The following is a 72,089-nucleotide window of genomic DNA, read 5'->3' as shown; positions in this document are numbered from 1 at the left end:
AAAATTACAGCACAGGAACAGGCCCTTCGACCCTCCAAGCCTACGCCGATCCAAATCCTCCATCTAAACCTGTTGCCTATTTTCTAATGGTCTGTACCTCTTTACTTCCTGCCCATTCATGTATCTGTCTAGATACATCTTAAAAGACGCTATCATGCCCGCGTCTACCACCTCCACCAGCAATGCGTTCCAGGCACCCACCACCCTCTGCGTAAAGAACTTTCCACGCATATCCCCCCTAAAGATTTCACCTTTCACTTTGAACTCGTGTCCCCTTGCAATTGAATCCCCCACTCTGGGAAAAAGCTTCTTGCTATCCACCCTGTCTGTCCCTGAGATATAAAAGGAAAGGAAATCTTTCGGAGCCACAGTAAGGCTTAAACAATGTCTGAGGAGAACAGGAGGAAAAGCTTGTGTTTGAGTAAGTGGGTCTGTTTTTGTATTTGAAGTTTCCTGTTTGATTTCTTTGTCTGTCTCAGCCAGTGTCTATTACGGTCAGTTACGTCTGGTCCTGCATGCTGTCTGAATGTAGTTGGTTGTTTAACATGTGTGTATAGTTATATTTTAAATTGGTGTAAGTGGGGAGGACAAAAGTTTTGATAACGTGGATGTTGGAGTGTTAAAAGCAATTGCTTTCTGCTGGGAAGGAGTCAGAGAGAAAGAAAGAAAGAGAGACAGAGAGAGAGAGAGAGTGAGAGAGAGAATGAGTGAGAGAGAGAGACAGAGAGAGAGAGGGGGAGAGAGTGAGAGAGGGAGTGAGTGAGAGAGAGAGAGAGAGAGAGGTGTTCCTCCATGGGGGATAATGAGTAATGACACTCAGGGACAGAGGAAATGTGAGCTCTTGTACTTTGATTGTTCCTGTAGGTAAAAACCTTGAAAACCCTCTTTCCACCTCCTGCCGCTATGGGTGTGGATGACACGGACTGAAGTTCCTGTCTTTAACAGGGATCTATTCAGAATCTGGCACACTTGAGGCCTTCCACCATCGGTGGGTACCGCAGGGGCTGGGATGCATCTTTAATGCCGAGAATGGCATTTTAATTTGAGTTTTTGGTTTATTTATCTGTTTTTAATAAACTTAATTCAAAATTTAAATAAAGGGGTCCTGGCGAATAAAATCCCCCTGGACAAAAAAACAAAACGGGCCTGAGGGTCAGATCGAGAGTAAATCTACCTCCACACTGTTGAGGGTGTGGAGGGATAAACATAGATGTCTCGTGAGACTGAGTTCTCTGAACCTCCTCACCTCTCCATGAATAAGAGGAGGAGGCATCCCGCCACTGCAGATTGCCGAGAGGAACAGGGTCAGTCTCCTGGCGGGTCCTCGGACTCCCCGCACTACCAGCACCATTGGGGCTCGAGCCCTAAGTCACAGCTTTCTATCCCATAAAATGGAGTGGGGACAGAAGCCTCTGTACCATTCGCAACACCCGAGGTGGGGCGGGGGAGTGGTGAAGGGCCCCTCCCCTGATGGGGGAGCCTGTGGATCCACCAGGAGAAAACATTCCATCTCCCACTTGGTCCGGTGTCCTGGGTGGGGCTGATATCTGTGAGGGTCAACGCTCTCGGCGCCTGTTGCTGTCATCCAGGATGGATCTGACTCGGAGGTTGATTTGAATAATGTTAACAGTGCTCTGTCTGCTGGTACTGTGGCGCTGGCAGGGTGGGAGATGGCCTCCTCTCTCTACCTCGGGTCCTGCTCCAGCTGGATTTCCAGAGTCAAGAAACAACTGCCTCCCCCGAGGCTGATCACAAGCCCGGGCACTGAGGGGGAGAGGCTGTCCTCAACCACAGGCACTCATATTCCCAGTTTCCCCAGAGGAATATAGGAATGACTCCTCCACCACCGATCCTGGGGGTGTGATCATGAGGGAGGTGAGACTCGCTGGCGTGGCCGGGATGTCCACACCACATTGTGTGGTGGGTGTGTCGGCCACTGGCGTTGACGGCCCGGAGGAGGATGGAGTCTCGGTGAGGGGCACGGAGGACCACCTTGAATCCATTGCCAGTGAGGCGGTGCACTCCCTCCTGCCTCCTACCGAGTCTCCTCTCATCCCCATTGTAGAACTCCGGGACTTCCTTGCTGCTTGCAGGGAAGTTCAGCCGCCCCTTGACCAGTGTGTGTAGCTGGCGCTGATCATCAGGTCTGTCCGTCTTGCCCTCAAGGAGGGTTACAAATGTGCAGACATGAAAAAGGTCGTGCGATGCCTGTTCAATGTGTTCCTCTCCGGGTTGCTGGGGGAGTGCAAGGCGATGAGCAGTTCCACTCTCTCCTCACAGTAGGGTATTGGTGACAGGATGGTGGTATTTTTGACATGAAGATATCCATAGCCAGCCTCAAGATCAACAGCAGCAGGGGGTCTCTCAGCCGTTTTCACAATCTCACAGTCCTCAGGGAAGGGAGATTTGTGATGGGTTTTATGCAGGAAACCCACACCGTTCCGGGAGATGAAGCCACCTGGCTCCTGGAGTAACAGGGTGACTTGATGGATCAACTACCTCAAATTAGTGGACGCCTGGTGGAATCTCCATCCCAACTCCAGTGCTTTCGTCTGGAGGACTCAGAAGAAGGGTACCGGAATTGACCGCCTCTACATTTTACAGGCATACGCCTCCTGCATCTCGGTGGCCTCCAAGTGGCTGGTTCCGTGCTCCGACCACCACCTGATGTGGGAAGAATTCACTCCACTCCGCACACGGGACGGGTCCCTGTAATGGCACTTTTAACAAATGGCTGCTGGAGGACGAGTGATTCTGTGACTCATTCCGTCGATTCTGGGCTGACTGGAGAAGGAAGCAGGGAGGCTTCCTCTACTTGAGGCTATGGTGGGATGTGGTCAAGACTCACATCCGCGTCTTCTGTCAGGAGAACACGAAGGTGTCGACCAAGAGGCGGGAAGCCGAGATCGAGCTTCTAGAGAGGGAGGTGCTTGACTTGGAGTCCCATCTCGGTCAGGCCATCACAGACCCCATCCTGTGGCAGGTGTACAAAGAGAAGAGGGCGCGCTGAGGGACCTGCAGCTCACGAGGCGTGTACGTGAGGTCGCGGATCCAGATCCTGGAAGATTTGAACCGCGCCTCACCCTTCTTCTACTCAATGGAAAATTGGCAGAGGGTGCATAAGCAGCTCTTCGAGCAGCTGGCAGACGATGGATCCGGAGGGAATGGGAATATTGGTCCGAACCTATAACAGTGCATTGCTCTCTCCGGACCCGTCCAGCGAGGACACGTGTAGAGTTTTGTAGGAGGACCTGCCAAAGATCAGACTGGAGGGCGCCAAAGGATTGGAGACTCCGCTCACATTAACACAATTGTACGGTGCCCTCCACCAGCACTGAATGGGCAAATCGCCGGGGCTGGACGGGGCCACCGTGGAGTTCCTCAGGGCATTGGGATACGTCCTGAGGACAATAACGTGCAGTTCCTGGGGGAAAGCCTGGCGACTCGGGGGTGCCCCTCTCGTGGCACAGGGCTGTTGTCATCCTGTTGCTGAAAAGGGGTGATCTCTGCTTGCTTAAGAACGGGCATCCGGTCTCCCTCCTCAACATGGATTATAAGATCTACCTACGTCCAGGAATTCCCAGAGAAACACATCTCCAGAGGCACTAATTACAGTCCCCATATCTCATGCAGAGTTAGGTCACGAAATCCTCTGTCAACACTGAATGTCTGTAGCAGCTCACAACATAACCTCCAGAAAGCCATCCACAGCACCTCCACTGACTTTACAATAGCAGAAGTAAGTCAAAACACCCACACCTGTAAGTTGGATGCCTGGTCCTTTTACATAGCACTTGTGCTGCTGAATGTATGTTCAGCTGAGCGTGACTAACACAGGCGGTCAGTAGACGTGCACAGACGAAGCTACAAAGACGTCTGGCAAAGATGTCGGAATGGTTGATTGATGTCAATTCAAACCCCTCCTCACACTAACAGCACATGGTCAATTAGCCTGGGCGAGATACTGGCACAACATGGGACATGTAATGACCACACTAGAGCCCTGTCCAGAATGAGGCACAGTGTTAAGCACACCAAAGCCCTGCCCGTCATGGGTCACAGTGCTGACCATATTAGAGCCCTGCCCAAAATGGAGGAATGTCATGGCCACACGAGAGCCCTATCCAACATGGGTAACTATGCTGACCACACTACAGACGTGCACAACATCGGGCACAGTGCTGACCACACTGGAACCCTGCCCAGCATAGGGCACCATGCTGACCACGCTAGAACCCTACCCAGCAAATGGGAACGGTGCTGACCACACACGAACCCTACCCAGCATCGGGCACCATGCTGACCACACTAGAACACAGCCCAGCATGGGGCACTGTGCTGACCTCACTAACGCCCAGCCCAGCATGGGGCACTGTGCTGACCACACTAGAGCCCTGTACAGCATGGGGCACTGTGCTGATCACACGACAGTCCTGTCCAGCATGGGGCCCTGTGCTGACCACACTAGAGCCCTGTACAGCATGGGGCACTGTGCTGATCACACTACAGTCCTGTCCAGCATGGGGCACTGTGCTGACCACACTAGAGCCCTGTACAGCATGGGGCACTGTGCTGATCACACTACAGTCCTGTCCAGTATCGGGCACATTGCTAACCACACTAGAGCCCTGGCTAGCATGGGGCACTGTGCTGACCACACTAAAGTCCTGTCCAGAATGGGGCACTGTGCTGACCACACTAGATCCCTGTCCAGCATAGGGCACTGTGCTGATGTCACTCCAGTCCTGTCCAGCATGGGGCACTGTGCTGATCACACGACAGTCCTGTCCAGCATCGGGCACTGTGCTGACCTCACGAACGACCAGCCCATCATGGGGCACTGTGCAGATCACGCTAGTGCCCAGTCCAGCATGGGGCATTGTGCTGAGCACACTAGAACCCATGTCCAACAGGGGCATTGTTCTGAACACACTAGATCCCTGTCCAATACGGGGCACTGTGCTGACCACACGATAACCCTGACCAGCATGGGGCTCTGCGCTGACCACACTAGAATCGTTCCAGCATGGGGCACTGTGCTGACCACACTAGCGTCTTTCCAGCATGGGGCACTGTGCTGACCACACTAGCGTCTTTCCAGCATGGGGCACGGTGCTGACCACATTTGATCCCTTCCCAGCATGGGGCGCTGTGCTGACCTCTCTGGGGCACTGTAAAGCATGGGGCACTGTGCTGACCAACTGGAGTCCTGCCCAGCACGAGGAGGCAAGTGCTGACAACACTGGAGCCCTACCTAGCATGGGGCAATGTGCTGAGCACACTAGTGACCTGCGCAACATGGAGCACTGTGCTGACCACACTAGAGACCTGCCCAGCATGGGGCACTGTGCTGATCACACCACAGTCCTTTACAGCATGAGGCACTGTGCTGATCACACTACAGGCCTGTACAGCATGGGGCAATGTGCTGACCACACTAGAGTCCTGTCCAGCTTGAGGCACTGTGCTGATCACACCACAGTCCTGCCGAGCATGGGGCACTGTGCTGATCACTCTAGAGTCCTGTCCAGGATGAGGCACAGTGCTGATCACACTAGAATCCTTCCAGCATGAGGCACTGTGCTGACCACACTAGCACCCTGCCCAGCATGGGGCACTGTGCTGACCACACTAGAATCCTTCCAGCATGAGGCACTGTGCTGACCACACTAGCGTCTTTCCAGCATGGAGCACTGTGCTGACCACTGTAGAGCACTGTAAAGCATGGGGCACTATGCTGACCAGACTAGAACCCTGCCCAGCATGGGGCATTGTGCTGATCACACTGGAACCCTGCCCAGCATGGGGCTCTGCGCTGTACACACTAGAACCCTGACCAGCATAGGGCACTGTGCGGACCACACTAGAACCCTGCCCAGCATGGGGCACTGTGCTGACCACACTATAACCCAGTCCAGCATGGGGCTCTGTGCTGACCACACTAGAATCTTTCCAGCATGGGGCACTGTGCTGACCACACGAGCGTCTTTCCAACATGGGGCACGGTGCTGACCAGATTTGATCCCTTCCCAGCATGGGGCGCTGTGCTGACCACTCTAGAGCACTGTAAAGCATGGGGCACTGTGCTGACCACATTTGATCCCTTCCCAGCATGGGGCGCTGTGCTGACCTCTCCAGAGCACTGTAAAGCATGGGGCACTGTGCTGACCACACTGGAGCCCTACCTAGCATGGGTCAATGTGCTGATCACACTCGTGACCTGCCCAAAATGGAGCACTGTTCTGACCACACTAGCGACATGCCCAGCAGGGGCACTGTGCTGATCACACTACAGTCATGTACAACATGGAAAATGTGCTGACCACACCAGAGTCCTGTCCAGCATGAGGCACTGTGCTGATCACACTACAGTCCTGCCCTGCATGGGGCACTCTGCCGACCACTCTAGACGACTGTCCAGCATGAGGCACAGTGCTGATCACACTACAGTCCTGTCCAACATAGGGCACTGTGCTGAACACACTAAAGCCCTGTCCAGCATGGGGCACTGTGCTGATCACGCCACAGTCCTGTCCAGCATGAGGCACTGTGCTGACCACACTAGAGCCCTGTGCAGCATGGGGCACTGTTATGATCACACTACAGTCCTGTCCAGCATGAAGCAATGTGCTGATCACACTACAGTCCTGTACAGCATGGGGTACTGTTCTGACCACTCGAGCGCCCTGTCCAAAATGGGACAAAGTGCTGAACAAACTAGATCCCTTTCCAACATGGTGCATTGTGCTGAACACACTAGATCCCTGTCCAACATGGGGCATTGTGCTTAACACACTAGATCCCTGTCCAACCTGGGGCATTGTGCTTAACACACTAGATCCCTGTCCAACATGGGGCACTGTGCAGAACACACTAGATCCCTGTCCAGCATGGGGCACTGTGCTGAACACACTAGATCCCTGTCCAACATGGGGCATTGTGCTTAACACACTAGATCCCTGTCCAACTTGGGGCATTGCGCTGAACACACTAGATCCCTGTCCAACCTGGGGCATTGTGCTGAACACACTAGATCCCTGTCCAATATGGGGCACTGTGCTGAACACACTAGATCCCTGTCCAGCATGGGGCACTGTGCTGACCACACTAGCTGCCTGTACAACCTGGGGCATTGTGCTTAACACACTAGATCCCTGTCCAACCTGGGGCATTGTGCTGAACACACTAGATCCCTTTCCAACATGGTGCATTGTGCTGAACACACTAGATCCCTGTCCAACCTGGGGCATTGTGCTTAACACACTAGATCCCTGTCCAACCTGGGGCATTGTGCTTAACACACTAGATCCCTGTCCAACCTGGGGCATTGTGATGAACACACTAGATCCCTTTCCAACATGGGGCATTGTGCTTAACACACTAGATCCCTGTCCAATATGGGGCACTGTGCTGAACACACTAGATCCATGTCCAGCATGGGGCACTGTGCTGACCACACTAGCTGCCTGTACAGCATGGGGCACTGTGCTGACCACACAAATCCCTGTCTGACATGTGGCACTGTGCTGACCACACTAGATCTCTATTCAACATGGGGCACTGTGCTGAACATACAAGATCCCTGTCCAGTATGGGGCACTGTGCTGACCACACTAGACCCCTGTCCAGCATGGGGCACTGTGCTGATCACACTACAGTCTTGTCCAGCATGAGGCACTGTGCTGATCACACTACAGTCCTGTCCAACATAGGGCACTGTGCTGATCACACTGCAGTCCTGTCCAGCATGAGGCACTGTGCTGATCACACTACAGTGCTGTCCAGCATGAGGCACTGTGCTGATCACACTACAGTCCTGTTCAACATAGGGCACTGATCTGACCACACTAGAGCCCTATCCAGCATGGGGCACTGTTCTGAAAACAGTACAGTCCTGTCCAGCATGAGGCTCTGTGCTGACCACACTACAGTCCTGTACAGCATGGGGCACTGTGCTGAGCACACTACAGTCATGTGCAGCATGAGGCACTGTGCTGACCACACAGGAGCCCTGTCCAGCATGGGGCACTGTGCTGATCACACTACAGTCCTGTCCAGCATGGGGCACTGTGCTGATCACACTACAGTCCTGTGCAGCATGAGGCACTGTGCTGATCAAACTACAGTACAGTCCAGCATGGGGCACTGTGCTGAGCACACTACAGTCCTGTGCAGCATGAGGCACCGTGCTGACCACACAGGAGCCCTGTCCAGCATGGGGCACTGTGCTGATCACACTACAGTCCAGTCCAGCATGAGACACTGTGCTGATCACACTACAGTCCTGTCCAGCATGGGGCAATGTGCTGATCACACTACAGTCCTGTCCAGCATGGGGCACTGTGCTGATCACACTACAGTCCAGTCCAGCATGAGGCACTGTGCTCATCACACTACATTCCTGTCCAGCATGGGGCTCTGTGCTGATCACACTACAGTCCTGTCCAGCATGAGGCACTGTGCTCATCACACTACAGTCCTGTCCAGCATGGGGCACTGTGCTGATCACACTACAACCCTGTCCAGCATGGGGCAATGTGCTGATCACACTACAGTCCTGTCCAGCATGAGGCACTGTGCTCATCACACTACAGTCCTGTCCAGCATGGGGCCTGTGCTGATCAAACTACAGTCCTGTCCAGCATGGGGCACTGTGCTCATCACACTACAGTCCTGTCCAGCATGGGGCACTGTGCTGATCACACTACAGTCCTGTCCAGCATGGGGCACTGTGCTGATCACACTACAGTCCTTTCCAGCATGGGGCAATGTGCTGATCACACTACAGTCCAGTCCAGCATGGGGCACTGTGCTGATCACACTACAGTCCTATCCAGTATGGGGCAATGTGCTGATCACACTACAGTCCTGTCCAGCATGAGGCAATGTGCTGATCACACTACAGTCCTGTCCAGCATGAGGCACTGTGCTGATCACACTACAGTCCTGTCCAGCATGAGGCACTGTGCTGATCACACTACAGTCCTGTCCAGCATAGGGCAATGTGCTGATCACACTACAGTCCAGTCCAGCATGAGGCACTGTGCTGATCACACTACAGTCCTGTCCAGCATAGGGCAATGTGCTGATCACACTACAGTCCTGTCCAGCATGGGGCACTGTGCTGATCACACTACAGTCCTGTGCAGCATGAGGCACTGTGCTGATCAAACTACAGTACAGTCCAGCATGGGGCACTGTGCTGAGCACACTACAGTCCTGTGCAGCATGAGGCACCGTGCTGACCACACAGGAGCCCTGTCCAGCATGGGGCACTGTGCTGATCACACTACAGTCCAGTCCAGCATGAGACACTGTGCTGATCACACTACAGTCCTGTCCAGCATGGGGCACTGTGCTCATCACACTACAGTCCTGTCCAGCATGGGGCTCTGTGCTGATCACACTACAGTCCTGTTCAACATAGGGCACTGATCTGACCACACTAGAGCCCTATCCAGCATGGGGCACTGTTCTGAAAACAGTACAGTCCTGTCCAGCATGAGGCTCTGTGCTGACCACACTACAGTCCTGTACAGCATGGGGCACTGTGCTGAGCACACTACAGTCATGTGCAGCATGAGGCACTGTGCTGACCACACAGGAGCCCTGTCCAGCATGGGGCACTGTGCTGATCACACTACAGTCCTGTCCAGCATGGGGCACTGTGCTGATCACACTACAGTCCTGTCCAGCATGAGGCACTGTGCTCATCACACTACAGTCCTGTCCAGCATGGGGCACTGTGCTGATCACACTACAGCCCTGTCCAGCATGGGGCAATGTGCTGATCACACTACAGTCCTGTCCAGCATGAGGCACTGTGCTCATCACACTACAGTCCTGTCCAGCATGGGGCCTGTGCTGATCAAACTACAGTCCTGTCCAGCATGGGGCACTGTGCTCATCACACTACAGTCCTGTCCAGCATGGGGCACTGTGCTGATCACACTACAGTCCTGTCCAGCATGGGGCACAGTGCTGATCACACTACAGTCCTTTCCAGCATGGGGCAATGTGCTGATCACACTACAGTCCAGTCCAGCATGGGGCACTGTGCTGATCACACTACAGTCCTGTCCAGTATGGGGCAATGTGCTGATCACACTACAGTCCTGTCCAGCATGAGGCAATGTGCTGATCACACTACAGTCCTGTCCAGCATGAGGCACTGTGCTGATCACACTACAGTCCTGTCCAGCATGGGGCATTGTGCTGATCACACTACAGTCCTGTCCAGCATGAGGCACTGTGCTGATCACACTACAGTCCTGTCCAGCATGAGGCACTGTGCTGATCACACTACAGTCCTGTCCAGCATAGGGCAATGTGCTGATCACACTACAGTCCAGTCCAGCATGAGGCACTGTGCTGATCACACTACAGTCCTGTCCAGCATAGGGCAATGTGCTGATCACACTACAGTCCTGTCCAGCATGGGGCAATGTGCTGATCACACTACAGTCCTATCCAGCATGAGGCACTGTGCTGATCACACTACAGTCCTGTCCAGCATGGGGCATTGTGCTGATCACACTACAGTCCTGTCCAGCATGAGGCACTGTGCTGATCACACTACAGTCCTGTCCAGCATCGGGCAATGTGCTGATCACACTACAGTCCTGTCCAGCATGGGGCAATGTGCTGATCACACTACAGTCCTGTCCAGCATGAGGCACGGTGCTGATCACACTACAGTCCTGTCCAGCATAGGGCAATGTGCTGATCACACTGCAGTCCTGTCCAGCATGGGACACTATGCTGATCACACTACAGTCCTGTCCAACATGGGGCACTGTGCTGATCACACTACAGTCCTGTCCAGCATGAGGCACTGTGCTGACCACACTAGAGCCCTGTCCAGCATGGGGCTCTGTGCTGATCACACTACAGTCCTGTCCAGCATGAGGCACTATGCTGATCACACTAGAGCCCTGTCCAGCATGGGGCAATGTGCTGATCACACTACAGTCCTGTCCAGCATGAGGCACTGTGCTGTTCACACTAGAGCCCTGTCCAGCATGGGGCACTGTGCTGATCACACTACAGTCCTGTCCAGCATGAGGCACTGTGCTGATCACACTAGAGCCCTGTCCAGCATGGGGCTCTGTGCTGAGCACACTACAGTCCTGTGCAGCATGAGGCACTGTGCTGATCACACTGGAGCCCTGTCCAGCATGGGGCACTGTGCTGATCACACTACAGTCCTGTGCAGCATGGGGCAATGTGCTGACCTCACTATATCCCTGTCCAATATGGGGCACTGTGCTGACCACACTATATCCCTGTCCAATATGGGGCACTGTGCTGACCACACCAGATCCCTGTCCAGTACAAGGCACTGTGCTGACCACACTAGATCCCTGTCCAGTATGGGGCACTGTGCTGACCACACTAGAGCTCTGTCCAATATGGGGCACTGTGCTGACCACACTAGATCCCTGTCCAGTATGAGGCACTGTGCTGACCACACTAGATCCCTGTCCAGTATGGGGCACTGTGCTGACCAAACTAGATCCCTGTCCAGTATGAGGCACTGTGCTGACCACACTAGATCCCTGTCCAGTATGGGGCACTGTGCTGACCACACTAGACCCCTGTCCAGTATGAGGCACTGTGCTGACCACACTAGACCCCTGTCCAGTATGAGGCACTGTGCTGACCACACTAGACCCCTGTCCAGTATGAGGCACTGTGCTGACCACACTAGACCCCTGTCCAGTATGAGGCACTGTGCTGACCACACTAGATCCCTGTCCAGTATGAGGCACTGTGCTGACCACAATAGAATCCTTCCAGCATGGGGAACTGTGCTGACCACACTAGCGTCTTTCCAGCATGGGGCACTGTGCTGACCACACTAGATCCCTGTCCAGTATGAGGCACTGTGCTGACCACAATAGAATCCTTCAGCATGGGGAACTGTGCTGACCACACTAGCGTCTTTCCAGCATGGGGCACTGTGCTGACCACACTAGATCCCTGTCCAGCATGGGCCACTGTGCTGACCACACTAGAACCCTGCCCAGCATGGGGCACTGTGCTGACCACACTCGAGTATTTCCAGCATGGGGCTCTGTGCTGACCACACTAGAGTATTTCCAGCATGGGGCACTGTGCTGACCACACTAGCGTCTTTCCAGCATGGGGCACTGTGCTGACCACACTAGAACCCTGCCCAGCATGGGGCTCTGTGCTGACCACACGAGAGTCTTTCCAGCATGGGGCACTGTGCAGACCACACTAGCGTCTTTCCAGCATGGGGCGCTGTGCTGACCTCTCTGGAGCACTGTAAAGCATGGGGCACTGTGCTTACCATACTGGAGTCCTGCCCAGCACGAGGAGGCAAGTGCTGACCACACTGGAGCCCTACCTAGGAAGGGGGACTGTGCTGACCACACTAGAACCCTGTCCAGCGTGGTGCACTGTGCTGATTACACTGGAGACCTGCCGAACATGGAGCACTGTGCTGATTACACTGGAGACCTGCCGAACATGGAGCACTGTGCTGATTACACTGGAGACCTGCCGAACATGGAGCACTGTGCTGATTACACTGGAGACCTGCCGAACATGGAGCACTGTGCTGATTACACTGGAGACCTGCCGAACATGGAGCACTGTGCTGATCACACTAGAACACTGCCCAGCATGGTGCACTGTCCTGATTACACTGGAGACCTGCCGAACATGGAGCACTGTGCTGACCACAATAGAACCCTGTCCAGCATGGTGCACTGTGCTGATTGCACTGGAGACCTGCCGAACATGGAGCACTGTGCTGATTACACTGGAGACCTGCCGAACATGGAGCACTATGCTGATTACACTGGAGACCTGCCGAACATGGAGCACTGTGCTGACCACACTAGAATCCTGTCCAGCATGGTGCACTGTGCTGATTACACTGGAGACCTGCCGAACATGGAGCACTGTGCTGATTACACTGGAGACCTGCCGAACATGGAGCACTGTGCTGATTACACTGGAGACCTGCCGAACATGGAGCACTGTGCTGATTACACTGGAGACCTGCCGAACATGGAGCACTGTGCTGATTACACTGGAGACCTGCCGAACATGGAGCACTGTGCTGATCACACTAGAACACTGCCCAGCATGGTGCACTGTCCTGATTACACTGGAGACCTGCCGAACATGGAGCACTGTGCTGATTAAACTGGAGACCTGCCGAACATGGAGCACTGTGCTGATTACACTGGAGACCTGCCGAACATGGAGCACTGTGGTGACCACACTAGAGCCCTGCCCTGAATGGGGTACAGTGCTGACCACACTGTCCAGCATGGTGCACTGTGCTGATCACACTGGAACCCTGCCCAGCATGAGGCACTGTCCTGACCACACTAGAGCCCTGCCCTGAATGGGGTACAGTGCTGACCACACTGTCCAGCATGGTGCACTGTGCTGATTACACTAGATCCCTTCCCAGCATGGGGCACTGTGCTGACCACATTAGATCCCTTCCCAGCATGCGGCACTGTGCTGACCACATTAGATCCTTTCCCAGCATGGGGCACTGTGCTGACCACATTAGATCCCTTCCCAGCATGGGGCACAGTGCTGACCACAATATAGCGCTGCCCTGAATGCGTTACAGTGCTGATCACACTAGGGTCTTGTCCAGCATGGGGCACGGTGCTGACCACATTAGATCTCTTCCCAGCATGGGACACTATGCTAACCACACTAGAGCCCTGCCCAGCATGGGGCACTGTGCTGATCACACGAGTGCACTGTCCAGCATGGGGCACTGTGCTGGCTACATTCGATCCCTTCCCAGCATTGGGCACTGTGTTGACCACACTTGACTCCTGCCCAGCATGGGTTACAGTGATGACCACACTAGAGTCTTGTCCAGCATGGGGCACTGTGCTGACTGTACTAGAGCCCTGCCCGGTATGGGGCGCTGTGCAGTTTCAGCAGCAGATGGACTGAGACAGGGATGAAGTTAGCGATGTTACCGAGGTGGAAATAGACGGTTGTAATGATATCCTGAAAATGAGGTTCAATCTCATTTTGTGGTCAAATGTGACACCAAGGTTGCAAACAGACTGTTTGAATCTCAGACTGTTACCAGGGAGAGGGATGGAATCAATAGCAAGGGAGCAGAGTTGGAGTGGGGAGTCCAAACAATGGCTTCAGTCTTCCCAATATTTAATTGGAGGAAATTTCTGCTCATCCAGTACTGGATGTCGGATAAGTACTCTGATAATTAAACAACAGTGGAGAAGTGGAGATAGGTGATGGTGAGGTAAACTTTATGGAGGTCTTTGATGAAACAATGGAGAGGTTTGATGAGAGTGGTGTGATTGAAGTTATATTTATATGGACTTTCAACTGTGTTTGATCAAGTGTCATTCAATAGACAGCTTAACGAAACTGAACCCTATGGATTAAAGGGGCAATGACAGTGTTTTTTTTTAATTCATTCACGGGATGTGGGCGTCGCTGGCCAGGCCAGCATTTATTACCCATCCCTAATTGTCCTTGAGAAGGTGGTGGTGAGCTGCCTTCTTCAACCGCTGCAGACCATGTGGGGTAGGTAAACCAACAGTGCTGTTAGGATTTTGACCCAGTGACAGTGAAGGAATGGCGATATAGTTCCAAGACAGCATGATGTGTGACTTGGAGGGAAACTTGCAGGTGGTGGTGTTTCCATGTATTTGCTGCCCTTGTCCTTCTAGTTCGTAGAGGTCGCGGGTTTGGAAGGTGCTGTCTAAGGAGCCTTGGTGCATTGCTGCAGTGCATCTTGTAGATGGTACACATTGCTGCCACTGTGCGTCAGTGGTGGAGGGACTGAATGTTTGTAGATGGGGTGCCAATCAAGCGGGCTGCTTTGTCCTGAATGGTGTTAAGCTTCTTGAGTGTTGTTGGAGCTTCACCCATCCAGGCAAGTGAAGAGTATTCCATCACACTCCTGACTTGTGCCTTGTAGATTGTGGACAGGCTTTGGGGAGTCAGGAGGTGAGTTACTCGCCTCAGGATTCCTAGCCTCTGACCTGCTCTTGTAGCCACAGTATTTATATTAGAACATTAGAACATTAGAACATTACAGCGCAGTACAGGCCCTTCGGCCCTCGAGGTTGCGCCGACCTGTGAAACCATCTGACCTACACTATTCCATTTTCACCCATATGTCTATCCAATGACCACTTAAATGCCCTTAAAATTGGCGAGTCTACGACTGTTGCAGGCAGGGCGTTCCACGCCCCTACTACTCTCTGCTACTGGCTACTCCAGTTCAGTTTCTGGTCAATGGTAGCCCCTAGGATGTTGATAGTGGGGCATTTTGCGATGGTAATGCCATTGAATATCAAGGGGAGATGGTTAGATTCTCTCTTGTTGGAGTTGGTCATTGCCTGGCACTTGTGTGGCACGAATGTGACTTGCCACTTATCAGCCCAAGCCTGGATATTGTTCAGGTCTTGCTGCATTTCTGCACGGACTGCTTCAGTATCTGAGGAGTCGCAAATGGTGCTGAACATTGTGCAATCATCAGCAAACATCCCGACTTCTGACCTTATGATTGAAGCTCATTGATGAAGCAGCTGAAAATGTTTGGCATAGGACATTACCCTGAGGAACTCCTGCAGTGATGTCCTGGAGCTCTTAGCTCTGTCTATCGCATGCTGCTTACTCAGTTTGGCATGCAAGTAGTCCTGGGTTGTAGCTTCACTAGCTTGACACCTCATTTTGAGATATGCTTGGTGCTGCTCCTGGCATGCCCTCCTGCACTCTTCATTGAACCAGGGTTGGTCTCCTGGCTTGATGGTAATGGTAGAGTGGGGGATATGCCGGGCCATGAGGTTACAGATTGTGGTTGAGTACAATTCTGCTGCTGCTGATGGCCCACAGCGCCTCATGGATGCCCAGTTTTGCATTGCTAGATCCGTTCGAAATCTATCCCATTCAGCACGGTGATAGTGCCACACAACACAATTGACGGTATCCTCAATGTGAAGGCGGGACTTCATCTCCACAAGGACTGTGCGGTGGTCACTCCTACCAATACTGTCATGGACAGATGCATCTGTGGCAGGCAGATTGGTGAGGACGAGGTCGAGTATGTTGTTCCCTCGTGTTGGTTCCCCCACCACCTGCCGCAGACCCAGTCTAGCAGCCATGTCCTTTAGGACTCGGCCAGCTCGGTCAGTAGTGGTGCTACCGAGCCACTCATGGTGATGGACATTGAATTCCCCCACTCAGAGTATATTTTGTGCCCTTGCCACCCTCAATGCTCCCTCCAAGTGCTGTTCAACATGGGGGAGTACTGAGTCATCAGCTGAGGGAGAGCAGTAGGTGGTAATCAGTAGGAGGTTACCTTGCCCATATTTGACCTGATCCCATGAGATTTCATGAGGTCCGGAGTCGATGTTGAGGACTCCCAGGGCAACTCCCTCCCTACTGTATACCACTGCGCCACCACCTCTGCTGCGTCTGTCCTGCCGGTGGGACAGGACGTACCCGGGACATTGTCTGTAAGGTATGATTCCGTGAGTATGACTATGTCAGGCTGTTGCTTGACTAGTCTGTGGGCAGCTCTCCCAACTTTGGCACAATTTCACAGATGTTAGTAAGGAGGACTTTGCAGGGTCGACAGGGCTGGGTTTGCCGTTGTCGTTTCCGGTGCCTAGGTCCATGCCGGGTGGTCCGCCCAGTTTCATTCCTTTTTATACACTTTGTAGTGGTTAGTTACAACTGAGTGGCTTGCTAGACCATTTCAGAGGGCATGTTAGAGGTAACCCTATTGCTCTGGGTCTGGAGTCACATATAGGCCAGACCAGGTAAGGACATCAGATTTCCTTCCCTAAAGGACATTAGTGAACCAGATGGGTTTTTACAACAATCGACAATGGTTTCATGGCCATCTTTAGACTAGTTTTAATTCCAGATTTTTTTTTATTACTTTCAAATTCCACCTTCTGCTGTGGTGGGATTCGAACTCATGTCCCCAGAGGAATACCCTGGGTCTCTGGTTACTAGTCCAGTGTCAATGTAACATTGGCTAATGAAGAGTCAACAGAGAGAAGTGGTGAAAAGTTGTTGTTCAGACTCGATGGCAGTATACAGTGGTGTTCCTCAGCTGGGCTACGAAGATGGAGTTCAACCTGGAAAAGTGTGAAGTGATTCACTTTGGAAGGTCGAATTTGAATGCGGAATACAGGCTTAAAGAAAGGATTCTTGGTAGTGTGGAGGAACAGAGGGATCTTGGGGTCCATGTCCATAGATCGCTCAAAGTTGCCACCCAAGTTGATAGGGTTGTTAAGAAGGCGTATGGTGTGTTGGCTTTCATTAACAGGGGGATTGAGTTTAAGAGCCGCGAGGTTATGCTGCAGCTCTGTAAGGTTCAACCAGAAATAGAATATTGTGTTCAGTTCTGGTCGCCTCATTATAGGAAGGAAGTGGAAGCTTTAGAGAGTGTGCAGAGGAGATTTACCAGGATGCTGCCTGGACTGGAGGGCATGTCCTACGAAGAAAGATTGAGGGAGCTAAGGCTTTTCTCATTGGAGCGAGGAAGGATGAGAGGTGACTTGAAAGAGATGATGAGAGGCATAGATCGAGTGGATAGTCAGAGACTTTTTCCCAGGGTGGAAAGGGCTATCACCAGGGGGCATAATCTTAAGATGATTGGAGGAAGGTTTCAGGGAGATGTCAGAGGTAGAATCTTTACACAGAGAGTGGTGGGTGCGTGGAATGTGCTGCCAGCGGTGGTAGTAGAAGCAGATACGTTAGGGGCATTTAAGCGACTCTTGGATAGGTACATGGATGATAGTAGAATGAAGGGTAGGTAGTTAGTTCGATCTTGGAGTAGGTTAAAGTTTCGGCACAACATTGTGGGCTGAAGGGCCTGTACTGTGCTGTACTGTTCTATGTTCTATGTTCTATGTTCGGTATTGGGACCACTGCTCTCTTTGCACTTGGAAAACCCAAGGTGGGGAGGGCAGAGCCTCCTCCTCCTCCCTCTTTACTGAGCTTCCCCTCTCTGCAGCCTCTGCTCCATTTGTTGGTCATGTTTCAGACCCAGAGACACTGTAACTGCAGTCCCCATACCTTGACCAGAGGTTTGTCAACAAATCCTCTGTCGTCCCTGAATATCTGCAGCAGCTCACAACACAACCTCCAGAAAACCGTTCACAGCACCTCCACTAAATTTACAATAGCAGAAATAAGTCAAAAGCCCCTCACCTGTAAGTTGAGTGCAAACGTACACACATACGAATGAGGAGCAGAAGTAGGCCATTCGGCCCCTCGAGCCTGCTCTGAAATTCAATAATAACATGGCTGATCTGGTTGTGTTTTGAATTCTAACTCCCATCTTACCCTGATAACCTTTCATTCTCTTGACTAACAAGAATCTTTCTCCCTCCACTTTTAAAATATTTCATGACCCCATCTCCACCACCTTCTGTGGCAGAGAGTTCCAAAGTCACACAAACCTCTGAGAGAAAAATGTTCTCCTCATCCCTGTCCTGAAGGGGCGACCCATAATTTCAAAACAGTGCCCCAAAGTTCTCGACTCACCCACAAGAGGAAACATCCTTTCCACTTCCACCTTGTCAAGACCTTTCAGATTCTTGTAAACCTCAATCAAGTCTCCCCTCACTCTTCTAAACTCCAGTGAAAACAAGCCTGTCTGTCCAACCTTTCCTCATAAGACAACCCGCTCATTCCTATTATCACTCTCGTAAACTACCTCTGAACCGCCTCTAAAGTATTCACATCCTCCCTTAAATAAGGAGACCCAAACTCTAGACATTATTCGAGATGTGCTCTCACCAATGCCCTGTATAACTGAAGCATCACATGCTGACTTTTATTTTCAATTCCTCTTGTAATGAAGGATAGCATTCCATTCGCCTTCTTTATTACTTGCTGTACCTACCTACTAACTGTTTGTGACTCATGCATTAGAACACCGAGATCCCTAAGCACCTCGGAATTTTGCAGCGTCCTACCAAAGTGAACAACTTCACATTTTCCCACATTATACTCCATCTGTGAGATTGTTTTCCCACTCATGCAACCTATCTTTATCGGTCTGCAACCTCCTGATGTCCTCTTCACAACATACTTTCCTATCTATCTTTGTGCCACCTGCAAATTTAGCTAACATGCCATCGCTTCCCTCATCTAAGTCATTAATATAAATTGTAAAAAGTTGAGGCCCCCTGCACAGACCCCTAATGGACTCCACTTGTCACATCCTGCTAATCTGAAAATGACCCATTTATGCAGACCCTCTGTTTTCTGCAACTGGCTAATCTTCGATCCAAGCTAATATGTTACCCCTTACACATGAGCTCCTACTTTGCACAATCACCTTTTATGTGACATCTAGTCTAATGCATTCTGGAAATCCAAGCGCAGTCGGTCAAAGGGCTCCCCTTTATCCATATTGCATGTTACTCCTTCAAAGAACTTCAATAAATTAGTTCAGGATGATTTCCCTTTCACAAAACCATGCTGTCTATTCGCGATTACCTTGAGTTTTTCTTAAGTGCCCAGCGAAAGCCTCCTTAATGATCGATTCTAACACCTTCCCCATAACAGATGTCTAGCTAACTAACATATAGTTGCCTGTTTTCTGCCTCCCCCTCTTCTTGAATAGAGGGGTTATATTTGCTACTTTCCAGTCAGATGGAATCTTTCCAGAGTCTAGCGAATTTTGAAAAAATAACACCCACACATCTACTACCTCATTAGCCACATCTTTTAAGACCCTAGGATGAAGTCCATCAGGACCCGGGGACTTGTCAGCCCGCAACTCCATAAGTTTGCTCAGTAAAGCTTCCCTGGTGATTGTATTTTCACCAAGGTCCTCTCTTCCTTCCACCTCCTGATTTACAGCTATTACTGGCATGTTTCGTGCATCCTCTATAGTGAAGACCTTATCAAAATATTTGTTCATTGCATCCACCGTTTCCTTATTATCTACTACTAACTTTGCATTCTCACTGTCCAGACGAGGAACACTCTCTTTACTTATTCTTGTCCTTTTTAAATACCTGTAGAAACTCTTGCTATCCATTTTTACATTTCTCGCTAGCTTCCTCTCATACTCTAATGTCTTTCTCCTGATTAACCCTTTAGTCATTGTCTGCTGTTCTTTATATTCTGACCAATCATTAGAACTGCCACTCATTTCTGCACAATGATATGCCTTTAACTTCAGTGTCATGTTTTCCTTAACTTCGTTAGTTAACCACAGACGGTGGGTCCTTCCCCTTATAGTAGGAATATACTTATTCTGGAGTATTTTGAAATATCCCCATAAATTTCTGCCACTGCTTCTCTAATTATATACCTCCAAGCCTAGTAACCCAGTTCACTTCAGCTAGCTCAGTTTTCATGCCCAAATACTTTCCCTTATTCAAGTTTAAAGTACTAGTCTTAGACCCACTCTTCTCACTTTCAAACTGGATGTAAAATTCAGTCACAGTGTGGTCGCTGCTACCTAGAGGTGCCTTTACTCTGAGGTCATTAATTAATCCTGTCACATTACACTGTATCAAAACTAATTTAACCTGCTCTCTGATTGTGTCTAGAACGTGGTGCTCTAAGAAACTATCCCTAAAACATTCTATGCACTCTTCATCCAGGCTATTATTCCAAATATGATTTTTCCAGTTTATGTGTAGATTAAAATCATCCATGATTATTGCCGGACCTCTATCATAAGCAAACGATATTTCTTCTTGTATAATATGTTTTATATTGCGATTACTGTTAGGAGACCTGCAGACCACTCCCACTGGGCACTTCTTTCCCCTGCTAATCCTCATCTCCACCCAAACCGATTCGACACCCTGATCTCCTGTACCAAGTTGATCTCGAACTAATGCACCAATGCCATCCTTGATTAACAGTGCTAACCCTCCACCTTTACCTAGCTTCCTATTCTTCTTGAATGTCATATACCCCTCAATATTCTGGAGCAGGATGCCTGGTCCTCTTAAAAAACACCAGAAGGGTTTATTCATGCTTCTGAATGTATCTTCAGCTGTGAGTGAGTAGCACAGGCGGTCAGTGGTCATGCACAGACCAGGTTTCAAAGGCGTACATCAAAGCTGCTGGAATGGGACATTGACGTCACTTCAAACCCCTCCTCAGACTAACAGCAAATGCACAGTATACACAGGCTACATCCCTGCACAGCATGGGGCACTGTGCTGGCCATACTAGAAGTGGTCGCCTGTTCCATTCACATCATTTTACAGATCCAGGTTTCTGTAATATTGGCACCAGTGGTGCCATAGAGTAAAAATCACAGCCGGAGGAGACAGGGAGGGGAAAGCAAATCACTTTCAAAAGGGAATTGGAAAAAAAAGCATCAAAGGCATAAGATTACAATGATATGAGACTGGAGAGGGGAATGGGATTAATTGGAGGGGTGAGGCCATGGAGAGATTCAAACACAAGAATGAGAATAGGGAGAGAGAGGAGTTGAACACGTGGCTGCAGGGATGGTGTAGGAGGGAGGGTTTTGGTTTCCTGGATAATTGGGGCTCTTTCTGTGGTAGGTGGGACCTCTACAAACAGGATGGTCTTCACCTGAACCAGAGGGGTACCAATATCCTGGGGGGGAGATTTGTTAGTGCTCTTCGGGGGGGTTTAAACTAAATCAGCAGGGGAATGGGAACCTAAATCGCAGTGCCAGTGTACAGGCTGTTGAGAGTAGTGAGGTAGGGGATAAGGTTACAGGGACGCAAGAGGGCACTGGCAAGCAAGAACTTGGTTTAAAGTGTGTCTACTTCAACGCCAGGAGCATCCGGAATAAGGTGGGTGAGCTTGCAGCATGGGTTGGTACCTGGGATCCTGATGTTGTGGCCATTTCGGAGACATGGGTAGAGCAGGGGCAGGAATGGATGTTGCAGGTTCCGGGATTTAGATGTTTCAGAAAGAACAGAGAAGAGGGTAAAAGAGGGGGGGTGTGGCATTGTTAATCAAGGAAAGTATTACAGCGGCAGAAAGGACGTTTGAGGACTCGTCTACTGAGGTAGTAGGGGCCGAGGTTAGAAACAGGAGAGGAGAGGTCACCCTGTTGGGAGTTTTCTATAGACCTCCGAATAGTTCCAGAGATGTAGAGGAAAGGATAGCGAAGATAATTCTCGACAGGAGCGAGAGTAACAGGGTAGTGGTTATGGGGGACTTTAACTTTCCAAATATTGACTGGAAATACTACAGTTCGAGTACTTGAGATGGGTCTGTTTTTGTCCAGTGTGTGCAGGAGGGTTTTCTGACACAGTATGTGGACAGGCCAACCAGGGGCGATGCCACATTGGATTTGGTACTGGGTAATGAACCCGGCCGGGGGTTCGATTTAGATGTAGGTGAGCACTTTGGCGATAGTGATCACAATTCGGTTAGGTTTACCTTAGCGATGGGCAGGGACAGGTATATACCGCAGGGCAAGAATTATAGCTGGGGGAAAGGAAATTATGACGCGATTAGGCAAGATTTAGGATGTGTAGGATGGGGAAGGAAACTGCAGGGGATGGGCACAAACGAAATGTGGAGCTTATTCAAGGAGCAGCTAATGCGTGTCCTTGATAAGTATGTACCTGTCAGGCAGGGAGGAAGTTGTCGAGCAAGGGAGCCGTGGTTTACTCAAGAAGTTGAAGCGCTTGTCAAGAGGAAGAGGGCGGCTTATGTTAGGATGAGACGTGAAGGCTCAGTTAGGGCGCTTGAGAGTTACAAGCTAGCCAGGAAGGATCTAAAGGGAGGGTTAAGAAGAGCAAGGAGAGGACACGAGAAGTCACTGGCGGATAGGATCAAAGAAAACCCTAAGGCTTTCTATAGGTATATCAGGAATAAACGAATGATAAGAGTTAGAACAGGGCCAATCAAGGATAGTAGTGGGAAGTTGTGTGCGGAATCAGAGGAGATAGGGGAAGCGTTAAATGAATATTTTTCGTCAGTATTTACAGTAGAGAAAGAAAATGTTGCCGAGGAGATTACTGAGATACAGCCTACTAGGCTAGATGGGATTGAGATTCACAAGGAGGAGGTGTTAGCAATTTTGGAAAGAGTGAAAATAGATAAGTCCCCTGGGCCAGATGGGATTTATCCTAGGATTCTCTGGGAAGCCAGGGAGGAGATTGCAGAGCCGTTGTTGTTGATCTTTAAGTCGTCATTGTCGACAGGAGTAGTGCCGGAGGACTGGAGGATAGCAAATGTTGTCCCCTTGTTCAAGAAGGGGAGTAGAGACAGCCCTGGTAATTATAGACCTGTGAGCCTTACTTCGGTTGTGGGTAAAATGTTGGAAAAGGTTATAAGAGACAGGATTTATAATCATCTTGAAAAGAATAAGTTCATTTGCGATAGTCAGCACGGTTTTGTGAAAGGTAGGTCATGCCTCTTTTCGAGAAGGTGACCAAACAGGTGGATGAGGGTAAAGCCGTGGATGTGGTGTATATGGATTTCAGTAAGGCGTTTGATAAGGTTCCCCACGGTAGGCTATTGCAGAAAATACGCAAGTATGGGGTTGAAGGTGATTTAGAGCTTTGGATCAGAAATTGGCTAGCTGAAAGAAGACAGAGGGTGGTGGTTGATGGCAAATGTTCATCCTGGAGTTTAGTTACTAGTGGTGTACCGCAAGGTTCTGTTTTGGGGCCACTGCTGTTTGTCATTTTTATAAACGACCTGGATGAGGGTGTAGAAGGGTGGGTTAGTAAATTTGCGGATGACACGAAGGTCGGTGGAGTTGTGGATAGTGTCGAAGGGTGTTGTAGGGTACAGAGGGACATAGATAGGCTGCAGAGCTGGGCTGAGAGATGGCAAATGGAGTTTAATGCGGAGAAGTGTGAGGTGATTCACTTTGGAAGGAGTAACAGCAATGCAGAGTACTGGGCTAATGGGAAGATTCTTGGTATTGTAGATGAGCAGAGAGATCTTGGTATCCAGGTACATAAATCCCTGAAAGTTGCTACCCAGGTTAATAGGGCTGTTAAGAAGGCATATGGTGTGTTAGCCTTTATTAGTAGGGGGATCGAGTTTCAGAGCCACGGGGTCATGATGCAACTGTACAAAACTCTGGTGAGGCCGCACCTGGAGTATTGCGTGCAGTTCTGGTCACCGCATTATAGGAAGGATGTCGAAGCTTTGGAAAGGGTGCAGAGGAGATTTACTAGGATGTTGCCTGGTATGGAAGGAAGGTCTTACGAGGAAAGGCTGAGGGACTTGGGGTTGTTTTCGTTAGAGAGAAGGAGGAGGAGAAGTGACTTAATAGAGACATACAAGATAATCAGAGGGTTAGATAGGGTGGATAGTGAGAGTCTTTTTCCTCGGATGAGGATGGCAAACACGAGGGGACATAGCTTTAAGTTGAGGGGTGAAAGATATAGGACAGATGTCAGAGGTAGTTTCTTTACGCAGAGAGTAGTAGGGGCGTGGAACGCCCTGCCTGCAACAGTAGTAGACTCGCCAACTTTAAGGGCATTTAAGTGATCATTGGATAAACATATGGATGTAAATGGAATAGTGTAGGTCAGATGATCGGCGCAACATCGAGGGCCGAAGGGCCTGTACTGCGCTGTAATATTCTAATTCTAATTCTAATTCTAATAAGAATATAAAAATTAAGGTGCTGCCAGACCAGGAAGAAACGTAGATCAGTGAGCACAGGGTTGATGGGTGATTGGGATTTGCTGTGAGTTTGGATACAGGCAGCAGAGTTCTGGAAGGGCTGGTGTTTATGGAGGTTTATAACTGGGAGAGTGTCAAGGATAGAATTGGAATAGTCAAGTGTGGATTTAAGAAAGGCATAGATGAGTATTTATTCAGCAGATGGGCTGAGGCAGAGGTGGAGACGGGTCATATTACAGAGGTGGTTGTAGGCAGGGTGGGTGATGGAGAGAATGTGGAGATGAACTCAGCTCAGAGTCAACTGGATGCCAGAGGTCGCAAACAGTCTATTTCAGCCTCAGACATTGGTCAGTGAGGGGAATGCAGATGGTGGATAGGGAATGGAGTTTGTGACAGTGACTGAATGCAATGTCTTTGGACTTCCCAAGATTTACATGACAAGAACATTAAATCAGTGAAATATGATTTATAGTTCTAAACGTTGGATAAAGAGACTTACCAGGGACACCAACAATAGCGAGGATGGGATAATAAATCGTTTGAATCATCATCAGTGCATAATAGATCCGATCATCTAATGTTAGCCAAAAATAATCTGCAGTAACTAGGCCAAACCAAGAGGAGAAACTTCTGCTTCCCATTGTAGTAACATTCCAATCTACTGTTCTCAGATTCTGATCTACCCTCTCTCTCTCTCTCGAACTGCTGATCCTGAAAGTGCCGGGAAGCTGCTGGGAATAACACATTGACAGGAGTCCTGTATTAATAGAAGCTGGAAACCCTCCAGTGACAAATGTGGGGTCCATGATGACTTACATTAGTAACAGTAACTGAACAAACAAGTTCAGTTAACCCCTTTCAATCCACCAATTTTTGCCCTGCCCTGGCAGCAGCAGTAGTAGACTCGCCAACCTTAAGGGCATTTAAGTGGTCATTGGATAGACATATGGATGAAAATGGAATCGTGTAGGTCAGATGGTTTCACAGGTCGGCGCAACATCGAGGGCTGAAGGGCCTGCACTGCGCTGTAATGTTCTAATTCTAATTCTAATAAAGTAGAACATGTCTGAATTGGATGTGTGGGGGGTGCTGAGGGAAGGAACTGGCCAGAATCTTCCAACCCACCTTGGGTATGAGACTGGTGCCAGAGACAGGAGGTTTCTAAATGTTACACACTGTTTTAAAAAAGGAGAGATGCGGTAAACCGTGTAATTACTGACCAGTCAGTCTAACGTCGCTGGTGGGAAATTTCTGGAGTTCACAGCCCAGGACAAAAGCATTCGTTGCTTGAAAAAAAAACACCGGACAATGAATGGACGGAAGCAGGGATATGGTAATGACAAATCATGTCTAGCAAAGCTCAACAACAGCAACTTACATTTCTTGGTCAAAGCAGAATGTCTTAAGTAGTGGTTTAAGGGAGGAAAGTGAGGCATAGAAGCAGTGACAGTGGTATAATGACGATGTCACTGAACTAGAATCCCAGAGGTACAGGCTGATGCCCTCGGTTCAAATCCCACTATGGCAGCTGGTGGGAATTAAAATTCAATCAATTAATAAGTTCAACTGATTAATAAAAATCTGGAAATGAAAACTATTCTCAGTAATGGTGTCACGAATCTATCATTGACTGGTGTAAAAACCGATCGGATTTACTAATGTCCGCTAGGGAAGAAAATCTGCTGCCCTTACCTGATCTGGCCTACATCTGACTCCAGACCCACAGCAATGTGGTTGACTCTGAACTGCCTTGTGAAATGTCCAAACAAGTCACTCAATTATCAGGGCGATTAGCGATGGGAACAAATGCTGGCCTTGCCAGCGAAGCCCACATCTCACACAATAATAAAAAAAGTGGTGGCGGGAGGGAATTCCAGAGCCTTGGGCCTCGGCAGCTGAAAACCTGGCTGGCAGTGGTGCAATGATGAAAATCAAGCATACACAAGAGCCCAGGATTAGAGGAGTGCAAATATCTTGGAGGGTTGTGGGGCTGGTAGAGAGTACAGAGATAAGGAGGGGTGAGAAAATGGAGAGAGTTGGAAACACGGTTGAGAATTTCAAAATCAAGACATGGCCTGACTGGAAGCTGATGTACGTCAGTGATTGGGAACGGGACTTGGTGCGGGTTAACACAAGAGCAGTAGAGTTTGGATGACCTCAAGTTTACAGAGAGTAGAATGTGTGAGACAAGCCACGAGTGTGTTAAAATCTGGAATAGAAAGCTAGTCTCAGTCATGGCGCCATGAAACTATTAGCGATTTTTTAAATTAAACACCATCTGATTCACTAATGTCCTTTAGAGAATGAAATCTGCCGTCCTTTCCTGGTCTAGCCTACATGTGACTCCAGACTCACAGCAATGTCATTGACTCGCAACTGCCCTCTGAAAGGGCCTAGCATCTCACTCTGTTTAGGGATTTGAAAAGAAGGCTGAGCGTTTTACAATTGAGGAGTTGCTGGCCAGGATCCAATGTCGGTCAGTGAGTACAGAGGGTGATGGGTGAATAGGACTTGGTGTGAGTTAGGCAGCAGTGTTTTGGATCACCTCAAATTTATGGAGGGTAGGATGTGGGAGAACAGCCAGGAGTGTGTTGGAATAGTCAAGTCTACAGGTAACACAGGCAAGGGGGGGGGGGGTGGTGTTTTATCAGCAGAAGAGCTGAGAGACGGGCAAAGCTGGCTGAAAATACGGAGGTGGAAATAAGCTGTTTTAGTGATAGTGTGAATATTTAGCATTGTAGGGTCAACTATGACATCACTTTGTGAACAGTTTGGTTTAGTCTCAAAGAGTTGGCAAGTAGAGGGATGGAGTCTATTGCTAGGAAATGTTTGATGTGGGGTTTGAAAACAGTGGCTTCATTCTTCCTAATATTTAATTGGCATGGCAGATATGTAAGGTGATACTTTGTGGGAAGATTTTGTTGATATGATTTATTCATGGATTGTGGGTGTCGCTGGCTGGGCCAGCATTTATTGCCCATCCCTAAATTGCCCTTGAGAAGGTGATGGTAAGCTGCATGTGGATGAATGCGGAGAGATAATACAAGGTAAATGACACAACTTTAAAGGTGGTGAGAATAACAGAGAGACAAGGGGTGTTTGTGTACAATCTTTGACGTTAGTTGGACAGGTTAACAAACAGTTAACGAAGCAAATAGATTCCTAGGCTTTATTAATACAGACACAGAGTAGAATAGTCAGGATGTTATGTTACACCTATAGAAAAGACGAGTCCGGCTCCACCTGGAGTATTGTGTCCAATATGGGAACCACACTTTAGGAAGGACAGGAAACGTTTGGAGAGGAGACAGAAGAGTTTTACTGGAACATTTCCAGGGATGAGGGATTACAGTTATGTAGCTGGGATTGTTTACCTCAGAGCAGGGAAATTTAAAAGAAGATCTGATAGAGATGTTTAACATTATGAAGGATTTAGAAAAATTAAATAAAGTGAAACCGTTTCCAATGTGTGAGGGACCATTAACCAGAGGACACAGATTTACGGTGATTGGAAAAAAGAAGCAGAGGTGACTCGAGGATTTTTTTTAGTCAATGGGTGTTTGGGATTTGCAATGTATTGTTTGATAGGCTGAAGGAAACAGATTCAACAGTAGATTCCAAAAGGGAAATGCATAAATATCTTAAGGAGAATAAAAGGAAGGATCTGGGAAAGAGCCAGGGTGTGGGACGAACTGGAAGCTTTTCAAAAGGGCCAGCACAGAATAAATGGACCAAATGGCCTCATTCAATGCAATGCTATTCTGTGTTTCTATGATTGCTCCTGCCTGCATTTTCTCAATACCCCTATCCTTTCAACATGCATTTGATAAAGTACCACATAACAGCAGTGTTACCAAATTAGAAACACTTGGGATTAAAGGACCAATGTCAGCCGTGGCTCAGTTTGTAGCTCTCTCACCTTTCAGTCACAAGCTTCTAGGATCAAGGGTCACTGCAGGACTTGATGACAAGAATCAAGGCTGACACTGCAATGCAGTACTGAGGGAGTGTCGCACTGTCAGATGTGCCATCTTTCGAATGAAACGTTAAACCAAGGCCACATCTGCCCTCTCAGATGGATGTTAAATATCCCATCGCTCTATGTAGAAGCAGAGAAGGGGAATTATTCCCGCTGTCCTGGTCAATATTTATCCTTCAATCAACATCACAAAAACAGATCTGATCATTATCACATTGCTTCCCCTCTTGGCAGCCTCTGCTCCATTTGTTGGTCATGTTACTGACCCAGAGACACTGTAACTGCAGTCCCCCTATATCGTCCACATTTGGGTCACCAAATCCTCTGTCCTCCCTGAATATCTGCAGCAGCTCACAACACAACCTCCAGAAAACCATCCACAGCACCTCCACTAAATGTACAATAGCAGAAGTCAGTCAAAAGTCCCTCACCTGTCAGTTGGATGCCATGTCCTTTTAAAAAACACTAGAGGGGGTTCCTCGTGCTGCTGAATGTATGTTCAGCTGAGAGTGACTAACACAGGCGGTCAATGAACATGCACAGAACAAGTTTCAAAGACGGACAACAAAGCTGCTGGAATGGCTGATTGACACCATATTATGACCCCTCCTCACGCTGCAGACACACACACGTTGCACCCACGCTAGCACCCCGGCCAGCCTGGGTGTCCTGTACAATGTGCTGGATGTGACCGGCTGTGCAGCTCACACCATTTTCTGGATCCAAATTTCCACAGCACCAGTGGAGCTGGACAGATGAAATGTGTGATCAGGGAGGGAAACAGAGGGAAATAAACTCACTTTAAAAAGGGAATTAGCAAAACACTTTAAGATAAACAAGCTTCAGGAATATCGGAAATGGGCAGGGGATTAGGATAATCAGAGGGGTGATGCCATGGAGGGAGTTGATCATATGAGTGAGAATATTAAATTTGAGGTGTGACTGGACCAAGAGCCAATGTAGGTCAGTGAGCACAAGGATGTTGGGTGAACAGAATTTAATGTAAATTAGAAGATGGCAGCAGAGTTTTAAATTACCACAAGGTTACAGTGAGTAGAATGTGGGAGACCAGCCAAGAGTGTGTTAGAATAGTCAAGCCTCGATGTAACAAAGGCATGGATGAGGGTTTCAGCAGCAGATGAGCTGATGTGACCGCTCTCTTTCCCTCACTCTCTATCTTTTTCTGTTTCTCTCTCTGTCGCCCTCACTTGTTCTGCCCCCCTCCCCCCCCCACCCCCCGCCCTTAGGATCTTATATGTCGCCTTTTACACTTCTAAACTCCAGCTGATGTACGCCTAGCCTCTGCAGCCTTTCCTCATAAGACAGCACACCCATTCCAGGTATTAGTCTAGAAATCCTTCTCTGAACTGCGTCCAACGCATTTACATCCTTCCTTAAATAAGGTGGCCAGTACTGTACACAATACTTCAGATGCAGTTTCATCAATGCCTGTACAACTGAAACATAGCCTCTCTACCTTTGCATTCAACTGCTCTCCCAATAAGCAGTTCTATTAGCTTTCCTAAACACTTGATGAACCTTCATGCTAACATTTGTGATTTATGAACTAGGACACCCAGATCCCTTTGCATCCCAGAGCTTTGCAGTCTCTCACCATTCAGATATTGTGTTTATTTTTTTTAAATTCTTCCTGCCAATATGGGCAATTTCACATTTCCCCCTATTATACCCCATTTGTCATATCTTCTCCCTCTCACTTAACCTATCGACATCCCTTTTTAGCCGCCTTATGTCCTCTGCACAGCGTACTTTCCGACCTATCTTTGTGTCATCAGCAAATTTAGCACCCATACCTTTGGACCCTTCATCCAAGTCATTTATATAAATTGTAAAAGGTTGAGGTCGCAGCACTGATCCCTGTGGCAACCACTCGTTACATCTTGCCAACCAGACAATGACCAATTCATGCCTACTCTCTGTTTCCTGTTAGCTAGCCTATCTTCTATCCATGCCAATATGTCACCCCCGATACCATGGACTTTTATATTCCACAATAACCTTTGATGTGGCACATTATCAAATGCCTTCTGGTAATCTAAGTACAGTACATCCACCGGCTCCCCTTTATCCACAGCACATGTTATTTCTTCAAAGAACGCTAATAAATTGGTTAAACATGATTTTCCTTTCACAAAACCATGTTGATTCTGCCTGATCACGTTGAATTTATCTACGTGCCCTGCTATAACATATTTGATCCTAGCTTCCAACAATTAATCCGTAGCCAGAAAGACTTTTTCACCTGTTACAGGTCATATGTCTACTGTTTCCAATTAGATTATGTCCTGTATTTGAACTGTCATTACTTAATTAACTGCTTGTAAACCTTTTCCCTCCTTTTGGTTAATCTGTGACCGTTGATCAGATCTTACAGTGGTGTCGGAGAGGGATCACAGAGATCGGGATCATAGGCTTAGTTTACTTGGTTTGTGAGTAATGTCAAACTCAGTTGAGCGATCATTGCTGGGAATGTGTAGGAGCTTTGGAGACAGAGAGAGATTACAATCAGTCAAAAGCCTGTGGTTATTGCGAAGTCTGGGTAAGAATTTGTGACAGAGAGCTGGAGAGAGAGAATGTACACTCAAAGACATGTGATCAGCATTGGGACTGGCTCAGAAATCTCAAAATTGATTTCTGAGGCAAATTTGGAGATTCTACTCTGCATTCCAATAGCTAAGTCATTTATATATCGCAAAAACGCAATGGTCCCAACACTGACCTTTGGGGAACACCCACTGTCTACCATCCTCCACACTTAAAAACAACCATTTATTACCACTCGCTGTTTTCTGTCCTTAATTCAATTTGACAATGATCCTCTTATTCCATGAGCCTCAATTTTGCTAACCAGCCTTTTACGTGGTACCTTATTAAACACTTTCCTAAAATACATATGCACAAAATCCACGGCATTCCCTTCATCAACCATCTCTGTTACTTCATCAAAACCTTCAACTAAATGAGTGAAGTATGATCTGCCTTTACTGGAGTGTGTAAGAGATGGGTTTCTGGAGAAGTACATTGAAGGATTAACTAAGAATCGGGCTATTTTATGGAACGAGAAAGGGTTAGTTAATAACATTGCTGGAAATGGGCTTTTGCGAAATAATGGCTATATTATGATAAAATTTCACATTCCATTTGAATATGTTAATTTTGAAACTAGGGTGTTAAACCTGAAAAAGGGAAACTATGAAGGTACGAGGGGCAAATTGGCAATTTAGTGTTGGTAAAGAGGTAGTACTTGAACAGTTAACTGGATTGAAGGTTGATAAATCCCTGGACCAGATGAGCTACATCCCAGAGTGTTGAAGGAGGTGGCAATAGAGATGGTGGATGTATTGGTTGCTATCTTTCAAACTTCTATAGATTCTGGAAGAGATCCTGAAGACTGGAAAGTAGCAAATGTAACCCCACAATTTAAGAAGTGTGGGAGAGGGAGAATGAGAACTACAGACCTGTTAGTTTGATGTCAGTAATAGGGAAAATGTTAGAATTTATTGTAAAGGATGTAATAACTGGACACTTAGAAAATAATGGTAAAATTGGCGGAGTCAACGTGGATTTATGAAAGGGGTATCATGTGCAACAAACCTGTTGAAGTCTTTTGAGGATGTTACTTGCAGCATTACTAAAGGAGAACCGGTGGATGTGGCGTGTTTGGATTTACAGAAGGCTTTTGATAAGGTCCCACACAGGAGGTTAGTAAACAAAATTACAACGCATGGGATTGGGAGTAATATACTGGTATGGATTAAGAACTGGTTAACATGCAGAAAAGAGAGAGTAGGAATAAACGGGTCATTCTCAGGATGGCAGGCTCTTACGAGTGGGAGTAACACAAGGATCAGCACAAGGGCCACAGCTGTTCACAATCTATATAAATGATTTGAATGTGGGGATCAAATGTAATATTTACAAATTTGCTGATGATACAAAACTAGGTGGGAAGGTAAGTTGTGAAGAGGATGCAAGAAGGCTTCAAGCGGATTTGGATAGGATAAGTGAACGAACATGAACATGGCAGCTGGAATATATTATGAATAAGTGTCAAGTGATCCACTCTGGTAAAACAGAGACAGAAAGACAGTATATTTTTTGACTGGGGAGAGGTTGGGAAGTGTTGATTTCCAAAGGGACGTGGGTGTCCTTGTTCATGAGTCACGAAAAGCTAGTGTGCAGGTGCACCAATCAGTTTGGAAGGCAAATGGTATGTTGGCTTCCATCTCAAGCGGTTTTGAGTGCAGGAGTAAAGATGTCTGGCTGCAATTGTATACAGCCTTGGTGAGACTGCACCTGGAGTATTGCTTACAGTCTTGGTCTCCTTGTCTAAAGAAGGATATATTTGCCATGCAGGGAGTACAACTGATGTTCAGCAGACTATCCCTGGGATGGCAGGATTGTCTTATGAGGAGAGATTGAGAAAACTGGGCCTGTATTCTCTCGAGATTCAAAAAATGTGAAGTGATCTCATACAAAATTTTTACAGGGGGTGACGGGGTGGATGCAGATCGGATGTTTCCCCTGGGTGGTGAGTCTTGAACCAGGGGACATAATCTCAGAATAAGGGGTAAGCAATTTAAGACTGAGATGAAGAAGAATTTCTTCACTCAGAGGAAGGTAAATCTTTGGAATTCACCACCACAGAGGCTGTGGAAGATCAACACTGAGCATGTTCAAGACAGAAATCAATGGATTTAGGGAGACAAATCACATCAAGGGATACAGGGATAGCACGGGAAAGTAGCGTTGAGGTAGATGATCAGACATGATCTAGAACAAAGAACAATGAAAATTACAGCACATGAACAGGCCCTTCGGCCCTCCAAGCCTGCGTCGATCCAGATCCTCTACCTAAACATGTCGCCTATTTTCTTAGTGTCTGTATCTCTTTGCCTCCTGCCCATTCATGTATCTGTCTAGATACATCTTAAAAGACGCTATCGTGCCCGCGTCTACCACCTCCGCTGGCAACGCATTCCAGGCACCCACCACCCTCTGCGTAAAGAACTTTCCACGCATATACCCCCTAAACTTTTCCCCTCTCACTTTGAACTCGTGACCCCTAGTAATTGAATTCCCCACTCTGGGAAAAAGCTTCTTGCTATCCACCCAGTCTATACCTCTCATGATTTTGTATACCTCAATCAGTTCCCCCCTCAACCTCCGTCTTTCTAATGAAAATAATCCTAATCTGCTCAACCTCTCTTCACAGCTAGCGCCCTCCATACCAGGCAACATCCTGGTGAACCTCCTCTGCACCCTCTCCAAAGCATCCACATCCTTTTGGTAATGTGGCGACCAGAACTGCACGCAGTATTCCACATGTGGCCGAACTAAAGTCCTATACAACTGTAACATGACCTGCCAACCCTTGTACTCAATCCCCCGTCCGATGAAGGAAAGCATGCCGTATGCCTTCTTGACCTCTCTATTGACCTGCGTTGCCACCTACAGGGAACAATGGACCTGAACACCCAAATCTCTCTGTACATCAATTTTCCCCCAGACCTTTTCCATTTACTGTCTTGTTCACTCTTGAATTGGATCTTCCAAAATGCATCACCTCGCATTTGCCCTGATTGAACTCCATCTGCCGTTTTTCTGCCCAACTCTCCAATCTATTTATATTCTGCTGTATTCTCTGACAGTCCCCTTCACTATCTGCTACTCCACCAATCGTAGCATCGTCTGCAAACTTGCTAATCAGACCACCTATACTTTCCTCCAAATCATTTGTGTATATCACAAACAACAGTGGTCCCAGCACGGATCCCTGTGGAACACCACTGGTCACACGTCTCCATTTTGAGAAACTCCCTTCCACTGCTACTCACTGTCTCCAGTTGCCCAGCCAGTTCTTTATCCATCTAGCTAGTACACCCTGGGCACCATGCGCCTTCACTTTCTCCATCAGCCCACCATGGGGAACCTTATCAAACGCCTTACTGAAGTCCATGCATATGACATCTACAGCCCTTCCCTCATCAATCAACTTTGTCACTTCCTCAAAGAATTCTAGTAAGTTGGTAAGACATGACCTTCCCTGCACAAAACCATGTTGCCTATCACTGATAAGCCCATTTTCTTCCAAATGGGAATAGATCCTATCCCTCAGCATCTTCTCCAGCAGCTTCCCTACCACTGACGTCAGGCTCACCGGTCGATAATTACCTGGATTTTCCCTGCTACCCTTCTTAAACAAGGGGACAACATTAGCAATTCTCCAGTCCTCCGGGACATCACCCGTGTTTAAGCATTCTAATTGAATGATGGAGCAGGGTCGATGGGCTGAATGGCCTACTCCTGCTCCGATGTTCCTTCAGACACGTGATTGTTTTCCTTCATTAACTCAAACCTCTCCAAGTTTCTGTTGATTTCTTCTCTAATTATTGTTTGTAAAACATTACTGATGTTCAACTAACTGGTCTGTAATTGCTCGGACTGTGCTCACATCATCATGAAGAAGATGCAGGTTTAAGGTAATTGGCAAAGAACCAGAGGCAAAATGAAGAGAATTTTCTTACACAGTGAGTTGCCAAATTTAGAGCCCCCGGTTATCTAGAAACATACAGGGTAAGATAAATCAGATAAAAGAAAGCTTATGACAGGCACAAACAAATAATACTTCAGAAAGCTGAGAGGAGTAAAGAAAGTGCAGGGGTGAAGTCAAAAAACCAAATTAGAAAAGCAAAGAGAGGGCATGAAAAAATATTGGCAGGTAAAATCAAGGAAAACCCAAAGATGTTTTATCAGTACATTAAGAATAAAGGGATAACTATGGAAAGGGGAGGGCCTATCAGAGATGTAAAAGGTAGTTTGTGCATGGATGCAGAAGATGTTGGCAGGGTCCTTAATGGGTTTTATGTCTCTGTCTTCATAAAAGAGAGGGATGATGCAGACATTGTCGTTAAAGAGGAGGATTGTGAAATATTAGATACAATCAGCAGAATGAGAGAGGAAGTACTCGAGGGTTTGAAATCCTTGAACGTGGATAAATCGCCAGCGCCGGATGGATCGTAGCTCAGGCTGTTAAAGGAAGCGAGGGGGGAAATAGCAGATACTCTGAGGATCATCTTCACATTCTCACTAGATACAGGCGAGGCAGTAGACGATTGGAGGTCTGTGAACATAGTGCCAGTGTTTAAAAATGGTGCGAAGGATAGGCCAAATAATTAGAGGCTGGTCAGTCTGACCTAAAGGCCTGTTACCCGACCCAAACCCGACGAGACCCGACGTCATATGTCGGGTTCGGGTCGCTCTTCCGGATCCGGCTTTCGGGCTCGGTTTGGGTCGGACACACACAGTACTACCTTTTGATCGGCTGGGATGAAAAGGGAAGTTGAGTAAGTAAGCATTATAGTTTGAAAAGTCATCCTCAGCTGAGAGTCCGAGATGTCAAGGAGGGAAACGTGCATCTGGACTCCACAGACTCTGAGTCTGCGCTGTGAGAAAGTGAGTGTTTCTATGATGTCACCGCGCTCATGCTGCAGCTTCCTTCCATTCCATCCAAAAGTGCTAAGTACAGTGAGTGCAATATGGTAGGGTCAGGCTCGGGTCCGATGTTGTTCTGTCAGGATCGGTCGGGTTTTATTTCCAGACCCGAGCAGGCCTTTAGTTGGACATCGGTGGGCAAATTATTAGAATCAATTCTCAGAGCAACGATAAACTGTCACTTACAAAGGCAAAGATTAATCAGGGATAGTCAGCATGGATTTGCTAAGGGAGGGTCTTGTCTTACTAACACAATTAAGTTTTTTGAGGAAGGAGCAAGAAGGATTGATAAAGGTAGTGCAGTGGATGTGGTCTACATGTATTTTAGTAAGGCGTTTGAAAAGGTCCCACATGGCAGACTGATCAGAACAGTGAAAGCTCATGAGATACAGGGGAATGTGGCAAGTTGCTTCCAAAATTGGATCAATGTCAGGAAACAAAGGGTAATGGTCGACAGATGTTTCTTGTGAATGGAAAGCGGTGTCTCGTGGCGTTCCCAGGTCTCAGTGTTGGGTCCCTTGCAATTTGTGATGTATATTAATGCTTTGGACTTAAATGTGGGAGGCATGAGTGGAAATTTGCTGATGGCACAAAAATTGGTCATGTAGTTGATAGTGAAGAGGATAGCTGTGGACTCCAGAATGATATCAATGGTTAAATGGTTTGGTTGAGTGGGCGGAAAAGTGGCAAATGGAAGTCAATCTGGGGAACTGTGAGGTAATGCAGTTGGGAAGGGCAAATAAAGCGAAGGAATACACAACAGACAGGAGGATATTGAAAGGGGTAGAAGATGTTAGAGACCTTGGAGTGTTTGTCCACAGTTCCTGGAAGGTGGCAAGAAAGGTAGACAGAGTGGTGAAGAAGGCATATGGAATGCTTTCCTTTACTGGCCGATATATTGAATACAAAAGGAGGGATATAATGCTGGAATTGTATAAAACACTGGTTAGGCAATAGCTGGAGTATTGTGTACAGTTCTGGTCACCACATTACAGGAAGGACATAATTGCTTTGGAGAGAGTACAGAGAAGATTTTCAAGCATGTTACCAGTGATGGAAAATTGCATCCATGATGAAAGATTGGATAGGCTAAGATTGTTTTCTTTAGAACAGAGGAGACTTAGGGGTGACTTGATTGAGGTGTACAAAATTATGAGGGGGCCCAGATAGAGTAGCCAGGGAGCACCTGTTTCCCCTAGCGGGGAGGTCAATTACCAGATTTAATTGATTGGTAGATGGATCAGAGGGGACATGAGGAAAAACCGTTTCACCCAGAGGGTGGTGGGTGTCTGGAATTCACTGCCAGGAGGGTGGTGGAGGCAAAAAACATCAATTATTTTAATAGGTACCTGGACCTACACCTGAATTGCTGCAACTGGCAAGGTCATGGACCAGCGGCTGGAAGATGGGATTAGATTGGGCGGCTAGTTTTTTCAGCCAGCAGAGACACATTGGGCTGAATAGCCTCCTTTTGTGCGTTAACCCTTCCATGGATATTTGGTCCAATCTGTCTGTGGGTGGGATCTGGAATTCACTGCCTGAAAACATGGTGGAAGCAGATTCAATAATACCTTTCAAAAGGGAATTTAACAAAAACTTGACAAGGAAAAAAAACAATCGGAGTCTGGGGAAAGAGGAGGGAGTCGAACTAATTAGATATCTCTTTCAAAGGGACAGCACTGACCGAATAGCCTCTTTATGTGCTGCATCAATCTCTGATTATATGAACAAGAGACACAGAGAGAGATGGAGAAAGGGTGAAAGAAGGGAAGAAAAATAGAGACAGAGTGAAAGTGAAGCTTGTACCAGTTTTCAGGGGTAGGGATTGTGATTCGTGATCTTCCCGTGCCCATTCCTGTTGAGGCAGGTGACACACAAACTTCCTGCTGCCTCCTCATTTCCATGAATTCTACGTGCTGCCCAGGGTAACCCGCGCTGCTGTCTGTCTGCAGGCTTAACAGGGACCTAACTGTGTGTGAGGCTGGCACGTGCTTCAGCCAGGATTCAGCTCTTAAAGGTAGTTTGTCCCTCTTAAAGGGAAGCTTTACTGAATCACAGGAGGCTGCTGCTGCTGACTGTGAATGCTGCAATTGGAGACAAGATAAATGGAATACTAGGACAGAGAGAGGTCTCTGCTGTTCACGGATGTGGTGTTGGAGGCCTTAGTCATAGAGGTTGACCAGAGGAGAGTGGGCATGTTTCTGTGGGGTGGGGCGGAGACCCTTAAGGAACGTCTTCCGAAGGGAATGGGAGTAGGTGGTCAGGGAGGTCAAATGCAAGAATCTGGCCCCGAGGACCTGGCAGCAGAGCCAGAAGATGTTTCATGAGCTCACACGGGTGGTCAATGTCAGTGAATTCATCGCCACATGGCATCTCCTACCCCCAACATTACCAACCTCTCACACAGCTCAATGTACCACACCCCCATCACTTAGTTTCAAAGACGGATAGCAAAGCTGCTGGAATGGCTGATTGGTGTCAGATCAGATCCCTCTGCACACTACCAGCACATACTTGGTGAACAGGGACTAGAGCCCTGTTTAGCATGCAGCACTGAAAGTGACCGGCAGCTCAGCTCATACAATTTTATGGATCCACACTTCCATGGCATTGGGCCCAGTGACACTGCAGAGCTGAGAATACCTGCCACAGACAGAAACAGAGGGAAAGAAGCCTTCTTTTAAATGGGAATTGAAGAAAAGACTTGACGGCAGGAATATGGGAATGGACAGGGCAATGGGACTAATTGAGGGTGAGATTCAAACACAAGAATGAGAATATTAAATTTAAGGTGCTGCTGGTCCCGGAGCTAATGTAGATCAGTGAGCACAGGGGTGATGGGTGATCAGGATTTGGGGTGATGGGTGATCAGGATTTGGTGCGAATTAGTTTACAGGCAGTAGAGTTCTGGATGGGCAGTGGCTTATGGAGGTTTATAACTGGGAGGGTGACCAGGATAGAATTGGAATAGTCAAGTGTTGATTTAACAGATTTAAAGATTGGTGAAGACAAATGTAGGTCCCTTACCGTCAGAAACAGTGGAATTAATTATGGGGAACAAAGAAATGGCTGACCAACTAAATGCATACTTTGGTTCTGTCTACACAAAGGAGAATACAAATATCATATCAGAAATGTTGGGGAACACGGGGTTTAGTGAGAGAGAGGAACTAAAGGAAATCTGTATTAGTAGAGAAATGGTGTTGGGGAAATTGATGGTATTGAAGGCCGATAAATTCCCAGGGCCTGATAATCTACATCCCAGAGTACTGAAGGAAGTGGTCTGATAAATAATGGATGCATTGGTGGTCATCTTCCAAGATTCTATAGATTCTGGAACATTTCCTACAGATTGGAATGTAGCTAATGCAACTTCAGGGAGGTTGAGAGAAAGCAGGGAATTATAGACCAGTCAGCCTGACGTCGGTAGTGGGGAAAGTTCTAGAGTCCATTATCAAAGATTTTATAGCAGAGCACTTGTAGAAAAGTGGTAGAATCGGACAGAGTCAGCATGGATTTACGAAAGGGATATCACGCTTGACAAATCTACAAGAATTCTTCGAGGATGTAACTAGTAGAGTTGATGAGGGACAGCCAGTGGATGTGGTTTATTTGGACTTTCAGAAGGCTTTCGACAAAGTCCCACATAACAGATTAGCGTGTAAAATTAAAGCGCATGCGATTGGTGCTCGTGTATTGTGATAGATAGAAAATTGATTGGCAGACAGGAAACCCAAGAGTCGGAATAAATGGGTATTTTATTCCCAATGGCAGGCAGTCACTAGTGGGGTACCATAGGGATTGGTGATAGGACCCCAGCTATTCACAATATATCTTACTGATTTCGATGAGAGAACTAAATGTAATATCTCCAAATTTGCAGATGACACAAAACAGGGTGGGAGGGTGAGTTGTGAGGAGGATGCAGAGAGGCTTCAGGGTGATTTTGACAAATTGAGTGAGTGGGCTAATGCATGGAAGATGCAGTACAATGTGGATAAATGTGATGTTAATCACTTTGGCAGCAAAAGCAGGAAGGCAGGTTATTATCTGAATGGCTATAAACTGAGAGAGGGGAATATGCAAGGAGAGCTGGGTGTTCTCGTACACCAGTCACTGAAGGTAAGAATGCAGGTGCAAAGGACAGTAAAGAAGGTAAATGGTATGTTGGCCTTCACAGCGAGCTGATTCGAGTACAGGAGCAGGGATGTCTTGTTGCAATTATACAGGGCCTTGGTGAGGCCACACCTGGAATATTGTGTGCAGTTTTGGTCTCCTTATTTAAGGAAGGATGTTCTTGCTGTAGGTTTACCAGACTGATTCCCTGGATGGCGGGACTGACGTATGAGGAGAGATTGAGTCGGTTAGGATTATGTTCGCTGTAATTCAGAAGAATGATGGGGGATCTCATAGGAACCTATAAAATTCTAACAGGACTTGACAGAACAGATACAGGAAGGATGTCCCCGATGGTGGTGGAGTCCAGAACCAGTGGTCATCGTCTAATGATGCAGGGTAAACCTTTCAGGACTGAGATGCGAAATCTCTACACCCAGAGAGTGATGAGTCTGTGGAATTCGCTGCCACAGGAAGCAGTTGAGGCCAAAACATTGTATGTTTTCAAGAAGGAGCTAGATATAGCTCTTAGGATGAAAGAGGTCAAAGGATATGGGGGGAAGTGCAAACAGGTTGCTGAGTTGGATGACCAGCCATGATCATAATGAATGGCGGGGGAGGCTCGAAGGGCCGAATGGCCTACTCCTGCTCCTATTTTATATGTTTCTATGTTAACAAGGGCACAGATGAGGGTTTATGTAGCAGATGAGCTGAGGCAGACGGATGATATTACTGAGCTGGTCATAGGCAGGGCAGGTGATGGAGAGAATAAGGGGTCAGAACTCAGCTCAGGGTTAAATAGAACGCATAGGATGCAAACTGTCTGGTTCAACCTCAGACATTAGCCAGTTAGGGGTACGTGGTTCATGGATATGGACAGAATTTCCGAAGGAGACCGATTGCACGAGCTCCACTCTTCGCAAAATTAAAATTGTAAGAACATTATTTCAGTGAAACGCGGTTTACAGATCACATAGCGGGAAATAGGGACTTAGCAGGGGAAGCAAAAGCTGAAAACACGGTAGAGTAAATTACATGAACTCGGATACAAGTAGCAATGGTTTATAGAGCTCATAGCTGGAGATAGAGTTTTGCCAGGGATAACAAAAGTAAAAAGGAGGGCAGAGTAAATGACAATGTTGCTAAACTTGGTTTCTAACCTTCATAGCTAGATAGAGAGACTTACCAGGGACACTGATAATAGCAAGGATGGGATAGTAAATGTGTTGCATAATCTTCAATGCGAGATAGATCCGATACTCTAATGGGAACCGATCATAATTGGCAGAAAGACGGTCAAACTCCCAAATGAAACTCCTGCCCATTGTTGTAACATTCCAGTCTATTGTTCTCAGATTCTGAACCATTGTTGTAACATTCCAATCTATTGTTCTCAGTGTCTGACACATTGTTGTAACATTCCAATCTATTGTCCTCATATTCTGACCCATTGTTGTAACATTCCAATCTATTGTCCTCATATTCTGACCCATTGTTGTAACATTCCGGTCAATTGTTCTCAGATTCAGATCCATTGTTGGAACATTTCAATCTATTGCTCTCAGATTCTGATCTATCCTCTCCCTCTCTCTGGAGCTGCTGATCCCTGTTAGTGCCAGGTCTGATGCTCCCGCTAACACTATGTGATAACGCATTGAAAGCAGTCCCTTATTAATAGCAGCGGGAAACCCTCCAGTGACACAATTAGAGTCCATGGAGACTGACATTAATTACAGTCACTGAACAAACAGGTTCAGTTAACCCCTTTCAATCCAACTCTTTTTGTGCCACAATAAAATAGAACATTTATCCAGTAGGGATGGGATGTATAAGGATTGCTTAGGGAAGGAATGGTGGAAATAGTAGAGGCACTTGACAGAATCTTTCATTTCTCCTTGGATATGGGAGTGTGACAGAGGACTGGAGGGTTGTAAATGTTACACCCTGGTTACAAATGGAGAGATGGAGCAAACCCTGTACTGTCCAGTCCATCTGACGTCAGTGGTGGGGAAATTTCACAACCCAGGACAGAAATATTCGTTGGTTGGAAAAGCACAGCATAATTAATTTCAAGCAGCACAGATATACTAATGAAAAATCATGTCTGGCAAACTTCAACAAGAATGTATCCCAAGGTACTTCACAGCAGCATTATGCAACAAAGTATAACACTGAACCACACATGTAGATATTAGGTTAGGAGACCAAAATCTTGGTCAAAGAGGTAAGATTTAAAGGACTGTCTTAAAGGATAAAAGTGAGGTGGAGAGGTGGAGCTGTGTAGGGAGGATATTCCAGAGCTCGGGACCGAGGCAACTGAAGGTGCGGCCAGCGATGGGGGAGTAATTAATATCAGGAATGCACAAGAGGCCAGAATTAGTGGAGTAGAGATATCTCAGAGGGTTGTCGGGCAGGAGGAGATTACAGAGATAGTGAGGGGTGAGACCATGGACGGATTTGAAAATATGATTGAGAATTTTAAAATAAAGGCATTGTTTGACAGTGAGCTGATGTAGGTCAGTGATCGGGGAATGGGACTTGTTGTGAGTTAAGACACAGGCAGCAGAGTTTTAGATTACCTCAAGTTTACAGATAGTAGAATGTGGGAGAATGCTTGGAATAGTCTAGTCTACAGGTAATGAAAACATGAAGGAGAGCTTCAGCAGCAGATGAGTTGAGACAGGAGTGAAGTTGGGCGATCTTATTGAGGTGGCAATAGGTGGTCATAGTGATGGCACGAATATGAGGTTGGAAGCTCATTTTGTGGTCGAATGCCACAGAGTCACAGAATTGTTACAGCACAGAAGGTGGCCATTCTGTCCATCGAGTCTGCACTGGCTCTCCGAAAGAGCAATTTATCTAGTGCTGCTCCCTTGCCTTCTCCCTGTAACTCTGTACAATCTTCCTTTTCAGATAACTATCCAATTTCCTCCTGAATGCCTCGATTGAATCTACCTCCACCACACTCTCAGGCAGTGCATTCCAGACCTTAACACTCGCTGTATGAAAATGTTTTCCTCATGTCACTTCTGCTGCTTTAACCAATTACTTTAATTCTTTGTCCTCTCGCTTTCGATCCTTTCAGGAATGGGAACAGTTTTTCCCTTCCACTCTGTCCAGACACCTCATAATTTTGCAGACCTTTTTCAAATTTCATCTCAGCCTTCTCCTCTGCAAGGAAAATGTTCCAACTTCTCCTGTCTATCTTCAATACTGATATTCGTCATCTCTGGAACCATTCTTGTGAATGTTTTTTCACACTCTCCAATGTTTCCATGTTATCTAATGTGCCCAGACCTAGACGTAACGCTGCAGCTGAGGCCGAACTAGTGTCTTATACAAGTTCAAAACAACCTCCTTGCTCTTGTATTCCATGCTACAGGATACTGTAGGCTTTATTAACTGCTCTCTGATCCTGTCATGCCACCTTCAATGACCGATGCACATATACATCCAGGTCCCTCTGCTCCAGAACCCCTTTTAGAATTGTAACCTTTATTCTATATTTTCTCTCCATGTCCTTCCTACGAAATGAATCACTTCACATTTCCCCACATTGAAATTCATCTGTCTGCCCATTCCACCAACTTGTCTGTGTCCTTTTGAAGTTTTGCACTATCCTCCTAATAGTTCATAATGCTTCCAAGTTTTATATCATCTACAAACTTTGAAAATGTGCTCTGTACACCGAGGTCCAGGTCATTAATATATGTCAGGAAGAGAAAGGGTCCAAACACTGATCCCTGTGGACCTCCACTACAAATCTTAAATAAAAAACGAAACGTGCTGGAAATACTCAGCAGGTCTGGCAGCATCTGAGTAGACAGAGAAGCAGAGTTAATGTTCCAGGTCAGTGACCCTTCATCAGAACTGGAAAAGGTTAGAAATGTAATAAGTTTTAAGCAAATAAAGCAGGGATGGGGCAAAATGGATCAGAAGGGGTGTTGATAGAACAGAGGGTCAGAGAGATTCACTGACCAGGAGGTCGTGGGGCAAAGGCAAAGAGAGTGTCCTCATGGTGTGGTGAAAGACAAAGCATTAGTGCAGAGCAGGTATTAAATGACAGAATAATGAACAGCCCGAGCTAAAAGCACCAATATAAAAATCCAAGTTTAAGTCTGGCACATGGTAACAAACTGATAAAACAAATAATAAAAATGGACCAGTCATGCTCTGAAATTATTGAACTCAATGTTCAGTCTTGAGGTCTGTGGAGTGCCTATTCGGACAATGAGGTGCTGTTCCTCGAGCTGGCATTGATGTTCACTGGAACACCACAGCAGGTCAAACACAGATTGGGTGACTGCTTTGTGGAACACCTCCACTCAGTCCAAAAGCATGACCCTGAGCTTCCACTCGCTTGTCATTTCAACACACTCTATCCCCCACCCCCGCTCTCATGACTATATTTCTGTTCTTATGTTTACACCCTCCACTCCCGCTTCACTTACTTAAAACCTATTACATTTCTAACCTATTCCAGTTCTGATGAAAGGTCACAAGCCTGGAACATTAACTCTGTTTCTCTCTCCACAGACACTGCTGAGTATTTCCAGCACTTTCTGTTTATATTTCAGATTTCCAGCATCTGCAGTATTTTGTTTTGATTCCACTACAAACTTTTCTCCAACCCGAAAAGCATCCATTAGTCACTAATCTCTGTTTCCTGTCACTCAACCAGTTTAGTTTCATGTTGCTACTGTCCTTTATTATTCGATGAACTATAACTTTGCTCACAAGTCTGTTGTGTGACACTTTATCAAATGCTTTTTGGAATTCCATTTAAACCACATCAACAGCAATGTCCTCATCAAGCTTCCTTTTTACCTCTTCAAAAAACTCCAGCCAGGTTGTTAAACACCATTTTCCCTTAACAAATCCGTGCTGGTTTTCCTTAATTAATCCACATTTTTCCATATGCCTATTAATGTTGTCCCAAATATTACACCAATGTTGCAAACAGACTGTCTGAATCTGAGACTGTTACCAGGGAGAGGGATGGAATCAATAACAAGGGAACAGATTTGGACTGGGCAGTGAAAACAATGGCCTCAATCTTCACAATATTTAATTGGAGGAAATTTCTGCTCATCCAGTGCTGGATGTCGGATAAGCAGTTGGATAATTTAACAGCAGTGGAGGAGAGGAGAGAGGTGGTAGTGAGGTAAACATGATGGAGTTCTTTGATAACACAATGGAGAGGGTTGATGAGGGTGGTGTGATTTAAGTTATATTTATAGACTTTCAAAAGGTGTTTGAAAAAGTTACATTCAATAGACTGATTAGGAAAACTGAACCCTATGCAGTGATTGATAAAACAATGGAGACGGTTGCTGAGGGAAGGAATGGTGGAAATAGCAGAGGCACTGGTAAGAATCTTCCAATCCTCCTTGGATATGGGAGTCATGACAGAGGACTGGAGGGCTGTAAATGTTACTCCCTGTTACAAAAGGAGAGATTAGATAAATCCTGTAACTACTGACCAGTCAGTCAAATGTCGGTGGTTGGAAATTACTAGAGGCCAGAACCCCGCACAAAAATATATCTTTCTTGGAAAAACATGGGATAATAAATAACAAACAGCACTGATAGTTTAATGGAAAATCATGTCTGATAATCTTGATCAAGTTCGTTGATGACATAACTGTGAGTGTTGATGAGGATAACATGTTTTGTGTTATGTACACAGAATTTCAAAAGGCCAGTGATTAAATGACATTTCATAGACTTGTTATGAAAAATGGAAGACATGGACTAATGTGACAATGATAATGTGGATATGATACTGACTCAGGGACCGAAAGCAGAGAGAAGTGGTGAATAGACATTGTTCAGACTGGGGGAGGGGAGTATGCAGTGCTGTTTCTCAGGAGACGGTATTAGAACCACTGCCGTTCCTGGCATATAGATAGATATATAACTGACACAAACGTATACGTAAAAAAAAAACATAATTTCAGCTCTTGCAGATGACATGAAACGCATAACTAAAGGTGAAAAAATGCAGACCAGATAATTATCCAACTTCACAGCCGTTTTTCTTTAAAATTTATTTATTCTGGACACTAATCCATCACACATTTATTTCTCACTTTAATTTATTTGTGTGTGATTCTCGTGTGAGTGTGTGCGTGAATGTGTTGCGTATATTTTTATTATTTTATTTAGATACAGATTAGATTGTGAAGAATAATAAACTCACCTCTTGTTTAAACTCAAGAAAACCTGTCCTATTGGCTCTTTCACGATCACAAAAAAGATAGAAGGTAAAAAACTCACTGAGGTGGTCAGCACGTCCACTGCTAAAAAGGAATAAACTCTGTTGTGGTGAAATAAGATGTAAGACAAGAGGGGAGCCTGGGACCCCTCCTCACCTGGCTGTCACTGAAATCTGGAGGTTCGAGTGATCGTCAACCAACAACAAATGAGAAATTGGAAGTAGGGAAAAACAATTGATCCTGAGAAAAAACTTTTTTTTTTAGAATAAGAATTAGAACATTACAGCGCAGTACAGGCCCTTCGGCCCTCGATGTTGCGCCGACCTGTGAAACCATCTGACCTACACTATTCCATTTTCATCCATATGTCTATCCAATGACCATTCAAATGCAGTTGAAGTTGGCGAGTCTACTACTGTTGCAGGCAGGGCGTTCCACGCCCCTACTACTCTCTGAGTAAAGAAACTACCTCAAACATCTGTCCTGTATCTATCACCCCTCAACTTAAAGCTATGTCACCTCGTGTTTGCCATCACCATCCGAGGAAAAAGACTCTCACTATCCACCCTATCTAACCCTCTGATTATCTTATATGTCTCTATTAAGTCACCTCTCCTCCTCCTTCTCTCCAAGGAAAACAACCACAAGTCCCTCAGCCTTTCCTCGTAAGACCTTCCTTCCATACAAGGCAACATCCTAGTAAATCTCCTCTGCACCCTTTCCAAAGCTTCCACATCCTTCCTATAATGCAGTGACCAGAACTGCACGCAATACTCCAGGTGCGGTCTCACCAGAATTTTGTACAGCTGCAGCATGACCTCGTGGCTCCGAAACTCGATTCCCCTATTAATAAAAGCTAATACACCATATGCCTTCTTAACAGCCCTATTAACCTGGGTGGCAACTTTCAGGGATTTATGTACCTGGACACCAAGATCTCTCTGCTCATCTACACTACCAAGAATCTTCCCATTAGCCCAGTACTCTGCATTCCTGTTACTCCTTCCAAAGTGAATCACCTCACACTTTTCCGCATTAAACTCCATTTGCCATCTCTCAGCCAAGCTCTGCAGCCTATCTATGTCGCTCTGTACCCTACAACATCCTTCGGCACTATCCACAACTCCACCGACCTTCGTGTCATCCGCAAATTTACTAACCCACCCTTCTACACCCTCATCCAGGTCATTTATAATAATGACAAACAGCAGTGGCCCCAAAACAGATCCTTGCGATACACCACTAGTAACGAAACTCCAGGATGAACATTTGTCATCAACCACCACCCTCTGTCTTCTTTCAGATAGCCAATTTCTGATCCAAAGCTCTAAATCACCTTCAACCCCATACTTCTGTATTTTCTGCAATAGCCTACAGTGGGGAACCTTACCAAGCGCCTTACTGAAATCCATATACACCACATCCACTGCTTTACCCTCATCCACCTGTTTGGTCACCTTCTCGAAAAACTCAATAAGGTTTGTGAGACACGACCTACCCTTCACAAAACCGTGCTGACTATCGCTAATGAACTTATTCTTTTCAAGATGATTATAAATCCTGTCTCTTATAACCTTTTCCAACATTTTACCCACAACCGAAGTAAGGCTCACAGGTCTATAATTACCAGGGCTGTCTCTACTCCCCTTCTTGAACAAGGGGACAACATTTGCTATCCTCCAGTCTTCCAGCACTATTCCTGTCGACAATGACGACATAAAGATCAAGGACAAAGGCTCTGCAATCTCCTCCCTGGCTTCCCAGAGAATCCAAGGATAAATCCCATCTGGCCTAGGGGACTTATCTAGTTTCACACTTTCCAAAATTGCTAACAGATCCTCCTTGTGAACCTCAATCCCATCCAGCCTCGTTGTCTGAATCTCAGTATTCTCTTCGACAACATTTTCTTTCTTTGCTGTAAATACTGACGAAAAATATTCATTTAACACTTCCCCTATCTCCTCTGATTCAACACACAACTTCCCACTACTATCCTTGATTGGCCCTAATCTAACTCCAGTCATTCTTTTATTCCTGATATGCCTATAGAAAGCCTTAGGGTTTTCCTTGATCCTATCCACCAATGACTTCTCGTGTCCTCTCCTTGCTCTTCTTAGCTCTCCCTTTAGATCTTTCCTGGCTAGCTTGTAACTCTCAAGCGCCCTAACTGAACCTTCACGTCTCATCCTAACATAAGCCGCCCTCTTTCTCTTGACAAGCGCTTCAACTTCTTGAGTAAACCACGGCTCCCTCGGTCGACAACTTCCTCCCTCCCTGCCTAGGGAGAAAGATTATCAAGGTGCATAGTACCTGAGTAGTTAAAACTTCATTAGAGGAGAGAAAAGGAAAACAAGCAATTGGTAATGCATTGTCCAGGGTCGAACCCGACACATAACCATCCCAGACAAAACGCCAAAAAAATTAAATCAGTACAGCTGTAACAGACAATGTCAGCTGCAGTAATTCTAAGATTAATGTGTGAATTTGAGAAGTGATTATTGAGAATGAATGTGTATTTCTTTCGTTTTCTTCCCACAATTCTCTAATGAAATGTTCCTATTATCACATTTCTTTCCATGAGCTGTGGCGGTGTCAAGATAACACAATATGCCAAATGAGGAATTTTAATTCATCGATTGGAAACTTGCACTCAACTTTTAATAGAAAACATCCGACAGTTAACCTTGAAAAAGCTAGCAGCCAAGATGGCCACCGCAATTGGTATCTGAAACATCTTTTCACATTCCAAGGCCTACGACAGGAGACACATGTCTGATGAGCCTGGACCTATATCATTGGCTTGCTCTAGTGATTGAATTACCGAAGATTACATTCATTAACACGGCATACAAGGCTACCCTGACACATTGAATTTCAAAGAGCAAACACCTCCAAGTATAATTACTGGCATCCTGAACCCTGGGGAGATAGAAGTTTCTAACTGCTTTCATTAGAAAGGTCCAGAGAATGCACTGAGGTAGTCATGAGACCTTCTGTCCATCTATGTGAAAGCTGGGAGATTCCCCTGGACAAAGACAGACAAGCCAGTGATTCAAACTGTGCAGAAGCAGAAGGGCTGTGACCACCCCACCCCCCCCTCACCTCTCTCTCTCCGACTCTCTCACCACCGAACATCACAAGTTTGAAAACCACATTCGACTGTGGGCCCCTCAAGCCTACAGATTGCTACAGACGGAGTAACCAGGGGAAGAAAGCCACCTACAAGTCTGCCTCAAAGAAAACCCTGAGCAATGTGGACCAGCCACAAACCTCACTTCGACAAGCAAAAGACGTCAAGAATATAACTTCAGCTGGAAGACCACGGAATCGCCCAACATCACAGAATGAGCTTTTTTTTTTAATTTAGTCTGGACTCAAATCCAACCACAAATTTACTTCTCACTCTGTAATCTATTTGTGTGTGTGTGTGATTCTCGTGTGACTGTGTGTGTAACTGTGTGTTGTGTTTTTTAAATGATTTTATTTAGATCGGGTTTATATTGTTAAGTATAATAAACTCACCTCTTCCATGTTTAAACTCAAGAGAACCAGTCCAATCAGTTCCTTCACCATCACACCAAAGGTAAAATGTAAAACCCTCAGTGAGACGTTATTATTGCACTGTTTATAAAGGACAAACACTGTTGCAGTCAAATAAAGAAGAGCCACTCTGACCCCTCCTCACCTGGCCATAACAATTGGCCGGGCTGGGGATGGAGAGAATATGGGGATTAACTCAACTCACCATTAAATAGATACCAGAGGTTGTAAACTTCCTGGTTCAGCCTGAGACAATGGCCAACGAGGGGGATGCTTATCATGGACAGGGAATGGTGCTTGTGACAGGAACTGAAGACAATGCTTTCAGTCTTCTCACGATTTAAATGACAAGAACACTAAATTAGTGAAATATGGTTTATGAATCTAATAGTTGGATACAGAGACTTACCAGGGACACCACTAATAGCGAGGATAGGATAGTAAATAAATTGAATCATCTTCAGAGCATAATAGATCCGCAATTCTAGTGTTATCCAATAATAATCCGCAGTAAGATAGTCAAACCAATAGGATACACTCCTGTCAATTGTTGTAACATTCCAATCTATTGTTCTCAGATTCTGACTCATTGTTGTAACATTCCAATCTATTGTTCTCAGATTCTGACCCATTGCTGTAACATTCCAATCTATTGTTCTCCTATTCTGACCCATTGTTGTAACATTCCAACCTATTGTTCAGATTCTGATTTCTCCTCACCATCTCTCTGCAGCCACGGTTCCCTATGAGTGCCGGAGCTGATGCTCCCGCTGACACTTTCAGAAAACACATTGAAAGGAGTCCGGTATTAATAGAAGAGGGAAACCCTCCAGTGACACCATTAAAGTCCATGGAGACTGCCATTAATTACAGTCACTGAACAAACTTGTTCAGTTAACCCCTTTCAATACAACACTTTTTGTACCACAATAAAGTAGAACATTTATCCAGTCTGGATGGGAATTATGAGTGTTACAGAGGGAAGAAATGATGGAAATGCCAGAGGCACTGGACAAAATCTTTCAGTCCTCCTTGGATATGGGAGTGATGCCAGAGGTCTGGAGGCTTGTCAATGTTACACCCTGTTTACAAAGGAGAGGTTCGGTAAACCCTGTAAGTATCAGTCTAATGTTGGTGGTTGGAAACTTCTAGAGGTCATAACCCAGCACAAAAATATATCTTGCTTGTAATACAACGGTTAATACATGACAAGCAGCACGGAAAGGTTAATGAAATATCATTCCTGATTATCTTGATCAAGTTCGTTGAGGATGTAACTGTGAGTGTTTCACGTAATATAATCATAGAAAGTTTAAGATACAGAAAGAGGCCACTTGTCCCATTGTGTCTGCAGCGGCCGAAAAATGATCCAACTATTCTAATCCCACCTTCCAGCATTTGATCCACAGCCCTGCAGATAATGACAGTTGAGGTGAACATCCAGTTTCCTTTTCACTGAGTGGAGTGATTCTGCTTCAACTATCCTTTCAGGCAGTAATTTCTGGACTCTCACTGTAAACAGGGGATGCAGTACTGAACCCTGTGGAACGCCACTGTAAACAGTCCTCCGGTCAGTAAAATACCTGTCAACAACTACCCTTTAATAAAAACAAGAAATGCTGGACATACTCAGCAGGTCTGGCAGCATCTGTGGAGAGAGAAGCAGAGTTAACGTGACAGGTCCGTGACCCTTCATCACTGATCTGAAAACTTAACTCTGCTTCTCCCTCCACAGATGTTGCCAGACCTGCTGAGTATTTCCAGCATTTATTGTTCTTACTTCAGATTTCCAGCTTCCGCAGTATTTTGCTTTTATTATAACAATGACCCTTTGTTTCCTGCCACTGAGCCAATTTTGTATTTTTGGGTGGACAAGTTTCTCCTCAACTCCCCGCTGATCCTTCTACCAAGCACTTTAAGTCACTGCCCCTTAGTCACTGATCTCTCTGCTAAGGTGAATAGAGTCGTCACCTCCCCTCTATCCAAGCCCCTCAAAATTATGTCCATTTCAATCAGATCTCCCTTCAGACTTCTCTGTTCCAAGTAGAACAACCCCAGCCTATCCAATCTTGCTTCATAGCTGCATTTTTCCAGTCCTGGCAAACATCCTTGTCAATCTCCTCTGTACCCTCTCTAGTGCAATTACATCCTTTGTGTAATGAGGTGACCAGAACCGCACACAGTACTCAGGTTGTGACCTAACCAATGATTTAAACAGTTCCAGCATAACCTCCCTGCTCTTGTATTCTATACCTCAGCTAATAAAGGAAAGGATTCCATATGCCTTCTTAACCAACTATCGACCTGACCTGCTACCTTCAGGACATCAGTGGACATTGACTCCAAGGTCCCTCACTTGCTCTACGCTTCTCAGCATTTTCCTATTAATCGTCTATCCCTTTGCATTGTTTGACCTCAATTACATCATCTCATACTTAACCGGTTGAATTCCATTTGACACTTTTCTGCCATCAATATCTTCCTGCAACTGACAGCTATCCTCCTCGCTATCTACCACATGGCTAATTTGTGTGCCATCTGCACACATCTTGATCATGCCCCCTACATTTACGTTCAAATAGTTAATATATACTACAAAAAGCAGGGGACCCAGTACTGAGCCCCATGGAACGTCACTGGAAACAGACCACAAGTCAGTAAAACACCCGTCAACAATCACCCTTTGTTTCCTGCCACTGAGCCAATTTTGTATCCAGCTTGCTGCAGTTCCCTGGATTCCATGGGATTTTATTTTTTTAACTAGTATGCCACATGGGACCTTGTCAAAAGCCTTGCCAAAATCCACGGAGACCATATCATCTGCACTACCCTCAAATATCATCCTTGCTACTTCGTTGAAAAATTCTATCAAGTTGGTCAAACAATATCTTCCCTTATCAAATTCATGCTGACTGTCCTTGATTGACCTGAGCCTTTCTAAGTGACAGTTTATCCTGTCTCTCAGAATAGATTCCAATCTTTTTCCCACTATTGAGTTTACACTGACTGGCCTGCAATTATTTGGTCTATCCCTTGCTCCATTTTGAAGATGTGCAATGTTAACAGTACTCCAATCCTCTGGCACTCCACCTGCATCCAGTGAGGACTGGAAAATGATGGTCAGACCCTCTGCTGTTTCCTCTCTCACTTCATTTGACAGCCTAGGATACATTTCATCAGGCCCTGGTGATTTATCAACTTTCAAGGATGCTAATCCCATTAATACTTCCTCTCTCCCGATGAATATCACATCCAATAATTCACACTCCTCCTCCTTAACCACAATACCTGCATCGCAATCACCCCCCCCCCCCTTTTGTTCAGACAGATACAAAATACTTATTAAGAACCTTGGCAACATCTTCCGCCCCTACTCATGTATATCCACTTATGTATATAGATTTTCAGAAGGCCTGTGATAAAATGACATTTCATAGACTTGTAATGACATGGATTAATGTGACAGTGATGGTGTGGATATGACACTGACTCAGGGACAGAAAGCAGCGAGAAGTGGTGAACAGTCTTTGTTCAGACTGGAGGTGGAGGGGAGTATACAGTGCTGTTTCTCAGGGATCGGTTCACTCCGCATGATCTCAAGAAGCTACTGAAGGCACTGGATACTGCAAAGGCTATGAGCCTTCACAATATTCCGGAAATAGTACTGAATACCTGTGCTCCAGAACTTCTGTTCCCCCATCAAGCTGTTCCAGTACAGCTACAACATTGGCCTCTATCCTGCAATGTGGAAAATTGCCCAGGTATGTCCTGTAGACAAAAAGCAGGACAAGTCCAACCCGGCCAATTACCGCCCCATCAGCCTCCTCTCAATCATCAGTAAAGTGATGGAAGGTGTCATCGACACTGCCATCAAGCGGCACTTGCTTAGCAACAACCTGCTCAGTGACGCTCAGTTTGGGTTCCGCCAGGGTTACAAAGCTCCTGACCTCATTACAGCCTTGGTGCAAACATGGACAAAGGAGCTGAATTCAATAGGTGAGGTATGAGTGACTGCCCTTGACACCAAGGCAGCATTTGACTGAGTATGGCATCAAGGAGCCCGAGCAAAAATGGAGTCAGTGGGTATCAGGGGGGAAACTTTCTGCTGGTTAGAGTCATACCTGGCACAAAGGAAGATGGTTGTGGCTGTTGCAGGTCAATCAGCTCAGCTCCAATAAATCACCGCAAGAGTTCCTCAGGGTAGTGTCTTAGGCCTAATTATCGACAGATGCTTCATCAGTTACATTCTTTCAATCATAAGGGCAGAAGTGGGGATGTTCGCTGATGATTGTACAATTTTCATGAACAATCGTGACTCCAAAGTACTGAAGCAGTCCGTGCAGAAATGCAGCAAGACTTGGACAATATCATGGCTTGGGCTGATAATTGACAAGTATCATTCGCACTGCACTAGTGCCAGGCAATGACCATCTCCAACAAGAGATAATCTAATCATCTCCGTTGACATTCAATGACATTACCATCGCTGAATCCCCTCTATCAACATCCCAGGGGCTACCATTTACCAGAAATTGGCTAGCTGAAAGAAGACGGAGGGTGGTGGTTGATGGCAAATGTTCATCCTGGAGTTTAGTTACTAGTGGTGTACCGCAAGGATCTGTTTTGGGGCCACTGCTGTTTGTCATTTTTATAAATGATCTGGATGAGGGTGTAGAAGGGTGGGTTAGTAAATTTGCGGATGACACGAAGGTCGGCGGAGTTGTGGATAGTGCCGAAGGATGTTGTAGGGTACAGAGGGACATAGATAGGCTGCAGAGCTGGGCTGAGAGATGTAAATTGCAGTTTAATGCGGAAAAGTGTGAGTTGATTCACTTTGGAAGGAGGAACAGGAATGCAGAGTACTGGGCTAATGGGAAGATTCTTGGTAGTGTAGATAAGCAGAGAGATCTTGGTGTCGCTCTGGGGGGGGGGGGGGGTACATAAATCCCTGAAAGATGCCACCCAGGTTAATAGGGCTGTTAAGAAGGCATATGGTGTGTTAGCTTTTATTAGTAGGGGAATCGAGTTTCGGAGACACGAGGTCATGCTGCAGCTGTACAAAACTCTGGTGCGGCCGCACCTGGAGCATTGCGTGCAGTTCTGGTCACCACATTATAGGAAGGATGTGGAAGCTATGGAAAGGGTGCAGAGGAGATTTACTAGGATGTTGCCTGGTATGGAAGGAAGGTCATACGAGGAAAGGCTGAGGGACTTGAGGTTGTTTTCGTTGGAGAGAAGGAGGAGGAAAGGTGACTTAATAGAGACATATAAGATAACCAGAGGGTTAGAAAGGGTGAGAGTCCTTTTCCTCGGATGGTGATGGCAAACACGAGGTGACATAGCTTTAAGTTGAGGGATGATAGATATAGGACAGATGTCAGAGGTAGTTTCTTTACTCAGAGATTAGTAAGGGCGTGGAACGCCCTGCCTGCAACAGTAGTAGACTCGCCAACTTTAACGGCATTTAAGTGGTCATTGGATAGACATATGGATGAAAACGGAATAGTTTAGGTCAGATGGTTTCACAGGTCGGCGCAACATCGAGGGCCAAAGGGCCTGTACTGCGCTGTAATGTTCTATGTTCCATAGAAACTGAACAGGAATAGCGCTATAAATACCATGGCTAAAAGAGCAGGTGACAAGCGAGGAATCCTGAGGCGAGTAACTCACCTCCTGACTCCCCAAAGCCAGTCCACCATCTACAAGGCACAAGTTAGGAGTGTGATGGAATTCTCTCTGCTTGTCTGGATGGCTGCAGCTCCAACAACACTCAAGAAGCCCGGCACCATCCAGGACAAGGCATCACACGATATTTTTGGCAGTTTCATTTTTGCAGCGGCGACAGGGAGAGCGAGGTGGCAGCTGGGTAAGTAATTCCTTTTTATTTGGGCAGCAGTGGTGCTGAAGGAGGGCACTATGGAGGACTCGAGCAGTGAGGCAATATGGGCAGAACTCAGGAATAGGAAGGGTGCGGTAATAATGTTGGGGCTGTTCTGCAGGCCTCCCAACAACGAGCGTGAGATAGAGGTACAAATATGTAAACAGCTTATGGAAAGATGTAGGAGCAACAGGGTGGTGGTGATAGGAGATTTTAATTTTCCCAACATTGACTGGGAGTCACTTAGTGTTAGAGGTCCAGATGGAGCAGAATTTGTATGGAGCATCCAGGAGGGTTTTCCAGAGCAGTATGTAAATAGTCCAACTCGGGAAGGGGCCATACTGGACCTGGTGTTGGGGAATGAGCCCGGCCAGGTGGTTGAAGTTTCAGTAGGGGACTACTTTGGGAATAGTGATCACAATTCCGTAAGTTTTAGAATACTCATGGACAAAGACGAGAGTGGTCCCAATGGAAGAGTACGAAATTGGGGGAAGGCCAACTATACCAAAATTCGGCAGGAGCTGGGGAATGTAGATTGGGAGCAGCTGTTTGAAGGTAAATCCACATTTGATATGTGGGCGGCTTTTAAAGAGAGGTTGATTAGCGTGCAGGAGAGACATGTTCCTGTGAAAATGAGGGATAGAAATGGCAAGATTAGGGAACCATGGATGACAGGTGAAATTGTGAGACTAGCTAAGAGGAAAAAGGAAGCATACATAAGGTCTAGGAGGCTGAAGAAAGACGAAGCTTTGAAAGAATATCGGGAATGCAGGACCAATCTGAAATGAGGAATTAAGAGGGCTAAAAGGGGTCATGAAATATCTTTAGCAAACAGGGTTATGGAAAATCCCAAAGCCTTACATTCATATATAAGGAGCAAGAGGGTAACTAGACAAAGGATTGGCCCACTCAAGGACAAAAGAGGAAAGTTATGCGTGGGTCAGAGAAAATGGGTGAGATTCTAAACGAGTACTTTGCATTGGTATTCACCGAGGAGAGGGACATGACGGATGTTGAGGTTAGGAACAGATGTTTGATTACTCTAGGTCAAGTCGGCATAAGGACGGAGGAAGTGATGGGTATTCTAAAAGGCATTAAGGTGGATAAGTCCAAAGTTCCGGATGGGATCTATCCCAGGTTACTGTGGGAAGCGAGAGAGGAAATAGCTGGGGCCTTAACAGATATCTTTACAGCATCCTTAAACATGGGTGAGGTCCCAGAGAACTGGAGAATTGCTAATGTTGTCCCCTTGTTTAAGAAGGGTAGCAGGGAAAATCCAGGTAATTATAGACCGGTGAGCCTGACGTCAGTGGTAGGGAAGCTGCTGGAGAAGATACTGAGGGATAGGATCTATTCCCATTTGGAAGAAAATGGGCTTATCAGTGATAGGCAACATGGTTTTGTGTAGGGAAGGTCATGTCTTACCAACTTAATAGAATTCTTTGAGGAAGTGACAAAGTTGATTGATGAGGGAAGGGCTGTAGATGTCATATACATGGACTTCAGTAAGGCGTTTGATAAGGTTCCCCATGGCAGGCTGATGGAGAAAGTGAAGGCGCATGGGGTCCATGGTGTACTAGCTAGATGGATAAAGAACTGGCTGGGCAACAGGAGACAGAGAGTAGCAGTGGAAGGGAGTTTCTCAAAATGGAGATGTATGACCAGTGGTGTTCCACAGGGATCCGTGCTGGGACCACTGTTGTTTGTGATATACATAAATGATTTGGAGGAAAGTATAGGTGGTCTGATTAGCAAGTTTGCAGATGACACTAAGATTGGTGGAGTAGCAGATAGTGAAGGGGACTGTCAGAGAATACAGCAGAATCTAGATAGATTGCAGAGTTGGGCAGAGAAATGGCAGATGGAGTTCAATCAGGGCAAATGCGAGGTGATGCATTTTGGAAGTTCCAATTCAAGAGTGAACTATACAGTAAATGGAAAAGTCCTGGGGAAAATTGATGTCCAGAGAGATTTGGGTGTTCAGGTCCGTTGTTCCCTGAAGGTGGCAACGCAGGTCAATAGAGTGGTCAGAAGGCATACGGCATGCTTTCCTTCATCGGACGTACAAGAGTTGGCAGGTCATGTTACAGTTGTATAAGACTTTGGTTCGGCCACATTTGGAATACTGCGTGCAGTTCTGGTCGCCACATTACCAAAAGGATGTTGATGCTTTGGAAAGGGTGCAGAGGAGGTTCACCAGGATGTTGCCTGGTATGGAGGGCGCTAGCTATGAAGAGAGGTTGAGTAGATTAGGATTATTTTCATTAGAAAGACGGAGGTTGAGGGGGGACCTGATTGAGGTGTACAAAATCATGAGAGGTATAGACAGGGTGGATAGCAAGAAGCTTTTTCCCAGAGTGGGGGATTCAATTACTCGGGGTCATGAGTTCAAAGTGAGAGGCGATAAGTTTAGGGGGATATGCGTGGAATGTTCTTTACGCAGAGGGTGGTGGGTGCCTGGGGTGCGTTGCCAGTGGAGGTGGTAGACGCGGGCACGATAGCGACTTTTAAGATGTATCTAGACAGATACATGAATGGGCAGGAAGCAAAGAGATACAGACCCTTAGAAAATAGGTGACATGTTTAGATAGAGGATCTGGATCGGCGCAGGCTTGGAGGGCCGAAGGGCCTGTTCCTGTGCTGTAATTTCCTTTGTTCTTGCTTCTTTGATTGGCACCCCATCCACAACATTCACTCCCATCACCACAAACGTATAGTTGCAGCAGTGTATACCATCTACAAGATGCACTGCAGCAACGCACCAAGGCTCCTTCGACAGCACCTTCGAAACACACAACCTCTACCACATAGAAGGGCAAGGGCAGCAGATGTATGGAAACACCACCACCTGCAAGTTCCCCTCCAAGCCACACACCATGCTGATTTGAAACTATCTTGCAGTTCCTTCACTGTCGCTGGGTCAAAATACTGGAACTTCCTTCCTAACAGCACTGTGGGTGTACCTACCCCACGTGGACTGCAGTGTTTCAAGAAGGCACCTCACCACCACCTTCTCAAGGGTAATTCGGGATGGGCAATAAATGCTGGCCTGGCCAGCGTTGTCCACATCCCATGAATGAATAAAAAAAATTATGCCAGAGAACTGGAGGGCTGTAAATGTTACACCCTGTTTAAAAAAGGGGAGGTTCGATAAGCCCTGTAACTATCAGTCTGATGTTGATTCTTGGAAAATTCTGGAGGCCATAACCCAGCACAAAAATATTTCTTGCTTGTAAAATCATATCTTAATAAATGACAAGCAGCACGGATAGCTTCATGGAAAATCATTTCTGATCATCTTGATAGTTTGTTGACATAATTGTAAGTTTTAACGAGGATAGCGTGATTCGTGTTTTAGAGTCATAGAATCGTTGAAAATTTAAGACACAGAAAGCGACCACTTGGCCCATCGTGTCTGTGCCAGCCGAAACGTTATCCACCAATTCTAATCCCACCTTCCAACAGTTAATCCATAGGCCTGCAGATTATGACACTTGAGGTGCACATCCAGGCTCGTTTTGGATGAGTAGAGGGTTTCTGCTTCAACCATGTTTTCAGGAAGTGTGTTCCAGACCCTCACTAAAAGCAAGGGACCCAGTACCAGGCCCTGTGGAAAACCACGGGAACGTCCTCCAGTCAATACCCGTCAACAATTACCCTTTGTTTCCTGTCACTGAGACAATTTTGTATTTCTGGGTGAACATGTTTTTCCTCAACTCCCTTCTGAAAGTTCTACCAATCACTTTAAATCTATGTCCCCTAGTCACTGACCTTTCTACTAAGGTAAATAGAGCCTTCACCTCCACTCTATCCAGGCTCCACAAAATTTTGTTCAGTTCAATCAGATCTCCCCTCAGCCTTCTCTGTTCCATGGAGAACAACCGCAGCCTATCCAATCTTTACTCATAGCTGCATTTTTCCAGTCCGAGCAACATCCTCATAAATCTCCTCTATACCCTCTCGTGCAATTACTTCCTTTCTGTAATGTGGTTACGAGAACTGCACAAAGTATTAAAGATGTGGCCTAATCAATGATTTATATAGTTCCAGCATAACCTCCCTGCTCTTACATTCTATACCTCGGCTATTAAGGGAAATGATTCCATATGCCTTCTTAACTGCCTTATTGACCTATCCTGCTGTCTTCAGGGATCTGTGGGCATTCACTCCAAAGTCCCTTACTTTCTGTACACTTCTCAGTATTGTCCTAGTAATCGTGTATTCCTTTGCTTGCTTGAGCTCCTCACACTTATCCGGGTCGAATCCCATTTTGCTGCCCATGTGACCAGACCGTCAATATCTTCCTGCAGCCTTCTCGCTGTCGACCACATGGCCAATCTTTGTGTCGTCTGCAAAAGTCTTGATCATACCCCCTACATTTACGTCTAAATCTTTACTATAGACCACAAAAAGCAGGGGACCCATTACTGCGCCCTGTGGAATGACACTGGAGACAGTCCTCAAGTCGCAAAAATACTTGTCAATAATTACCCTTTGTTTCCTGCCACTGAGCCAATTTTGTATCCGCTTTGCTGCATTTCTCTGGAAGCCATTGGCTTTTATTTTTTGAACCAGTCTCTCATGTGGGACCTTGTCAGAGGCCTTGCTAAAGTCCATGAAGACCACATCAACTGCACTACCCTCATCTATATTCCTTGTAACATCTTCAAAAAATTCGATCAATTTGGTCAAACAAGAGCGTCCCTTAACAAATCCATGCTGACTATCTTTGATAAACCTGTGCCTCTCTAAGTGACAGTTTATCCTGTCTCTCAGAATAGATTACAATAATTTGCCCACTACTGAGTTTAGACTCACTGGCCTGTAATTATTCAGACTATCCTTCGCTCCCTTTTTAAACAGAGGTACAATGTTAGCAATTCTCCAATATTCCAGCACCACAACTGTATCTAGTGAGGATTGGAAAATGATGGTGGGCAGACCCTCTGCTATTTCTTCTCTTGCTTCTTCGAACAGCCTGGGGTACATTTCAACCGGCTCTGGTGATTGTTCAACTTTCAAGGATGCTAATCCCATTAATACTTCCTCTCTCCCTCTGTTTATCACATCCAATGATTCACACTCCTCCTCCTTAACGACAATATCTAAATCCCCCTTCTTTTCTGAAGACATACACAAAGTGCTCAATAAAGAACCATACCAATATCTTCCACCCTTCTACAAAGGTTACCTTTCTGATCTATTATGGGTCCTACTCTCCACTTAGTTATCCTCTTACTCGTAATGTCTTGAGAAAACATCTTTGGGTTCACCTTCATTTTGCTTGCCAATATTATTTCATTCCCTCTCTTTCCTTTCCTAATTTCCTTTTTGATTTGACCCCTCCACTTTCTAAACTCCTCTCAACTTTCTGTAGTATTGCGTTCTCAGTGTCGGATATATGCTTTCCTTTTCTGTCTTGTCCTACCCTGCCGGCACCTTGACATCCATGGGACTCGAGATTTGGCCGACTCACCCTTTTGCTTTGTGGGAACATGTTTATCCTGAACCTCTTGAATCTCCCCTTTGAATGTCTCCCACTGCTCTGAGACTGAATTACCTTCAAGCAGCTGTTTCCAGTCCACTTTCGCTCCACAGTTTAGTAATATCAGCCTTGCCCCATTGAGAACTCTAACTGCTGATATATCTCTTGTCCTGTTCCATAATTATGTTAAAACTAACTGAATTATGATCATTCCCACCAAAATGCTCTCCCACTACTACTCCTTCCACCTGCCCATCTTCATTTCCTAAAACAATGTCTAAATGCACCCTCTCTTGTTGGACTTGTTACATCCTGGTCAGAAACGTTCTCCTGAATGCACCCCAAGATTTCTGCTCCCTCAATTCTTTTCATACTAAAATTATCCCAGTTAATATTGGGGTAATTAAAGTCCCCTACTATTACTGCCCTATTGTTCTTGCACTTCTCAGAGTCTTGCCTACATATCCGATCTTCTATCTCCCTCTAACTATTTGGCTGTCGAGATAACACTCCCAGCAGTGTGATTGTCCCTTTTTGGTTCCTTAGCTCAATCCATATGGTCTCACTTGATGAACCTCCAACATATCATCCCTCCTCACAGCTGCAATAGATACCTTGACCACAATTGTCACTCCCCCTGCTTTCTTATCACCTTCCCCATCGCGTCTGAAAACCCTGTAACCAGGAACGTTGAGCTGCCATTCCTGTCCCTCCTTAAGCCATGTTTCTGTAATAACTATGATATCATACTACCACGTGTCTATCTGTGCCCTCAGCTCATCTGCTTTATTTGCTATTCCCCTTGCATTGAAATAGATACCCTTGAGCACTGCTAAGCTCTTCATCTTTATTTTATAACCTTTGTTTCCTCTGTCTTCCAGACTCCTCCATTAATTTTCCGCCTTCCATTTTCATTTCTGAATTTGCCCCACCCTCAGGTCCCCATCCCTCTACCAAACTAGTTTAAACCCTCCCCAACAGTACTCGCAAAACATTCCGCAAGGAACCCAGTCCCGGCTCTGTTCAGGTGCAAATCATCCGGCCTATACAGGACCCATCTCGCCCAGAGCCTTTCCCAGTGTCCCAGGAATATGAAGCCCTCCTTTCTGCACCATATTTCCAGACAAACATCCAACTGTCTTCTCTTTCTATTTCTGTGTTCAGTTGTGCATGGCATTGGGAGTAATCTGGAGATTGCTACTTTTGACGTCCTGCTTGTCAATTTCTTCCCTTGCTTCCTAAATACTGACCACAGAACAACATTCCTCTTTCTACCTATGTCGTTGGTTCCAATGTGAACCACGACTTCTGGCTGTTCCCCTTCACCTTCAGGATGCTTTGCTGTCGCTCAGTGACATCCTTGACCCTGGCAACAGGGAGGCAACACACCATCCTGGATTCACGTCTGTGGCCACAGAAACGCCTGTCTGTTCCCCTGACTATTGAACCACCGATCACTCTGGCTCTTTCAGTCATCCCTGTATCCCACTCTACAGCTGAGCCACCCGTGGTGCCATGGACTTGGCTCTGGCTGTACTCCCCAGGTGAAGCATCACTTTCCTCAGTATTTAGAACTGAATACCTGTTGGAGAGTGAGATGCACTCAGGGATCTCCTGCACTACCTGCCTGAATCTTTTTGACTGTCTGATGATCATCCATTCCCTCTCTCCCTGCATACTCTTAAGCAGAGGGGTGACCACATCTATAAACATGCTAAAGCTGAATAAACTGGTATATGAGAAGGAAGAATGTGCAGGGTTACGGGAAGAAGGCAGGGAATGGGATTAGGTGAATTGCTCATGCGGAGAGCCGGTGCAGACACGACGGGCTGAATAATTCCTTTTGTGCGGTAATAACACTGTAATGGGGCGTCTCAGATGGGTATAACGGTGGAGAATGGGGGATCCATGGTGGGAAAGGGAAGTTGTCCTATGGGAACCGAAATCTTAGCAAGAATTGTCCGGGTCAAGGGCATCCAGGAAATATCCTCCCTGCTTCATCCAGCTCCTTAAGTGTCCTCAGAATTCCTGGTGCCAATGACTGTGTCCTCATTATGTTGATGATATGAAGGGTGCAGCAGAACACCATGAACTTGGACACCTGATCCAGTGTGTAGTGGAGGGCTCCTCCCAAGCGGTTCAGACATCGTAAGCATTGCTTCATCACACCTATGGTCTATTCCACCATGTTCCTGGTGACCCCATTGCCCACGTTATACACAAGTTAATTGTGTGATGTTGGTTGGAGGTGGGAGGTGGTTTGGGGGAGTAGAAACATGAGCTGTGTCCAGGTGGCGTTTCCTTTGTCTCCGAGGGGCCCGGTGCCCGAAGTGTTGGGACCGGCTGACTGCTTCAGAATGAAGGTATGGTGGCTGCTGTCAGCATAGTGGACATTCACCAATATGATGTACTGGGCATGCTCTCACACCAACTGTACATTAATGAAGTGAGAGTTCTTTCAGTTCCTGTACCTCTCCCTATTGACAGGGGGGCCCGGCAGAGCAACCTACACCATCAGGAATCCCGCTATCCTGACAAAGCCACGGGATCTCTCATCCTGCTTCTCCCTGCTGAGAGATAAATGATGACATAGATGGTCACCCTCACCTCCCAGAATTATCAATGGACAACACACAGGCCTAGTAACTACTGGTCAGTTAGTGTAACATCAGTGGTGAGTAAGGTTTTAGAAACAATAATATGGGAAAAAGGACACACGGAGAGGTTTGAGTTATTTAAGGATTGTCATCACGGATTTCTAAAAGGCAGATTATGCTTGATGAACTAATTGAATTTATTTCGATGATCAGAGAAGGTTGATGAAGGGAATGTGGTGGATGTTGTCTACATGGATTTTATGAAAGTATTTGATGAAGAACCAAACAAAAGCTTTGTTAACAAAATTGAAGCTCATGGAATAGCATGCAATTGGATCAAAAATTGTCCAAAGGACAGCAAAAAGAGTCTTGTGTTAAATGGTTGTTTTTCAGACTGGAGGATGGTAGACAGTGATGTTCCCCAAGGGTCAGTGCTAGGAATACTAATTTATTTAATTATTTTTGCTGTATATAAATGACATGGATCTTGGAAAACAGAGTAGAATTTCAAAATTATCCGAACATACCAAACTTGGAGGAGTGGTAAGCAGTGAAGATGATACAAACTGCCTGTAACTGGATCTAGATAGGCTAGCAGAATGGACAGAGAAGTGGCAGGTAGAATTTAATAAAGAGGAGTGTGAGCTGATGCATTTGGACAGAAGGAATAGGGAGGCAATATAGACTTAATGGCACGGTTCTAACGTTTCTGCAGGAACAGAAAGATCTGGGGCTCCAAATGCATTGATCTAGGCAGGACCTATTAGGAGAGTGTTTAGCAAAACGTATCGACCACACTTGGAATATTGTGTTCAGTTCTGGTGGCCTCATTATAGGAAGGATGTGGCAGCTTTAGAGAGGGTGCAGAGGAGATTTAACAGGATGCTCCCTGGACTGGCGGGCATGTCCTACGAAGAAAGATTGAGGGAGCTAGGGCTTTTCTCATTGGAGCGAAGAGGGATGAGAGGTGACTTGATAGAGGGGTACAAGATGATGAGAGGCACAGATAGAGTGGATAGCCAGAGACTATTTCCCAGGGCTGAAAGGGCTATCACCAGGGAGCATAATTTTAAGGTGATTGGAGGAAGGTTTCGGGGAGATGTCAGAGGTAAGTTCTTTACACTGAGAGTGGTGGGTGTGATGAATGCGCTGCCAGCGGTGGTAGTAGATGCAGATAAATTAGGGTCATTTAAGCGACTCTTGGAGAGGTACATGGATGATAGTAGAATGACGGGTAGGCAGTTAGTTTGATCTTAGAGTAGGGTAAAGGTTCGGCACAACATCGTGGGCCGAAGGGCCTGTACTGTGCTGTACTGTTCTATGTTCTATGTTCTATCTTGGGATTTATCATGAGAGACAAAGATACAAAATAAGGGAAGTTATGCAGAACCTTCATAAAGCTTTGGTTAGGCCCCAACTAGAGAACTGTGTCCAGTTCTGGTCACCACACTTTAGGACCGATGTGAAGGTCCTTGAGAGGGTGCAGAGGAGATTTAACAGAATGGTTCCAGGGATGGCGGGGTTTTAGTTACAAGGTTAGTTTGGAGAAGATGGAGTTGTTCTCCCTGGAATAAAGGAGATTGACAGAGATTTGATAGAGGTGTACAAGATTATGCTAGGCTTAGATAAGAAAGACAAGGAAAAACTGTTCCCATTAACTGATGAAACAAGGCATAGGGGACACAGATGGAAGGTTTGGGTAAGAGATGCAGGGGGAAAATGAGGAAGAACTTTTTTACACAGCTGATGTTAATGAGCTGGAACTCACTGCCCAGGAGGGTGGTGGAAGCCGAGACAATCAATGATTTCAAAAGGAAACTGGTTGGATACCTGAAGGAAATGAACTTGCAGGGATACGGGGATTGAGCGGGGGAATGGGACTGACTGGATTGTTCCAAACAGAGCTGGCATGGAGGGATCGAATGGCCTCCTTCTGTGTTGTAAATGACTCTATGACCCTATTGCTCTCTATGACTGTATGTTGGATATGTCTCCGGCTCCTACCGGGAAAGATCCAGATACATAGAGTTTCAATGAAGCTGTGTCCTGAACAGCCACTGACAGCTCCATCCTCACCCTGGTGAGAGGCTCCAGGTCGTGTTACATGAGGTGGCACAGCTCTGTGACCACCTCCTTATTGAATCAGAGTCACCTCACACACTGCTCCTGGGTTAGGTGTAGGGAGGAAAATTGCTCTTGGAAAACCCGGGGTGGGTCGGGCAACGCCCCCTCCACCTCCCTCTTTACAGAGCTTCCCATCTCTGCAGTCTCTGCTCCATGTGTTGGTCATGTTACAGACCCAGAGACACTGTAACTACAGTCCCCATACCTCGTGCAGTGTTGGGTCACCAAATCCTCTGCCCTCCCTGAATGTCTGCAGCAGCTCACAACACAACCTCCAGAAAACTTTTCGTTCCTTTTTCATTTAACTAAGTTAAGCATAAGATTTAAAATGGCAGGAGATCTTAGACCCGTGTCATGCTCCTCTTGCTCAATGTGGGAGCTCAGGGACATGGCTGATGTCCCTGACTCCTTCACGTGCAGGAAGTGTGTCCAACTGCAGCTCTTGTTAGATCGCATGACGGCTCTCGAGCTGCGGATGGACTCACTTTGGAGCATGCGTGCTGCTGAGGAGGTCGTGGATAGCACGTTTAGTGAATTGGTCACACCGCAGATTAGGATTGCTGAGGGAGAAAGGGAATGGGTGACCAAAAGGCAGAGAAAGAGCAGGAAGGCAGCGCAGGAGTCCCCTGCGGTCATCTCCCTCCAAAACAAGTATACCCTTTTGGATACTGTTGAGGGAGATGGCTCACCAGGGGAAGGCAGCAGTAGCCAGGTTCATGGCACCGTGGCTGGCTCTGCTGTTCAGAAGGGAGTGAAAAAGAGTGGAAGGGCTATAGTCGTAGGGGATTCGATTGTAACGGGAGTAGATAGGCGGTTCTGTGGTCGAAGACGAGGCTCCTGAATGGTATGTTGCCTCCCAGGTGCACGGGTCAGGGATGTCTCAGATCGGCTGCAGAACATTCTAAAGGGGGAGGGTGAAGAGCCAGTTGTCGCTGTGCACATAGGCACCAATGATATAGGTAAAAAACGGGATGAGGTCCGACAAGCAGAATTTAGGGAGTTAGGAGCCAAGTTAAAAAGTAGGACCTCAGAGGTAGTAATCTCAGGATTGCTACCAGTGCCACGTGATAGTCAGAGTAAAAATGAAAGAATAGTCAGGATGAATGCGTGGCTTGAGAGATGGTGCAGGAAGGAGGGGTTCAGATTTTTGGGACATTGGGACCGGTTCTGGGGGAGGTGGGACTATTACAAATTGGACGGTCCACACCTGGGCCGGACTGGAACCAATGTCCTTGGGGGTGCTTTTGCAAACGCTGTTGGGGAGGGTTTAAACTAATGTGGCAGGGGGATGGGAACCAATTGAGGAGGTCAGTTGACAGTAAGGAGGTAGTAACAAAAGCCTGTAAGGAACTAGATAATGAAGTCAGTGTGACTAAGGGGAAGAGCAGGCAGGGAGCAGATGATGAATGTAAAGGGACTGGTGGTCTGAGGTGCATTTGCTTTAATGCAAGAAGTGTAGTAGGTAAGGCAGATGAACTTAGGGCTTGGATTAGTACCTGGGAGTATGATGTTATTGCTATTACTGAGACTTGGTTGAGGGAAGGGCATGAGTGGCAACTATTTATCCCAGGATATCGATGCTCCAGGCGGGATAGAGAGGGAGGTAAAAGGGGTGGAAGAGTTGCATTACTGGTCAAAGAGGATATCACAGCTGTGCTGAAGGAGGGCACTATGGAGGACTCGAGCAGTGAGGCAATATGGACAGAACTCAGAAATAGGAAGGGTGCGGTAACAATGTTGGGGCTGTACTACAGGCCTCCCAACAGCAAGCGTGAGATAGAGGTACAAATATGTAAACAGATTATGGAAAGATGTAGGAGCAACAGGGTGGTGGTGATAGGAGATTTTAATTTTCCCAACATTGACTGGGATTCACTTAGTGTTAGAGGTCTAGATGGAGCATAATTTATAAGGAGCATCCAGGAGGGTTTTCTCGAGCAGTATGTAAATAGTCCAACTCGGGAAGGGGCCATATTGGACCTGGTGTTGGGGATTGAGCCCGGCCAGGTGTTTGAAGTTTCAGTAGGGGACTCCTTTGGGAATAGTGATCACAATTCCGTAAGCTTTAAAATACTCATGGACAAAGACGAGAGTGGTCCAAAAGGAAGAGTGCTAAATTGGGGGAAGGCCAACTGTACCAAAATTCGGCAGCAGCTGGGGAATGTAGATTGGGAGCAGCTGTTTGAAGGTAAATCCACATGTGATATATAGGAGGCTTTGAAAGAGAGGTTGATTAGCGTGCAGGAGAGACATGTTCCTGTGAAAATGAGGGATAGAAATGGCAAGATTAGGGAACCATGGATGACAGGTGAAATTGTGAGACTACATAAGAGGAAAAAGGAAGCATACATAAGGTCTAGGCGGCTGATGAAAGACGAAGCTTTGAAAGAATATCGGAAATGTAGGACCAATCTGAAACGAGGAATTAAGAGAGCTAAAAGTGGTCATGAAATATCTTTAGCAAACAGGGTTAAAGAAAATCCCAAAGCCTTTTATTCATATATAAGGAGAAAGAGGGTAACTAGAGAAAGGATTGGCCCACTAAAGGACAAAGAAGGAATGTTATGCTTGGACTCAGAGAAAATGGGTGAGATTGTAAACGAGTACTTTGCATTGGTATTCACCGAGGAGAGGAACATGACGGATGTTGAGGTTAGGAACAGATGTTTGATTACTCTAGGTCAAGTCGGCATAAGGAGGGAGGAAGTGTTGGGTATTCTAAAGGGCATTAAGGTGGACAAGTCCCCAGGTCCGGATGGGATCTATCCCAGGTTACTGAGGGAAGTGAGAGAGGAAATAGCTGGGGCCTTAACAGATATCTTTGCAGCATCCTTAAACACGGGTGAGGTCCCGGAGGACTGGAGAATTGCTAATGTTGTCCCCTTGTTTAAGAAGGGTATCAGGGATAATCCAGGTAATTATAGACCGGTGAGCCTGACGTCAGTGGTAGGGAAGCTGCTGGAGAAGATACTGAGGGATAGGATCTATTCCCATTTGGAAGAAAATGGGCTTATCAGTGATAGGCAACATGGCTTTGTGCAGGGAAGGTCATGTCTTACCAACTTAATAGAATTCTTTGAGGAAGTGACAAAGTTGATTGATGAGGGATGGGCTGTAGATGTCATATACATGGACTTCAGTAAGGTGTTTGATAAGGTTCCCCATGGCAGGCTGATGGAGAAAGTGAAGGCGCATGGGGTCCAAGGTGCACTAGCTAGATGGATAAAGAACTGGCTGGACAACAGGAGACAGAGAGTAGCAGTAGAGGGGAGTTTCTCAAAATGGAGACGTGTGACCAGTCGTGTTCCACAGGGATCCGTGCTGGGACCACTGTTGTTTGTGATATTCATTATTGATTTGGAGGAAAGTATAGGTGTTCTGATTAGCAAGTTTGCAGACGACACGAAGATTGGTGGAGTAGCAGATAGTGAAGGGGACTGTCAGAGAATACAGCAGAATATAGATAGATTGGAGAGTTGGGCAGAGAAATGGCAGATGGAGTTCAATCAGGGCAAATGCGAGGTGATGCATTTTGGAAGATCCAATTCAAGAGTGAACTACACAGTAAATGGAAAAGTCCTGGGGAAAATTGATGTCCAGAGAGATTTGGGTGTTCAGGTCCACTGTGCCCTGAAGGTGGCAACGCAGGTAAATAGAGTGGTCAAGAAGGCATACGGCATGCTTTCCTTCATCGGACGGGGTATTGAATACAAGAGTTGGTAGGTCATGTTACAGTTGTATAGGACTTTGGTTCGGCCACATTTGGAATACTGCGTGCAGTTCTGGTCGCCACATTACCAAAATGATGTGGATGCTTTGGAGAGGGTGCAAAGGAGGTTCACCAGGATGTTGCCTGGTATGGAGGGCGCTAGCTATGAAGAGAGGTTGAGTAGATTAGGATTATTTTCATTAGAAAGACGGAGTTTGAGGGGGGACCTGATTGAGGTGTACAAAATCATGAGAGGTATAGACAGGGTGGATAGCAAGAGGCATTTTCCCAGAGTGGGGGATTCAATTACTAGAGGTCACGAGTTCAAAGTGAAAGGGGAAATGTTTAGTGGGGATATGCGTGGAAAGTTCTTTACGCAGAGGGTGGTGGGTGACTGGAACGCGTTGCCAGCGGAGGTTGCAGATGCGGGCACGATGGCGTCTTTTAAGATGTATCTAGACAGATACATGAAGGGGCAGGAAGAAAAGAGATACAGATAGAGGATCTGGATAGGCGCAGGCTTGGAAGGCCGTAGGGCCTGTTCCTGTGCAGTAATTTTCTTTGTTCTTTTCTTTGTTCAAAACCATCCACAGAACCTCCACCAACTTTACAATAGCAGAAGTAAGTCAAAAGCCTCTCAACTGTAAGTTGGATGCCTGGTTCTGCTGAATGTATGTTCAGCTGAGAGTGACTAACACAGGCGGTCAGTGGACATGCACAGACCAAGTTTCAAAGACGTGCATCAAAGTTCCCAGTATGGTACATTGTCATCACTTTCAAATCCATCCTCAAAGGAACAACACATATCCGGTACGATTGTGCTGGAGCCCCGCCCAGATTGGGACACTGTGCAGGCCACACTAGAAGTGGCCGGCAGTGAAGACCACATGAATAGAACGTAGCTGATACGAGTTTGCTGGAGCCCTGCCCAGCATGGGGTATTGTGCACTAGCAGTGGTCGGCTCTGCGGTTCTCATCATTTTATGGATCCCAGCTTCTGTCCCGTCAGCACCAGTAGTGCTGCAGAGTCTAAAATCGTGGCTCTGGACAGATACAGAGGGAAATAAATTGACTTTAAAAGGAGAACTGAAAAAAGATTGAAGTCAAAAGAGTTGCAGGAATATGGGAAATGGACAGGGAAATGGGAATATCTGGAGGGGTAAGGCCATGGAGAGTTTCAAACACAGGAATGATTAAAATTAAGGTGCTGCCAGACTGGGAGCCAATGTAGATCAGTGAGCACGGGGTGATGGGTGATCAGGATTTGGTGTGAGTTAGGATACAGGCAGCAGAGTTCTGGATGGACTGTGGTTTATGGAGGTTTATAACTAGGAGGGTGACCAGGATAGAATTGGAATAGTCAAGTGTGGATTTAACAGTGACACGGATGAGGGTTTATGCAGCAGATGGGTTGAGGCAGAAGTGGAGACGGGTGAACTTACATGGGTGTTAGTAGGCAGGGTGGTGATGGAAAGAATATGGAGATGAACTCAGCTCAGGTTTAAATATAACACAGAAGTTGTAAAATGTCTGGTACAAGCTCAGATATTTGGCAGGGTGGAGTATTTGCTTCCCAGATCGGGGATGGAGTTTGTGATGGAGACCAATGATACTGGCTTCAGTATTCCCCAAATTTACATTACAGAACAGTATTTCATTGAAACAGGGTTTACAGATCTCCTAGCCTGAAATAGAGACAGCAACAGCAGCAACGATGAGAGAGTAAATGACAAGAACTGTAATACAGTTGAGAATGGTTTATAGAGCTAATAGCTGGAGATATTCACCAGGCATACAACGGCATCAAGAAGGGCAGAGTAAATTACAGGAGCAGTAATTCAGTTAAACATGGTTTAAAGGATTAATAGCCAGATAGAGAGACTTACCAGGGACACCAATAATAGCCAGGCTGTGGTAATAAATATATTGAATAATCTTCAGTGCGAGATAGATACGGAAGTTTAATGAGTACCGATCATAATATGTAAAAAGGGAGTAAATAACCGAGGATAAACTCCTGTCCATTGTTGTAACATTCCAATCTATTGTTCTCAGATTCTGACCCATTGTTGTAACATTCCAGTCTTTTGTTCTCAGATTCTGATCTATCCTCTCTCCATCTCTCTGGAGCAGCTGATCTCTGTAAGTGCCGGGGCTGATGTTCCCACTGACTATGGAATAACATATTGAAAGAAGCCCCTTATTAATAGAAGATGGAAAACACAATTAGGGTCCATGGAGACTGACATTATGTACAGTCACGGAACAAACAGATTCAGTTAACTCTTTTCAATCCTACACTTTTGTACCACAATAAAG

Source organism: Heterodontus francisci, unplaced genomic scaffold, assembly GCF_036365525.1.
Source record: "Heterodontus francisci isolate sHetFra1 unplaced genomic scaffold, sHetFra1.hap1 HAP1_SCAFFOLD_409, whole genome shotgun sequence".
Classification (NCBI taxonomy): Eukaryota; Metazoa; Chordata; class Chondrichthyes; order Heterodontiformes; family Heterodontidae; genus Heterodontus; species Heterodontus francisci.
Note: the sequence above shows the minus strand (reverse complement) of the source record.